A 64,744-nucleotide genomic window follows, 5' to 3' on the forward strand; every position below is an offset into this window, starting at 1 on the left:
ATGTCCTAATTTTTGTCCATGAACTTAAAATTAGTCAAATTGTTATTTAAACCCTCCTAATTAATATTCCAAAGTAATTTCATACTAAAAACTTCTAGAATGCAAGTTTTGCAAATTATTCAATTTAGTCCCTAACCTCAACTTAAGCACTTTATGCATGGAATTTCATCACGAAATTTTCACACAATCATGCAATCATACCATGAACCTTAAAATAATAATAAAATAAATTTTTCTACCTCGAATTTTTGGTTTCGCAACCACTATTCCATTTAGGCTCTATTTTGGGATGTTACATTTCTCCCCCATTTTAGGGATTTTTGTCCCAAAAATCTTACCTGTGAAAAGATTTGGGTACTGTTTTCGCATAGCCTCTTCGGGTTCCCATGTAGCCTTATCTACGCCGTGTCTATTCCATAGTACTTTCACAAGTGCAATACTTTTATTCCTTAATTGCTTTACCTCTCGAGCTAGAATCTTTACTGGGTTCTTCACCGTAAGTCATGTCTGGTGAATCTCAACCTCTGTCGAGAAATCACATGTGATGATCTGAGCGATAACGACGTAGCATAGACACATGAAATACATTATGAATCTTCTCTAACTCAATCGGCAAAGCTAACCGATATGCTAATGGTCCGACTCTCTCAATTACTTCAAGCGGTCCAATAAAACGTGGACTTAGTTTGCCTTTCTTGCCAAATCGAGAACTTTCTTCCACGGGATACTTTCAAAAAACTTTGTCACCAACTTGATATTCGATCTCTTTTCTTTTTAAATCGCATCGACTTACGCTGTCAAGTCGCTTTTAAACAATTTCGATAACTTTCACTTTTTCTTCTGTTTCTTTAACTAGATCAACCCCATAAATCTGGCTTTCTTTAAGCTCTGTCCAATATAAAGGTGTACGGCATTTACGTCCATATAAAGCTTCATAAGGTGTCATCTTCAAACTTGACTGGTAACTATTATTATAGGCAAACTCTAACAATGGTAAGTATTTTTCCCAACTACCTTGAAATTCTAATACACAACATCTAAGCATATCTTCAAGTACCTGAATAACTCTCTCTGACTGACCGTCGGTTTGAGGATGGAAAGCTGTACTAAAACTCAACTTTGTGCCCAAAGACTCTTGTAATTTCTTCCAAAACCGTGAAGTAAATCTTGGATCTCTGTCTGAAATGATCGATAATGGTACCCCATGTAGCCTGACTATCTCTGAAATATACAACTCCGCCAACTTGTCAAGTGAATAATCCATACGAACTGGGATAAAATGAGCCGACTTCGTTAACTTATCAATCACAACCCATACTGCATCTTTCTTTCTCGGTGTAAACGGTAATCCTGTCACAAAATCCATAGTAACTCGATCCCATTTCCATTTCGGAACTAGCACAGGCTGCAATAATCCTGAGGGTACCTGATGTTCGGCCTTTACCTGTTGACAAATCAAGTATCTAGAAACAAACTCTGAAATATCTCTTTTCATTCCTACCCACCAATACAATTTCTTTAAATCATTATACATTTTTGTACTGCCTGGATGAATAGATAAAGGATTGCTATGTGCTTCCTGTAAAATCTTCCGAATAAGCTCATCATTCTTTGGTACACATATTCTGTCTCTAAACATCAAACAACCATCAGAACCAATCCAGAAATCTGATTCTATGCTTGACTCACATTGAGCTCTTTTAGCTTGTAACTCATTATCATCTTTCTGAGCTTCACAAATCTCTTCAAGAAATACTGGTTTAGCTCTCAATTCAGCTAAAATAGAACCATCATCTGACATGGCTAAATTGGTATTCAAAGCTTGCAATGTAAATAAAAGTTTCCTACTTAAAGCGTCAGCAACTACATTTGCCTTACCTGGGTGATAATCAATCACTAACTCATAATTTTAAGCAATTCCAACCATCTTCTTTGCCTCAAATTCAAATCTTTTGAGTCATCAAGTATTTCAAGCTTTTATGATCGGTAAATATCAAGCACCTTTCACCATACAAATAATGTCTCCAAATCTTCAATGCAAATACAATAGCATTAGCTCTAAATCATGTGTCGGATAATTTTTCTCATGTGGCTTCAATTGTCTAGAGGCATAAGCAATTACCTTTCCTTCCTGCATGAGTACACAACCAAGCCCATTCAAGGATGCATCACTGTAAATCACAAATTCTTTACTCGGTTCCGGCTGTACTAAGATAGGAGCTTCCGTCAACAATGCCTTTAACTTGTCAAAACTTTGTTGGCACTTCTCAGTCTATTCAAACTTAACATCCTTTCGTAGCAGTTTCGTCAACGGGGTAGCTATCATGGAAAATCCCTCCACAAATCGTCTATAATATCCGGCAATACCAAGAAAACTTCTAACTTCTGATACATTTCTAGGAGGCTTCCAATCAACAATGGCTAAAATCTTGCTCGTATCAACCTTAATACCTTCACCTGAGACAATATGTCCAAGAAAACCAACTTCTCGTAACCAAAACTCACTTTTGCTGAACTTGGCATACAACTGATTATCTCTCAGAATTTGTAAAACTGTTCTCAAATGCTCTGCATGCTCAGTCTCATCATGAGAATAAATCAAAATATCATCAATGAACACAACTACAAACTTATCTAAATACGATCTGAAAATTCGGTTCATTAAGTCCATGAAAATGGCAGGAGCATTAGTCAAGCCAAATGGCATCACAAGGAACTCATAATGACCATACCTAGTCCAAAAGCGTCTTGAGGATATCGGCGTTTTAACTCATATCGATAGTATCCGGATCTCAAATCTATCTTGGAAAACACAAGTAGCTCCTTCAATTGATCAAACAAATCATCAATTCTAGGCAATGGATACTTGTTTTTACTTTTACCTTGTTAAGTTGCCGATAATCTATGCATAATCTCATCGATCCGTCTTTCTTTTTCACAAATAGCACCGGTGCACCCATGGTGAACTCTGGGTCTTACCAAGCCTTTATCTGTTAATTCACATGGCGAGCTTTCAATTCTTTCAATTCCAACGAGCCATTCTATAAGGAGCAATAGAAATGGGCGTGGTACCTAGAATCAACTCAATACCAAACTCAACTTCTCTAACAGAGGCAAACACGGTAGTTCTTCCGAAACACATCGGAAACTCACATACCACAGAATCGATTCAATTTTCAATTCGGATCTTTAGTGTTTAACACAAAAGCAAGATAAGCTTCATACCCTTTTCTCAAACATTTACGGCGGACATACAGAAATTATGGAAATAAACTATCGACTCTTCTGAATTAACCCGAAGAATTTCACCATTTTCACACTTCAACTCAATGAATTTCTTTCCACAATTCACTATCACATCATGTATAGTCAACCAATCCATACTAAGAATTACATCATACTCATCAAATGGCAATAGCATGAGATCAGCCGAAAAACAGTAGCCTCTAATCATTAAAGGACAATTTCTACATACTTTATCTACTAATACATGCTTGCCTAATGGATTCGATACTTTAATCACAAATTCTGTAGATTCTATAGGCATACTCATACTAGGCATCAATTTCATACAAACATAAGAATGAGTCGAACCCGGATCAATCAGAGCAATGACATTAATGTCATGTAGAGAAAATGTACCCGTAATCACATCGGGGGAGGATGCCTCTTCGCGTGCACGAATAGCATAAGTCCTTGCAGGGGCTCTAACATCTGGTCTCACAGCCGAATCTCCAAAGGTACCTCTGTTACTTGCTCCTACTCCCGGTTGCCTCGGTGATCTGCCTCTAGTAGGAGCATTTTTGGATCTAGCACTCTGTGTTACTTCTTGGCTAGCCACTTCTAGACATTCTCGTACAAAATGATCTGGAGCACCACATTTATAGCAAACATTTTCGCCTGCCCGAAAAGGACCATAATGAAGTCTACCACACCGTGGACACCCTGATCTACCCTGTTTGACATTACCTACACTCGTAGTCGAGGTGGTCTGAGCCTTCGGATCCTTAAATCTGCTACCTCTATTCTGACTAGATTGCCCTACCGAAAAGCTAGATCTGGTAGAAAACTCTTTGGGCCTCTTGGATGTAGCCTGAAATGATCTACTCATCTGTCTCTTCTTTGTATCTTGTGTCTCTATCTCAACTTTGCCTTTTCTTTTTAATAGCTCCTCTGCCTTACAGGCTCTCTCAACTAAAATAACAAACTCTTTTATTTCTAGGACACCCACTGACAGTCGGATATCATCATTTAACCCATCCTCAAACCTTTTACACATGATAGCCTCTGTGGACACATATTCTCGAGCATATTTACTAAGCCTGACAAATTCGCGCTTATAATCGGTCACTGTCATAGTACCTTGTTTCAATTCCAGGAATTCCTTTCTCTTCTGGTCAATAAACTTCGATGATGTACTTTTTACGAAATTCCTCTGAAAGAAATCCCAAGTGACCTCTCCTTTGGTACAACTGATACAAGTGTCTTCCACCGTGGTAGGTGAGTCTCTAAGAAGTGATACTACACATTTCATACATTCCTCGGTGTACAAGATAATTCGTCAAAGACTCGATAGTATTTTCTAAACAAAATTCGCTTCTTCTCGCATCATCATCTTTTGTTGCTCGAACTCTTCGCCCTTGTTTCATGATTCTATCAACTGGTGGTTTTCTCTTACCACTGCACTGTTGATCGGGAAGCTTGAGCTATAGGGTAGCCTTAGAATCATGAGGGGTGGAGGTCTAGCTCACGGGATTAAATGCAGCGAACTCGGCAAACAAATCATTTAAAGCTCGGAAGAGAGCTTCTCGAGTCACTCCTCCCTGATCAACTATTACTGGCCTATTCTCAGATAGTGCTGCCCCTTCTGTGAGAAAAGGCGCATTACTTTCTACATCATCATCACCAGCTCGTCTGGGATCCATTACTATAAAACAAAATATTTAAAAATCGTCAGGAGTCGTCACACTATCAAAATACAAGTATGGCATGTATAGCTAGACTTTTTCTCACACTAACTGTTTCGAGAACCGACTAAACCTGCTCTGATACCAATAATTTAACACCCCCACGCTCGAAACCGTCACCAGAGTCAAGCTTGAGGTGTTACTAAACTTATCTTACCTTTTAAACAACTCTAAACCACTTATTTTAATTTTTGGAATAAACTATTTTTCTGCGTCATGGTTGTTTAAAAATTCATTTCTCGAGTTTCAAAACTCAAAATTAAGATCCATAAATTTTTCCTGAAACTAGACTCATATATCTATCTACTAATTTTTTTCTAGAATTTTTGACTTGGCCAATTAGTACAGTTTATTAGTTAAAGTTTCCCTTGTTTCAAAACTCAACTCCACTGACCTATTCTTACTACGAGCCATGTTTCTTCTTGTAAAAAATTCATATGACTAAGTGATTTGTTTCTCTAAAAACTAGATTAAACAAGGACTCTAACCATATAAATTAAACCTTCTAATTAGTTTTGTACAATTTATGGTGAATTTCCAAAGTTGAAACAGGGGATCCAGAAATCGCTCTGACCCTGTTTCACTAAAACTCAGATATCTCATAAAATATAATACCTTTACCTGTTTTGCTTATTCCATAAGAAAATATACATAATAAGCTTTAATTTCATATTTTATTCATCTTCAAACTATGTTTCTACAATTTTTAGTGATTTTTCAAACTTACGTCATTTCTATTACTTGAATCTGTTTTTAGGTTACTTTCACATTTTTCATAATTTTCATGTGATAATCATCAATCAATCATACATATTAATAAATATGTATATCATCGGCTATTTTATTAGCTAATCACTAGCAAGTATTTACACATCATTCATTGTTCATATTATACCAAAAGTAGCTAAGTTTCTATACATGTCATACCCAAAACAAAATGTCTAGTTATACCGAGTTATTTCTTTGATAGTGTGATCGGCCTCCGACGTTTCCTTCGATCCCCGAGTGACTAGATAAGTACTATAAGAAGAAGAAAATAAAGAGATTAAGCACTAGGCTTAGTAAGCTTACAAGCAAATAAATCACAACATTCAACATAATGGATAATTATGCATAATATCATCTAACATCATAAATTTCTTTACTTCTCAATTTCTATCTTCTTCTTTATTCCCTTACCTTCTTTCTTACCTAACCTTTCCTTTTTCATAAGTATAATCTACTTTTCCTTTGCTGTTAATTCACTGTAATTTAACTCGTATCCTGACCCGTTGAACCACTCGGAATACTAAGGATACTAGGGTCATTCCTGTCTATCAATATCCTGCCAATGCCATGTCTTTGACATGGACTTACATGAATTATTCCTATCTCCAATGCCATATATAATATGGACTTACATGACTCAATCCTGTCTCCAAAGCTATATTTCTAATATGGACTTACATGGCTCATTTCTGTTCTGTCCTATCAACCCTAATATCTTAACATTCCTAGAGTTCAATCGGGGCTTTCTAACACTTTTCCTCTGTCACTCCACCTTAAATTCGACTTTACATATTTCCATAACATAAGTATATAAATGCTGGAAATTGACAATAATAATGTAAAATAAAAGAATATTGCATTTATTTACTGTAACTTACCTTGATACAAAATGTGACTAAACTTTACAATTTAGTCCTTTACTTTTTCTTTTCCCCGATCTACTCCCGAATTTCGTTCTTCTTGATTATGAAGCTTGAAAGTTGAAGAAACCCTAGCTATGGAGGAGAGCAAAAATCGGCAGAAACTAATTGAGAAGATGACCATTTTTGTGTTATTTTTCCCTATTTAATTCATTTAATATCCAAATGACCAAATTACCCCTCCTTACTAAACTTTCAAAAATTCCTTCCATGTCCTAATTTTTGTCCATGAACTTAAAATTGGTCAAATTGTTATTTAAACCCTCCTAATTAATATTCCAAAGTAATTTCATACTAAAAACTTCTAGAATGCAAGTTTTGAAAATTATTCAATTTAGTCCCTAACCTCAACTTAAGCACTTTATGCATGGAATTTCATCACGAAATTTTCACACAATCATGCAATCATACCATGAACCTTAAAATAATAATAAAATAAATTTTTCTACCTCAGATTTGTGGTTTCGCAACCACTATTCCGTTTAGGCCCTATTTTGGGATGTTACATTCAGGATCCACATGGCTTGAGAATTTTCCACACGGGCTGGGCACATGCCCGTTTGAGTCACACGGTCTGGCCATACGCCCAAGTGCCAGCCCATGTTAATTTTACACCCTGTTTTTCTTTTATGTGGAAAAAGCCAATTTTTAGGGATTATGAGCATTCTAAAATTTATAAATACATAGTAGAAGAGGACCTAAAGAGGACGCAGAAAAGAATAAAGAAAAGACTCGAAGAACGCCACTGGGTTCATTTCAGAAGTAGATCTCCTTCAAGATTGAAGATTTCCATTCAATTTCTTTAGAAGTTTTATTAGGTTTCTTTATGTCTTGTTGTTTTCCTAACTTTGAGACGATGTTATTCCAGATTATGATCTAAATTCCGGAGATACCTAGGGAAGATGAAACCTATATGAATCATATTATTTGATTTCTGAATTACATGGTAAATACTTGATTCTTGTTCTCAATTATGTATGCTTATTTGATGTTTTAATATTTTCAAGATATTAATTAATGCTTACTGTGCTTATTTCTGCGGAGCAAAAGTCTCTGTTTAAGAGTAGATCTAACATAATTGAGAGGAGTTGCATGCAATCTTAGAAATAGGACGATATAAATCTGCTGGATTATAGTCAAATCTAATAGGGGAATATATAGATCGAGTTAATGCGACAATAGGAGTTTTAATTAGAAAGAGATTTCAATTAATCAATCTAGAGTTAGTTGTTTTTACTCTCGAAAGATATATTAACATAATTTAAGGATTTCTACAGATCAAGGCGCAAGTGAATAAATCGTTTAATTGGGATTCAGAATAATAAGTGAAGTCTAAGTGGATTCTTTCCTCGGTATTGCCTATCTCATTGGTTTTATTCGATTATTTGTCCTAATTCATTCTCTGTTGCGTTCTTAGTAATTAGTTTAGTTAATTTTAGATTAAAAACAATTCCTTCAATTTATCGACTAGATAATAAAAAAATAGTAAGTACTAGTACTTTTAGTCTTCGTGGATACGATATTCCCGACTCACCATAGCTATACTATTATTCAATAGGTGCGCTTGCCTTTGTCGTAATTTTAGTTAGTTTAGTGACCATCAAGTTTTTGGCACCGTTGTCGGGGACTAAAATATTAGGAACACTCTCTTTTTATTAATTTAGCCATTTTTATTTTTATTGCATTTTATTTTTATTTTTAGTTTAAATTTTTGTTTTCTAATTTTTCTTTTATTTGCTTCTGGCAGGTTCTTTTAGTTTATGACTAGAAGAAACCCGTCATGACCTTTAGTATTTGATAGTGAAATTGAAAGCAAAGCTCGCAGAAACCGTAAAGAAGCAAGGTAGAGTCGACAGAATATATTGGAAGAGCAAGAGGACGTCTCGTCATTAATATCACTAAGGAGATGGATGAAAATCAGAATAATCAGCTACCTCCTGTAGTTGCTGCAAATCTTGTAAATCTGATTCCTGCTCCTTGTATTGTGTACGATTATGCAAAGCTCACTCTAACTAGGGCTGAATCGAGTATTGTGAGACCTGCCATTGCTGCGAATAACTTTGAACTGAGGCCGAACACTATTCAAATTATCCAACAATTTGTTCAGTTCGATGGTTTGCAAGATGAAGATCCAATACTCATTTGGCTAATTTTCTGGAATTTTGCGACACTTTCAAGATAAATGACATTTTTGACGATGCCATTCACTTACGATTGTTTCTATTCTCGTTGAGGAATAAGGCTAAACAGTGGTTGAATTCCGTACCATGAGGTTCTATCACTACATGGGATCAAATGATTAAAAAATTCTTACTGAAGTATTTTCCATCGGCTAAGACAGCTAAGTTGAGGACGAATAATAAAACGCTCTCAACTAAAGACACTATATGATGCATGGGAGAGGTATGGACTTAGAGACACTATATGATGCATGGGAGAGGTATAAGGATTTATTGAAAAGGTGCCCTCACCATGGGTTACCTCTATGGTTATACGTTCAAACCTTCTACAACGGTTTAAATCCCTCAACTAGGTAGTTAATCGATGCAGCAGTCGGTGGTACTTTGAATAATAAAACACTTGAAGAGGCTTATGAGTTTATAGAGGAGATGTCATTGAATAATTATTAGTGGCAAGTCATGAGGACGAAGCTGAAAAAAATAGCCTACTTTTTTTACTTAGATGCGGTCACCAAATTATCGAATCAGGTAGAACTTTTGAATAAAAAAATTAATAGTTTATGTGTTTCTATGTAGGTACATCCGATGATGCAGTGAGATACAAATAGAGGAGGAAAATATAATCTAGAATATTTACCTTACGGTCCTAGCATAGAGAACGAGCAAGTCAACTATATGGGTAATAATTCTAGATCTCAGAATAATCCTTACAGTAACACTTATAATGTAGGTTGGAGGAACCATCCCAATTTTTCCTGGGGTGGTCAAGGAAACCAGAGACCACAACCCCCTCCTGTCTTTCAACAACCTTACCAGCAAAAGAAAAAGATAAACCTTGAGCAACATTTTTTTAAAGAGCTTGTCAAGGATGCAGGATGACATGATGCTATGTAAAAGGAGATTTGTGCTTTTGAGGATAATGACACTTGATCTATAGAAACATTTTCTTTTGGAAAGAAAACATTGGGTACTAAGTGGGTTACAAGATTAAATATAGCTCTGATGGTAGTATTGAGAGACTTAAAACTCGTGTTGTTGTTTTTGGTAATCACCAAGTAGAATTTATTAACTATAATGAACCTTTTGCACCTGTGGCGAAAATGGTGACTGTTCGGACTTTCTTAGCTATTGAAATTTTGAAAAATTGAAAGTTACATCATATGGATGTCCATAATGTCTTTTTGTATAGTGATCTTGATGAAGAGGTTTACATGAAGTTTCCTCTAGGTTTTGCTCCTGATAAGCCTAGAATGGTTTGTCGTTTGCGCAAGTCTTTGTATGCGTTGAAACGGACTCCTCAGTGTTGGTTTGCGAAGCTTGTTATTGCATTGAAAAGGTATGGATTTTTTCAATCATATTTTGATTATTTACTCTTTACATACACTAAAGGATCTGTACATATTAATGTGCTGGTTTATGTTGATGATTTACTTATTTCTGCGAACGATTTTGCTGCTTTGAAAACTTTTAAGGGGTATCTTAGTTCTTGCTTCCATATGAAGGATCTTGGTGTTTTGAAATATTTTTTGGGGACAGAAGTAGATCGTAGCTCTTTGGGGTTATTTCTTTGTCAAAGGAAATATGCACTTAATATTATTTTAGAGGTGGGTCTTGTAGGAGCAAAGCCTGTAGGATAGCCAGTAATGCAAAATCTTAAATTAGCGTATGCTACAGGGAAAGTTTTGTCTAATCTGGAGTTGTACAGACGGTTAATGGGTCGTTTGATTTCTTTGGCAATGATCAGAATTTATTTGGCATACTCAGTTCATGTCTTGTAACAGCCCAAATTTCAGTGGTGTCGAAAACAATGATTTGGGATCACTAAATTCGACAAACTAAGTTTGAAAATTTAATAAATTAATAGTTATGGGTTAAGTGTGAATTTAGAAGAATTTTTGAATTAGTGAATTTTGTGATTTAAAAAGAATTTAATAAGTAAATTGGGTCTAAAACGAGGTATCGAGACCTCAAATTCATAAGCCAAGCCATAAATATTTTTATAAATATTTATGGAGTGTCATTAAGTTAGTATTAAAGTTTCGTTATAAAATTTTAACGTTTGGATAGTCAATTAATTAAAAGGACTAAATTGAAAATAGTGTAAAATTTGTTAAATTGTGATTAAATAGCTTAAGTAACTAATAAGGAGGGATTTAAAAGGAAATTAGACCCAAATTATATGGGTTGAATGGTTTGGGCAAGAAAATCAGCAAGAAAATAAGGAGAAACAAGGGCAAAATTATAAATTTTACAAATTAAACATATAAAACAAAGACAAAATTGAAAAATCTAGAGATTTCATCATTTTTCTTCAGCCAAAATGCCATAGGAGAGATTTTTCAAGCTGTTTTTTCATATTTTTCATCATGTAAGTTTAATTCTTGCTTTTTCTTTGTAATTTTTCATGTTTTGTGACTTTTACAATTGAGTCCAACTATTGAATTCATTTGTTTTTGATTCTATGAATGATTTTGAAAGTTACCATGACTGAGTAGTGGAATTTTATGATGAATTATCATAGATCTGAAGCTTTAATTTCATTTTATTATGATTTTATTAAGTGATTTTAGTAGAAATTGATTTTTAGTACCTAATTGTGAAAAAGCTAGGAATTGGGGTTTTTTAGTGAAATTATGAATATCGAAGGCTGTATAATAGCCGAAAATGATTAGGTAAAGTGTTATTTGAGGAAAAATAAGTTCAATTAAATTGTTAATTGAGTAGGGACTAAATTGTAAAAATTGTAAATTTTGGGGTAAAAGTGTAATTTAAAATTTTGAAGGGCATAAATTGAAAAGTGAATTAGTATTGAATTAGATGCTAATGAATGGAAAATTTTATATTATAGATCAGGAATCCGAAGATAAACGCGGAAAAGAGAAAATATCAAACTAGTTCCTGAATTTTTACAAATTCTACTAATTGGCCCAGGTAAGTTCATATAGTTGAATTTTTATATTCAATTGCTAATTTAGGAATGATACAATATTCATAATTTGTATTTTTTCTATTGAATTATGAAATTGAAATAATGTAAAAATTGAATTGAAAGTTCAAATCAAGGGATACGCATGATTGAGTATGTACGTTCAGTGACAAGTGATGAATTGATAGATAAGTCCATGGTTGGTCCATGGAAAAATGTGGAATGTAGGTATGATTTTTCAGTGAACAGACCATACTGAGTTATGACATTGTGAAAATGAACGTAAGTCCATGGTTAAACCATGGCAGTTATATGTGTATAAGTGTAAGACCATAGCTGAGCTATGGCAAAGTGACAAGTGTGCAAGATATGGCAAGGCCATGGCAAAGTGTGTGCAAAACTAAAGTGATGTATGACATCAAGCAAACGACGTACTCAAATCCATAAGACGTTCTCTAATTTGACGAAAAATGGTAAGTGACATGTTAACTAAAGTGATAGAAATTGAATAGTTGTTAATATTGAGCTCAATCATGTGATGTGTATTGGCTGTGATTGTGATTGGCAAGAAATGATAGTAAATTATGTGGTTTATGATTTACTATAGAATGTTTGGTAAGGTTTATCTTTACAACCTATGAACTTACTAAGCTTATATAAACTTACTCTTGTGTGTTTAATGTTCTTTGTAGATTGACGTGAATTCGTTGGATTAGATCAACACATCAGGGCACACTATCCAGATTACTTTGGCAAATTTTATTGTGCATCTTAAGGTTTATATGGCATGTATAGGGTTTAATTGAAAGGAAGTGAAAGTGTTATAAACTTAGTTATCAACATTTTTCACTAAAATAGTTTTGGACAGCAGCAGTAGTTTGACTTTGAAAATTCACCAAAAATTGTGGAAACCGAAAGAGGTTGAATAAAATATGAAATTAAATCCTATTGAGTCTAGTTTTACATAGAAGAAACAGTGTAAGCAAAAGAATTTCATTTTATGAGATATTTGAATTTTTGTGAGAGAAGGTCAGAATGATTTCGGGTTCCCCTGTTCTGACTTTGAAAAATCATTAAAAATTGTATAAAAATGCTTTGGGTTTTAAATTTATATGTTTAAATTATTAATGAGCCTATTTTCAAGAGAAACAGACGGGAGCATTATCCAAACCCCATACTAAGAGATAATTAATTTTTACTAAAGAAAGGTTGAAGCTGTCAAACAACAGAACAGGGGTAAATTTAAAGATTTTACTGTACTTATTGGCTAAACTATAAATTCTGAAAATTTTATGGTAGAAAGATATTTGAGTCTAGTTTGAAAAACATTAAGCGGATCTTAATTTAAATTTTTGTAGCTCAAAATATAAATAATTTAGTGACTATGACTTGAGTGGACAGCTTTGATATGAACATAAGTAAATAGTGGAATTATGTGTAATTATTTTGTAAACTCCTGTAACATCCTGTAACCCTATTCCGGCGACGGATGTGGGTTAAGGGTGTTACATGTCTTATCCTGGTTTATGCATGAGCCGAGGTAGGAGCATTGGGACTTGACTTTGTGTATTTTTCAGTACTTGAAAAGATCTCCTGGCTAAGGGATTTTTTTGAGATATTATAGTAATTTGTCCTTGAAAGGGTGGTGTGATTTTGATTGGGTTGCTTTTCCATTAACTCGGCGTTTGTTTATTGGCTGACTTGTTTTTCTAGGACAATCTCCTATTTCCTGGAAAACTAAGAAACAACATACTGTTTCTTGTTCTTCTGCTGATGCTGAGTATAGGTTTATGGCTTCCATCACTTGTGAGCTCAAATGGCTGAAGGCCTTATTATTGAGCTTAGGTGTTTATCTTCCTAAAGTAATCCTTTTATTTTGTGATAGTCAATTTGCGCTGCGCATTGCATAGAATCCCGTATTTATGAGTGTACTAAACATATTGAAGTGGATTGTCACTATGTTAAGAATGCAATCCAGGATGGGTTGAATGCGTACTAAACAAAGGCGTTTGGTAAATCGTAATTTGAATATCTTCTCAGCAAGTTGGGTATTTATGATCTGCATGCTCCAACTTGAGGGGGTGTTGAGATATTATCTTTTAGCAATTTGATTCCTATGGGATATTATAAGATATTACTATGGAATATTATCTCTTAGCAATTTGATTCCTAATAAGATATTACAGGATATTATTATAGTATATTATCTTTTGTAATCCGATTCCTACATAATTACTATTGTATATATATATATATATATATATAGCTTGAGGTCTATTAATAAAATTTAAGAGATTACCCTATTCTTATTACTTTCCCTTATTGTTCTCTATAGTAATTTACTTGTATTTAATTTTTCTAAAAATATTTTTATTTATTTAATGGAAATATTTAATTCAATATTTTAAAATTAAATTGATTAATTAGACTAATTAAATAAAAATTATTCAATACATCAATTTAAAATAAAAATAAAATAATTTAAAACTAATATAAATAAATTGAATTAACAATTGAATCGGTCAGACTAAATAAACTGAAAACCAATATTCTTATCGGTTCAACTACTGATATTGTGTTGGAAAGATTTAATAATAGTCTGATACTGTTACTATCAATATTTCTATTATCCTGATTGGTGTCATTCCTGCCCATTTATGACCTGCTATGCTGCACATTTCCCCCTATGATCTTAAAATCTGATTGTTATTTCTCTTCCTATGAAATTGATGCCATTCTACCCTTCTTTTTCTGCAACTTTGAAATTATGATTTCACAGTGAAATTATGTCCCTGTTTTTATATTCCCTATGCTATTGGTATTCACTTCTAGAGGATTGGGAAGGGGGGTGAGAGCAATTATGGAAAATAGAATTGAATCACCTCAAATTTAAATCCTTCGTACGTCGGATTAGATTGAAATTAGAGCAGAATATAAGTGGCGGATTAATAAAATTTAATAAAATTTATGAAAGTAGTATTTTTAAAAATTAAAATTTAGTACTAACCCAAACAACATCAATTAAATTTATTTGGTTAAATTTAATCACTAATTTTATATTATTTCAATTTTAATGTAAATAACAGTATTAACTAAATTTTAGTAAATAATATGTAAATATAATAAATTAGCATAAAATTATATATATGATAATATATTTTATTGCATCATATTTAAATATTAATAACAAAATTTAACTATTATAATATAGTTACAGGAATTCCAATTTATGCAAAATATGTATTATTATTATTATTATTATTATTTTTTATCATGAGAAACACTTGGATATTTAATAACTACATTGAGTATGGATTAAATTCGAAATTGAGCTGTAATGCTTTATGCCCTAGACTTTTCAATATTTGATAATAAAGGAAAAGTAAAGAGGAATTAAATTTGTATTTATCATAATTGATGTAATACACCCCACTCCCTTTCCTTATATTTATTCTCAACCGCCTCAATTACTCTTGCATTTATGTGTTTTAATGGTCTTTCAATCTAATTTAGTTCCCTTTGTTTTCAATGCTCTAACTAACCCACCAAACTCTCCTTCTCTTCATGAATTGAATCAAGTTCAATTCTAATCTTTATATATGTTTTTTTTTAGAAATAAACAATAATTGGAGTTGATTTATATTTGATATCAATTTATAAATCTCTCTCTAAACCTAACCCAATGTGGATTTTGGCAAGTTGTTTATGATTGATTGCCGTAGGTTTCATGCAATCTCTTAATTTTGTGGATGATTAGATTTAATTAGGCCCCTATTCCTACATTAATTTTGCAACATAGGTTGTTTTGTGAAAAATAAGAATTTGCAGACACAGCTGAGAAACTATCATGTCATGGTGGGCCAAATTCAATGAAAAATTCTATTTTCATACCCCTTCTACCCTACCACTCACCATTTTTGTATCAAATGAAATATATATTAAATCATTCAAATAAGTTTTTATCAATTTGTTTGGGGTAATCACTTGAAGTAAGTATTGCGTCAGTGCCCCATCAGCAGCTGATGTGGCATTTTCTGATATTATATAAACCCATCTTATAAAAAAAAAAAAAAACTAAAAATATTGAAATACACTGAGGTCCATCAACCGAGGTGCTAGTAGTTCTAATGAATTGGATTCATCATGCTACCACTTAACACTACATTCATCTTCGGCAGAGTGCAAAAGATAAAACTCTTATTCGAGGAGACATTAATTTTTTAATTTCATTTGTCAACTTAAAAAACCTATGCTACCAACATTAAATTTATGATTAGATTTATATGCTAATTATATGGTTTTAGCTCTTCCTTGCCTTGGTGGTGGTAGCAGTATCATGAAGAAAATCAAGCAAAACAGTGCTCTTGCATTTGGGACATTTAGGTTCCTCTTCTGAAAGCATCACGTACATCAAACACCTTGGACATCCGACCAGAACCATTGAGGTTGCTGTTGTTGTGGTTTCAGGGCTGCTCATCATCATCATGTCAACGTCATGATTCATCTCCGATGACACGCACGAGCTCAGCGGGGATGTCGGCGACACAGTAGCCGACCGGCTTGGTGATGGTTCCATTCTTGGATTACGCCTTGGTGGTGATAGGTTCAACTTCAACTCAAGCTTGGGACCATTTCTTCTTCCACTCATGATCTTTAATATAAATTAACTTAACCTAACATGAAACAACAAAACAAAGTTAGTCCAATTTTTATGTAAGAACTTGAATTGTATTAAACAAATCTTAGTTACCTTTGAAGGAACCTTGAACACTTTGTTCTTCAAGAAAGATGGAGAAGGCTTGGATGAGTGCATTGGAATTTGAAGAAGAAAGGGCAAAATATATAAAGGGAGAAAAAGGATGGTTTTTATTTAAAGCTTAATTAATTAAATTATGGTGGGGAGAGGTGGAGCTGTAAATTAGAGAGAAATTATTAATGGCTGGAAAATTTAAAAAGAAAATAAAAAAATGGCAGTAAACATTATAACAAAATTTGCAGGGAAGAAAAAGCCTTTTTCAGTCACTGTTTTTTTGCTAATAATGGTCTTTACTTCATTGCTTGAGATTAGTTAACATACTATTTAGGGTACTAACACTGTATTAAATATAATAATTAACAATTTTATTTATTTTTAAATTTAATATATAAAATAAATAAATTGGAGTATAATGTAGAATACAACTGAGGGAAGAAACGCCTACAGCTGTTATAGCAAAAACCCCAGATTAGTAAAGGAAAATAACCCAACACAATGGCCACCTAAGAATTTAATATCAAACACCAAGAAATTTAATGAAAAGAGAGTATAGCAGTTAAAACCCAATTTAATTGTTCAACAGAAACCAGATAATTATAAAAAAAAAAAAAAAAGGAACACCATGCACCCACAATGATATTAATGACGATTTCATAACAAACATACTCATCCCTTGTTTATGGATAACGTTAACATACATTACATTTTCATAGCAGGAACAGATATAAAGGAGCAGGCAGTGGCCTTCCCCTAAAAAATAGTTATATTACCATCTAACCCCTTTATTTTTTATGAAATTATATATTAGTATAATGGTAAAATTACAATTTAACTCCCAATAATTTATTATTCACCTTTGACCCTAGAGGCGAACTCAAAATTCTTTTTGGAGGGGCTGAATTTGGATTATAAATTTTTTAGAGGTCTAAAAAAGTAATTTTGTCGTTGTATTGATGTAAACTTTTATAATTTTCAATAGATTAAACTATAAACTTTTTTTTTGTTTTCGGAGAAGGTGTAATTAAATTTTAAAATTTAGGAGGGACCAAAATACAATTTTACCATTAAATTAACTTAAAATTTTACAAACACTCAAGAGATTAAAGGAGCAATTTTTAATATTGGAGGTTTAGGGCCTTGCTTGCCCCCTTAGACCTGTCCAAGGGCCGAGTAGCCTGTCCAACTTGGTAGGCACAACCTAACTTGGGTCGTGCTTAGATAAAGATTTTTACATTTTGGGTAGATTCTACCCGGCCCGATTTCAATTTAAAAAATTTAAAAAATATATTTTTTTAATATTTTATTAATTTTAAATAGTAAAACGGACTTATTGGACGGCCCAATTCAACCTAAAAATAGACCCTAGCTTAAAATATATTTTGAAACTAGGCTCACCTCTGTTGCCCCTCTAGCTTTGCCCCTATCTAGCTCCATAAACTAATTTTTTTGGCTTTGTCCTCTCTTAAAAGAAATGATATAGATTCGAATTCTAAAAATAACATTACTAAGAGGGTCAAATAATAATTTTAAATATAAATCGAAAAAATAAATATAAAAGATAAAACACACAATATTTTTTTGTTAAATTTTTAATGAAAATTCTTTTTAACAATTAATGAAAAAGATTTTATATATTAAGAAAATTGTATATATGATTTTGATAAAGTGTACTTTTAGAAACGGCCATTTCAGTATCATATTAATTGGATTGGATTGCCCACATTTTAGTGTGTTGTTCCATCTGGCATTTGGTTGGTAAGCCAGAAAATTTTCTCTCATATAATCAGTTAAATTCCCTCAACCAAAAATAAATTCAGTATATTCTAATAATGTCTATATTTATTGAAGCATTAAGATATAATCTAATTTGAATTTGTGGCTTTCATTGAAATTCTGTGCTTCTGATTTGACTAAATGCTAAGTAAGTAGGCAACTAGATTTTCAACCTCACACGCAGTCTTAGATTTGTATAAATGTTTGAATTATCCTTCAAATATCAACATTGCTATAATATGTTAAAAGGGTTTGATTTAAAATATTAATTTAGAAAAAATTAAATTTTATCTAAATTCATCGATTTAATTTAATAGGATTAAATTGTTTAAAATTTTATAGTATATCCAAAATATTTATTCATTTCGTTAAATATTTATTATAATTAATACACATTTAATATAATTTATTTATTTTTAGTATTTAAGTTTGGAAGTAGGGAATTCCTTTTGTTAGCTTAACAAGGAGGAAATGGAGCCTCTTCTTGCCATTAAATTTAGGAAAAACCATAAACATTCTTAATTAAAATTAATTAATTCATTAATGTATCCAATTAACATTTCATTCAATGGGATTTAACGATTAATATAAGTGACTTTTATTTTTTAACTCAAATGACTTTTTTTAAATTAAATAAATAATAAAAATATGAAATAATCTTCCTTCCATATATAGAAATTGGCTTCAAGTTCGTATTATTGAACCACCCCCAACCCAAAATTATGGAATTCATCAATCTCAAGCGGCTAATTTCAGCATGAATTCATTATAAAGAGAAAATAATTTTGGATAAAAGTACTGTTGACGTCTTTGTACTAAAATTCAGATTATATTTTTTTTATTTACTTAAAAATAAATAAATTAATCACTATATGTTAGATTAAATAGCAAATTAATCATTTTTGTTAAAAATTCTATCTATTTCTACTATTAAAAACTAGTGTAGTTGACAAAATAACCAGATAGTTACATGTGATGTGCTATGTATACTTGATGTTGATATACAAAGACCAACTTTTAACAGTAGAAGTGGATGAAATTTTAATAGAATGACCAATAGACTACTTTTCTTTTTTATAATAAAAAAATAAATTATAATTTAACTCTTAATATAATAACCTCCATAATACTTCTACTTTTAAAAAATTCTCATTCTCTAAACAATTTATTGGGCAGAATGTTGTTACACTCCATTGAAGCTTATTAATTAAAAAATAACCCCCCCCCCCCCCGGGGGAAAGTTATCATGGTTAATTACGTATGTAATTCTCCAATTTTCTAACTCCTATTTCCGTAAGGAACATCCTATAGGAATTTAAGTATTGGATGCACACTTAAAAAAATCTAAATCTAATTAGTGAATGATTTTTCAAATATGTATTTAACTTTTTTTAAAGAAAATTTTATGTATATATGTACAAGCCCAATTTTGGGACCCAACTCAAACCTACCCAAAACCAATTACAACCCAAGCCCAATAGGCCCAAAATAATGTAGCCCAAACCTTTAGAGCAAAACAACAGGAATTTCAAACCCTAGGTGCGCCGCACCTAGGGTCTTCTGACCCCAACCACTGCCTCAGTGCTAGTGGCACCTCCACCACCGCCTCTGCTCCACTACCATTTGTCTGCAGCAACAATGGAAGAATAGATAGATATTAAAAAAAAAGGAAATGAAATGGCTATAAAAAGCCAAGCAAAACCATTGTACAGGGGTTTTTTTTATGATTCTCAGAAGAAAAAAGAGATTCACATCAAAAGGTTTAGTAAATAAAAATACGAACTTGCAGCAAAGAATTTCGAAGGCTGATCTAAAGGTCTATCTATTGTTTTTCTATTTGTTCATCATTTTACCCTTTCTCTTACTCTTTCTTTGAAACGTTATTAATACATATCATTTATGTTTATCAAAACAATATGCATCATTAAGTAAATATATAAAACAAAAATAAAAATACAAAATTTTATACTGAGGCGATTTCCGCCACTGGTATACGGTGGTCGAGCGACGAGAAACCACTGGCGGAGCGATGGCCGAGTCCTCGCCAAGATATGGACTCGCAAAGAAAAGAAAGAGCTTAGTTTTCTTTTTTTTTCTTAACAGACGGTAGAAATGATTTTTAAGGCTGATTTTTTAACTTATATAGGTGTTATAAAACGACGTCGTTTTGGTCGGCACCCATAAGCCCCAAAACGACGCCGCTTAACCAACCTCGACCCGAGAACGGCTCAGACCTCCTCGGGATCCGCGTTTTCATCGATGGTCTAATTACGCCGTCCTTCCGCTTTTCACGTTTCGCAATCAGCTTTTTTATTTCTTTCAAATTGGCCTCAAAGTTCATCACGTTTTGTAATTTAATCCTCTCTCCTGCGACGTCGTTTTAAGGGTTCGTAAATTCCCTTTTGGCCCTGGATATTATATGCGTATTCAAATAGGTGCCCTTTTTATATTTCCTTCAATTGGCCCCAAAATCTGTTTTAGTTTGAATTTAGTCCTTCTTTGTGATTTAATCGATTTTATATTATTTTTACTTTTTATTTTATTTTTTTAGCATTATTTTAACTGTTATTATTATTATTATTACCATATTCATTAACATATTATCATTATTTTTGCTATACTATTGTTATTATTATATATACATACCTTTTATTATTTTTATGTATATTTTAAATATTATTATCGTTATTATTATCACCTATATGGTTATTATTATTACTATTAATATATATTTTGTCGCATATGTATGTATATACATTTTCTATAGGTATAGTATTATTTTAATTATCTTATTTTAATATTACTATTATATTATATCTTTTTAACATTATTATTACTATCACTATTATCATGATATATTAGTATACATTTTTATACGTACATATACACATTTACATATGTAGTTTTATATATATATATATATTATTACTCTAATTTAATACTTTTATCTTTGTATTTCTATTATCATTACATAGTAGTACGTATTTTCATTATATACATGTATATATATATATATGTTATATAGCATTATTAATAGCTTAATACTATTGTTTTTAGGTATTTGTGTGTCACATATGCTTTCATTAAATATATATATATTATATTCCCTATTAAGCACATATCTTACATTACATACATTTTATATACATATATATTTTTACGTATACTCTGTCTAATCTTTTAATATATTACATATATTTTGTGTGCATATATGTCATTAATATCGCATTTTTATGTATTTTAATACTACGTACACATATTATTATTTTTAATATATACATTTATGTGTTTATATATCGTTATTATTAGTCTTTGTTATTGTTACTATTTTTAATAAATATTGCATACATATTTGTAATCTGTATTATATGTTTTACATACATGTGCTCCCTACTACTTCATATTCACATTATTACTATCATATTTAAATACCATGCGTTATTATCGTTTCGTACTATTGTTATTTACATTATTATTATTATCGTTATCGTTTTCGTTGTCATTGTTATTTTATTTTTGCCATGTTTATCATTTGTTTATAATTGCATATTATTAGCCTTGATCTTACTTCATCTTTTACAGTTGATCATGTTATTGTTTTGACACCGTCGCACCATTATTATATTCTTATACACATCAATGCTATATTTTGCTTTTACATTTTATTATAAATCGCGTTGCTTTTTGTTCAATGTATTAAAACAATTCTTTCATAAGAGCAAAATCCGTTATTAGGTAGTCCGAAATAATCGTGCCCTAACTTACTGGGTTTCGACTTTTCCCATTTAACCTAAATAACGGAATACTCTTTTAAATCATTATACTGAGTTTTGAAAATGCTTATTCTCGAAGATGTGAAGTGTTGTGCCCTAACTTACCGGGCATGATATTTTGTCATCTCGAAATAAGAATTTTGTTTAGAAATAAAGGCAATATTCGGTGTTTGAGAATTCGAGAGAACGTACCCTAACTTACTGGGTTTCGACTTCTCTCGTTATTCTAAATAATCGAATACCCTTTTAATAAAATACATAGATTTCATAAAAGGCAAGCTCGCTCTCGAAAATTTAAGATGTCGTGTCCTAACTTACTGGGTGTGACATTTTATATTTTGAGACGAGAGGTCTTTAACACTTGAGCTTTTATAAAGAAGGATCGTATTTTAAATTCTTTCAAATTTTTTAATTTTCGACACTAAGACACTAATTAATCAACTAGGTACCAATTTTGGGCGTGTCGAGGGTGCTAATCCTTCCTCGTGTAACCGACTCCGAACCTGTTTTCTTGATTCTCGTAGACCAAAATTGTTGTTTAAATAAACCAAACTATTTATTAAAACAACCACTTTTATGAGGTGACCCGATCACACCTCGTCAAAAGGATTGGTGGCGACTCCGTTCTTTTATTTTCAAAATCCAAGTCGATTCCCTTTTTTTTTCAAAAAAAATGGTTACGACAGCTTGGCGACTCCGCTGGGGACACGAATGAGAGAGTCAAGCCACAAGTTGATTAACTCTTGTCTTTTTATCGAAAATTAAAAATTTGGTTTTGAAATACGATCCTTTCATTGCATTTCATCAGCTATTTTTGTGGTCTAAATAATACCTGCTATGTTGGTCCGATTCTTTAAATAGTGTTGCATATTGCATTGCATGACCGTTGTGGTCACACCCTCTTAAGTGGGAGCGCGAAACTATTCCTTCGTGAGGTTTTCACCTCCGTGCAGGATAGTGGATTGCTTTCGGGATACATCCGTACCTATGTCTTCGTGAGATTTTCATCTCCGTGCAGCCATAGGGAAATGTATTCCCCTGAACTGAACTCGATCTGTATGAGCCTATAATGGGTGAAGATCGAGGAATCTGCTGGTTCAGGTACCCTTATTCTAGAATCAAACCCTATGTAGCGAGCCTTAATAACCCACCCTAGGTAGAGCCACTCCGAAACCCTAGTGGTTACCTGAGCAAGTGCTATATTTATTATTCTTCGTTTGCTTTGAACTGTGCATAAACTACTGACTTGCTTTGTTTTACTTTCATTTGTATTTGCATGGCATTTTCATCATAAAAGGTGTTGATTCGTGTTCGGTTCCTAAATAGATAGCTTATCATGGAAAAGGGGTTTTTTGATAAAGTAGAAGACAACGCGGCTATCCGGATATGGGCCGAGACAACACAACAAGAGAAAGGTGACAGTCTTACCAAGGGGTATGTGTCAGAGCTATGGAATTTCACTCGGATCAACAGAACCGAATAATCTCCAAGAGTTGAAAGAAATATGGAACCGATGGGGACGACGAGGTCAAGCGGTTATTCTATTGTCATTACGGTGATTTACCTTATCTCGCTTGATGTCAAGGTAGACGAGCACTGTTTGAGCCCTTGCCCAATATTGGAATTACGCTACAGTTGCTTCACTTTCGGAAGGTAGATTTGGTACCTACTATAGAAGAATACACGACCTTGCTCCGTTGCCCAAAGATTCAGATAGATGAATTTATACCGACACATTAACGTCCCAATTTTCAAAAACTGATGAACATCACGGGATGAGCGAACAATGGGTGACAACTCGGATCAAATAAAAGGAGATTGTAAATGCATCCCATGGAGGAACCTGAGGGATCTAATCTTAGCGCACCCCGACGTGAAGAAAAGGGTAGATGTCTTCGCCTTGAACACCTATGGACTAGTCATCTTCCCCAAGGCTTTGGGGCATGTAGACGAGGCTGTTGTTGACCTTTTTGATAGGCTTGGTAAAGGAACCACACCTATACCCGTAATCTTGGCGGAAACTTTCAGATCATTAAATGCTTGTAGAAGAGCAGGTGAAGGGAGATTTATTGGATGTGCACAGCTCTTGCTATCCTGGTTCCACAGCCATTTTTGGAAAGTGGAAAAGGTCTCATATCGTATCTCCTCTGAAAATTACTCTCCGCTGAAAGAGTTAGTGGCTACACCGAGGCGAGATGATGTAACAGAAGAAAATTGGATGACGGTTCTCTAAAATTTACAAGAAGAAGATGTTGAATGGAGAGCCCCGTGGATGGTCCCTGATGAAATATTATATCGATGCGGAGATTTTGATTGGGTTCCCTTGTTGGGAGTATGGGGAGCCGTCGGATACGCTCCTCTGCTTGCATTACGATAATACAGATCCAGACAGTTTACACCACCAACATATGGGTTAGCCCAGTGCGAGTTCATGTTCACAGGGAATAATTACAAAAAGAAAGTTCGCGAGATATCAAATGCCTGGAACCAGACTCGTAAAATGAAGAAGTTTCTTGCCAATCCCATGACTACTCCCGAAAACGACCGATGGTGGAATCGGATGATTAACGACAACATCCCTACATCGGTCAAGGAATCCTCAGTCGATAGAAGAGCACTTGAAAGTAATCCCATCTGAGCTGGAAATCATCAGGCAAGATTTCGAGAGAAAGAGTCTGGAGCTAGAAAAAAGGATCGAGCATTTGGAAGAAGAAAAGATGCAGTTAGGGTTAGACGTCGATGCCCAGAAACTAGAAGCTGAAAGACTCAGAAAAGGGAAGAACAAGGCCGAAGAGGACTTAGATAGTTTGAAAACGGACTATAAGAAGTTGCGCAGATCAATGAGAACCGCTGGGTTAGGAAAAACATCCGAACAATGGCGACATGAAGTTAAAGAAGAACAAAGCAAAGCCAACCAGTGGGAGGAAAAATTTCGCGATGCTCAAGCTCGAGAAGGTGCTCTGAAAAGAAGTTTGGTAGAAAGTCAGAATGAGAAAGAAGGGTTAAAGATCCGGATATCAGAGTTAGAGAGGTTATTGTACCAGTATCGCTCGCGTAACTCTGCAATCGAGTTAAAAGCTAGTCAAAACAGAATCGAAGAATTAAAAAAGAATATAGAAGAACTCAAAAGCAATACGCAAAATCGTGAACTTCGGATAGAACTCCTCAAGTAAATAACGAGCGATGGAAGGAGCAACTTCATCAATCCTAAGACCAAGTCGAGTAGGGACTACATCATGGGCGAGGCTTTGACTCAAGTCAAGTGATGACCACTTGCAAACGTTAGCAGTACAAGCCGATGTGCTGAGTTTAAAATACGAGTCAGAGTCGGACCGAGGCCAAAAGCTAGCTTGGCTTCTTAGACAGGTCAAGGCCTTAAGTATCAGGGCCAAGCCTTATATGTAATCTATTTTATGTAAAGAAACTTGTTTTCTAGAAAAGTTACTCTAATGAAATCGAATTGGAATCAACGCCTTTTTGCATTCATCGCATTAATTGCATTCATGCATCAGCATTGCATCATACGCACTAAAAACTCACAAGAAACCCTAAAAATCATGGCAGTTACCCTGGAACATCGTTACGGTACAAGAGGGAAAACAAAAGCAATGAATCAAAGGTTAGAGAGATTGGAACAAATGCAAAAAGAGATGCAGGATCAACTACAAACACGTATGCAAGAACAGCTGGCCAAAATCCAACAAGATGTAAGGGACCAGATGTTGGAGTCCCAAAGAAGTATGATGGATCAATTAACGCGTCTATTGGCTGGTGGATTAGAAAAAGGGAAAAGCCCCATAATCAATAATGGAGAGGACAACGAAGATCCCGTCTACCTCCGGTTTGTCCCAATGGACGTTCGAGACACAACCCGATGTGTACCCAAGAAGGCCATCAACACAATCAGGCCTCAACCATTTCAAGCCGTGTCTCGATGCAGATGAATTATCGATCGGCTTGGGCTCTAATCCGGGGGACAATCCAACCAACCCTGTGGTCCTCAATCTCGATGAAGTAATAGAAACAGAAAAGATAAGGGTAGAATTCCCGAGAGAGCTTGAAGAAAGATGTAAATGGTTGGAAGAAAAATTTAAAGAAATGGAAAGCACCGACTATCGTGGTGGAATCGTCGCTAAGGAATTAAGTTTGGTTCCAGACCTGATACTCCTTCCCAAGTTCAAAACTCCAGAATTTGAGAAATACAATGGGACTAGCTGTCTCGAAGCTCACATCACTATGTTCTGCAGACGCATGGCAGGCTATGTCAATAATGACCAACTATTGATCCACTGTTTCCAGGAAAGCCTAGTTGGGGCCGCTTCTAGGTGGTACAACCAACCGAGTCAGAACGGATCGGTTCATGGAGGATTTAGCACGAGCTTTCATGAAGCGATCATATCCACGTGATGACATGGCCCCTGATAGAGTCACGTTACAGAACATGGAGAAGAAACAAAATGAGAGTTTCAGGCAATACGCCCAAAGATGGAGAGAGGTGGCAATGCAAGTTCAACCACCTCTTCTGGAGAAAGAAACGACCATGCTCTTTATCAACACGCTGAAGGCTCCATTCATCAACCACATGCTAGGGAGCGCTACTAAAAGTTTCTCAGACATAGTAATGTCTGGAGAAATGATAGAGAACGCGATAAGATGTGGAAGGATTGAAGCAGGGGAAAGTGCTAAGAGACCAGCCCCGAGAAGGAAAGAGAATGATGTGAACAACACGAGTATACATAATAAGCCAGTCACTATGAGCCAACCAAAAGTGGTGACTACTAGCCATCAGGGCTTCGCAAGATGAGACTTCAACCCAAGGCCTAACACGGAAAGGGTCCAGTTTACGCCTATCCCGATGTCCTACAAGGAATTGTACCAGAGCTTATTCGATGCCCATGTAGTGTCGCCCTTCTATCTAAAGCCGATGCAACCCCCATTCCCCAAATGGTACTACGCAAATGCCCAATGCGAATACCATGCAGGAGCCACAGGGCACTCGATAGAAAACTGCACCACTTTCAAGAAGCTGGTTGAAAGACTCATCAACATGGGCATCGTGAAATTTGATGATACACCTAGTGCAGAAAACCCATTACCAAATCATGGGGATAAGGGTATAAATTCCATAATCGAGAGTTCAGGGAAGGAAATTAAGATGAATGTTACAGAAGTGAATACCCCGTTGAAAGAAGTGTGGAAGAAAATGGTGGAAAGAGGTTTGATGGCGCAGAATTCGGGGGTTAGGCCTCGAGAAGTGAAGAATTATTGTGAGTTCCACGATCAAGAGGACCATGAGATTCAGAAATGCAGCCAATTCAGGGCTTTAGTACAAGGATTGATGGATAATAAGGAGCTGGAATTCTTCGAATATGTCAGGAACCAGGAAGAAGCAGATGTGTGTGCCTCCGAAGAAGGATCGACGAGAAACGCTTGCAAAATCAACCACCCATTGGTTATCATATCACGCTTAAGAACTAATGGAGATGGGACACAAGTCGCACCCAAAGTCGTGATCCAAAAGCCCGTTGCTTTCCCTTATAAAGATAGCAAGAGGGTACCATGGAATTACAGCTGCAATGTGACAATCCCAGGAAAGAAGAGCCATGCCAGTGCTTCACAAGAAAACCAAGATGTAGGTTTTTTTACACGCAGTGGGAGACGTTATGTTCCCGAAGGTACAGGAACCAAAATTGTCGAAGAAAAGGTCCCGACAGTAGAGCAAAGGAAAGAAAAGACGGTCGAGTTCGAATCGCCAGTCAATGAGTCAGTAACCGAGAATGAAGCTGTGGAATTCTTAAAATTTTAAAACACATGTGAGTACAAAGATCGTTGAACGACTACATAAGCAACCAGCTCGCATTTCGTGCTAGCCTTACTCTTGAGCTCGAAACGATCGGAGCGCGTTAATGAAAGTCTTGAACGAGACATACGTCGCGCGTGACATCTCTGTCAACAAACCGGACCGCTGGTCAACAATATCAAGACGACAATTTTACTTTCTTTAACGACGACGAAATACCACTAGGAGGCATGGGGTCCACAAAGGCCTCACATTACCACGCGTTGCAAGGGATACACATTAATGGGGTATTGATCGATAATGGATCAAGACTAAACGTCTTACCCTATCCACACCGAATAGGTTGCCCGTGGATAGTTCCCATATGAAAACATGCCAAAATATAGTAAGGGCATTTGACGGTCTCGAAAGGAAAGTAATGGGAGGATTGAATTACCCTTCAAATCGGTCCTAACACGCACGAGGTAGACTTCTTAGTAATGGACATCAAACCCTCTTACAATTGCCTATTGGGAAGACCATGGATCCACTTCGGCGAAAGCGGTCGTCATCATTACATCGAAGCTCAAACTTATAACGGAGGGTCGATTGGTGACTATAAATGCGGAGGAAGACATTATTGCATCTGTTACCAGCAATGCACCATATGTGAGGACAGATGATGAAGCCATAGAATGTTCTTTTCGATCTTTGGAATTTGTAAATGCGACCTTTGTTGTCGAAGAAAATAAAGTCCCGACACCCAGACTTTCCAAAACCACAAAAATGGGACTACAATTGATGGTTAGGAAGGGAGCTTTGCCAGGGAAAGGACTTGGAAGAAGCCTACAAGGAAGGGTTAAAGTACCTATGCCCACAGATAAACGGGACCGCTTTGGCTTAGGATTCAAGCCAGATACAAGACAAAAGAAAAAGAAACTTGAGAAGAAGCAAGAAATAAGGAAAGCGCGATCGAGCGGGGGAGAAATCGAATGGGAACCAATGATCTTCCCCCATATATCGAAGACTTTTGTATCTGGAGGGTTCATTCGCTCCGAGTGGAAGACGTCGGGAAAGGAAATCTTGGAAGGAATGATGGAGAGTTTGGACATCAACGCCATATATGAAGAAGGAACTGGGGTAGAGAATTTGTCGGGCATTCGCCCCTATGAGCCGGGAAGTGTTCTGAATAATTGGACTGTGGAAGAGATTCCTATAGTCTTTAGAACTAACTCAGAGTAATGTCCAAAACACACTTATTGCTCTAGGCCTAGGAGTAAGAAGTGTCATTTTGTGAAATAGGCTTATTTCAATAAAATGCATCCTTTAGACTTATTCCATGCAAATATTTTTCGTTCATCATACCATACACATCTTTGTTCTTAGATTCTCTTGTTCTTTGTATCTTCCTTCGTACTGCAACAGGTCTTCAGATATCAATGATGTGAATGACGTTGCTACTCATTCAGAGTCTCCTTTTGAGCGGGATATGTGTCTAGAAGGATCTCAGAACTTTGAAGATGACGGAGACTGTAACTTGTCCCCTGACTTGTTAAGGATGGTGGAACACGAGGAGAAACAAATTTTACCCCACAAAGAGACCGTAGAGGTCGTGAACTTGGGAGATGAACTAGAAAGGAGAGAAGTAAAGATCGGAGCTTGCATCACCACAGAGACAAAGCTGGACCTTATTGAGTTACTCCAAGAGTTCAAGGATGTCTTTGCATGGTCATATCGGGATATGCCCGGCTAAGATCGACCTTGTGGTACACAGTTCCCCATCAAAGAAGAATGCAAGCCGTTCAAAGAAAAGCTTCAAGGATGCGCCCGATGTTCTGTTGAAAATAAAAGAGGAGGTCAAGAAGCAATTTGATGCTGGTTTCTTACAAGTAGTTAAGTACTCGAATGGGTAGCCAACATCGTCCCGTCCCCTAAAAAAGATGGGAAAGTACGGATGTGTGTAGACTACGGGGACTTAAACAAGGCCACCAGAAAGATAATTTCCCATTGCCTCATATCGACACCTTAGTGGACAACACGGCAGGTTACTCACTTTTCTCCTTCATGGATGGTTTCTCGGGGTACAATCAGATCAAAATGCATCCTGAAGACATGAATAAAACCACATTTGTGACCATATGAGGAACCTTATGCTATAAAGTAATGTCGTTCAGATTGAAAAATGCGGGAGCAACATATCAGAGAGCCATGGTAAGCCTATTTCATGATATGATGCATAAAGAAATTGAAGTCTATGTTGACGACATGATCGCCAAATCTCGGACTGAAGAGGAGCATGTGCAAGTCTTGAGGAAATTATTTTTGAGGTTGAGAAAATTCCAGCTGAAACTCAATCCAGCGAAGTGTACCTTTGGAGCCAGGTCTGGAAAACTACTTGGATTCGTAGTTAGTGAAAAAGGGATTGAGATTGACCCAGATAAAGTCAAAGCCATACAAGAGTTACCTCCACCACGTACTCAAAAGGAAGTTCGAGGATTCCTAGGAAGATTAAATTACATCGCTCGGTTTATTTCACAACTAACTGAGAAATGTGACCCCATATTCCGTCTCCTTAAGAAACACAACCCTGGTGGTTGGGACGAGGAATGCCAGAAGACTTTCGACAAAGTTAAGCAATATTTGTCTAATGCCCCAGTGTTGACACCACCTAATCCAGATAAGCCATTGATACTGTATTTGACGGTATTTGAAAATTCTATGGGATGCGTGCTTGGCCAACACGATGAATCGGGAAGGAAAGAAAGAGCGATATATTACCTCAGTAAAAAGTTTGCTGAGTGTGAGACGAGATACTTGTTCATCGAAAAGTTGTGCTGTGCTTTGATTTGGACAACTCGAAGACTGAGACAATACATGTTGTACCATACCACTTGGCTGATCTCTAAAATGGATCCCCTGAAATACTTGATGGAGTCGACGGCCTTGAATGGGAGAATGGCTCGATGGAAAATTCTACTTTCGAGTTCGATATAGTCTATGTGAACCGAAGGTAGTAAAAGGGAGTGCGATAGCGATTTCCTAGCAATAGGGCCTAGAGGACTACGAGCCTCGAACTTTGATTTCCCAAATGAAGATCTAATGTGCATAGCAACCACCAAGAAGACCCTCAAGAAGGTCATCCTTGAAGCTAAACTTTGACGGGCATCAAATGCCGTGGTAATAGGAATCGGGGCGATTCGTGTCCCCGAACGGAGATCATTATCCATTCACTAGTAAATTGGATTTTGACTGCACGAACAATATGGCAGAATATGAAGCATGCATCATGGGAATACGTGCGGCCATAGAACGTAAAATCAAGGTGTTAGAGGTATATGGAGATTCTGCCCTAGTGATTTATCAACTCAAGGGTGAATGGGAGACAAGAGACCCCAAATTGATCAATTACCGGAGGATGATCCTTAAGTTAATTAAAGAGTTTGATGATATTGTCTTCTACTACCTCCCACGAGAAGAAAATCAGATGGCTGACGCCCTAGCAACTTTGGCTTCTATGATCAAGGTGAACCAACCAGAAGATGTGAAACCGATCCAAATGAGCATTTACGAGGCCCCGGCTCATTGTTACAACCTTGAAGAAGAGGAAAATGATGATCACCCTTGGTACCACGATATCCTACGATATGTGAAGAATTGTGAGTACCCCAACCAAGCTACTAAGAACGACAAGAGAACGTTAAGAAGACTGGCCAGTGGCTATGTCTTAGATGGGGAGATCCTATACAAAAGAAGGAAAGATCAGGTACTATTAAGATGTGTAGACGCCATTGAGGCTAAGAAAATCTTGGAAGAAGTCCACGAGGGCATCTGCGGGACACACGCTAATGGTTTTACAATGGCCAGGTAAATTATGAGGTTCGGTTATTATTGGTCCACCATGGAAGGAGACTGTATTAACTACGCCAAAAGATGTCATAAGTGCCAAATCTATGGAGACAAGATTAATGTACCTCCTTCACCTCTGCATGTCATGACTTCACCATGGCTTTTCTCGATGTGGGGCATGGATGTGATTAGGCCAATTTCACCAAAAGCTTCAAATGGGCATCGTTTCATCTTTGTGGTCATCGATTATTTCACCAAATGGGTGGAGGCCGCTTCATATGCCAATGTCACTAAATCAGCAGTTAGCAAGTTCCTGAAAAAGGAAATCATCTGTCGATATGGAATGCCGGAAAGGATCATATCTGACAACGCATTGAATTTGAACAACAAAGATGATAGCGGATGTCCGCGGTCGGTTCAAGATCGACACCACAACTCATCACCGACGCTCAAGATGAACGGTGCAATCGAAATGACCAATAAGAACATCAAGAAGATTGTAGGAAAGATGACGAAACTTATAAAGATTGGCATGAGAAGCTACCATTCGCCTCTATGCTTATCGAACGCCTATCGAACTTCTACTGGGGCAACGCCTTTCTCATTAGTCTATGGAATGGAGGCAGTTTTACCTGTCGAGGTCGAGATCCCTTCCCTTAGAGTTTTGTCAGAGGTAAAGTTGGACGAAGCAGAATGGATCCAGTCCCGATACGATCAGTTGAATTTGATTGAAGAAAAGAGGTTACGGGCTATTCGCCATGGTCAGATGTACCAAAAGCGAATGATGCGAGCTTACGACAAAAAGGTTCGTCCCAGAGAGTTCCACGAGGGAGACCTAGTACTGAAAAAGATCCTGCCTATACAAAAAGACTTCAGAGGAAAATAGATGCCGAATTGGGAAGGGCCTTATGTGGTGAAGAAAGCCTTTTCTGGCGGAGCATTGATATTAGCTGAAATAGATGGCAAGACCTTATCCAATCCCGTGAATTCAGATTCGGTTAAGAAATACTTCGCCTAAAAAAAAAAAAAAAAAAGGAGAGGCCAGGGTGAAAATTCGCAAAGAGCATCTTGAGACCAAAGGGATTTTGAATTGAAAACCCGTAAAGGGCAATTCAAATTTTGATCAAAGATGGGGCATACGATGGTCTTATGGTACTTAAATTAACAAGGAGAAGAGATGTTACATCTTGGGGCATCTGCAAGAGTACTCTAGATCCCCTAAACACATATTGGGCAAAAAAAGGAGTCCTCAAGAAGTCAGTACAGAGAAACTCACGCTGCGATATCTGGGGCACCTATTCCCTTTTATCCATTTTGTATTCTAGCAATGATTGTTGACTGTGATTAATATATTCCCTTCAAATGTTGTTTCTGATAAATTTCAGTTTTGTCGTTGTTATAATCTTTTTCAAGCATTTTGCATTGAAATGATGATTAATGGACTAAAACCATTTTTGCAAAAAGAGTTCTGCACATTACTCCGAAAGTTTCTAAATAGTACAGGAACCTGAAACAGGTCTATTATTTAGAACTAACCAAACCCAAAGATTGGAAGCATTTGAGAAGAAAAAGTTTAAATTGGGACTACCTCTTCGGGTTTTCCGTTCAAAATTTGAGCTGAACAAGAAGACAGGGTACCATTTCAGTGAAGAAACCTTGATGAACAAAGAGCAATGGCAACCTAAACAGGGATTCACGCTCACAACATGCTGCACTCATACATTCATAGATCATTCATAAGTGCATCTAATTAGGAACATTTGATTCATTTTAATCATAGCATCCCAATTCTTTGACATAAGCATAAATACATAGAACTGATTCTAAAGGTCATGTCCCTAGAATCAGTGAATTTGTAGATCTTATCACCCTAAGCAGTAGGGAAACAGATCAAAGAGGATGGGCCTTAACCCCCAAGCGAAGAGGGTAATAGGTGAAAATCACAGATCTCACCTCCCGAAGTTGCAAGTGAGCAGATCAAATACATCGAATCATGCCTCCTCGAATGCAGTGAAGCAGATTCAAACCACCAAGCTTTAACCCCCTAAGCAGTAGGGTAACAAGCTGATGTTCATAAGATCTTAAACCCCTAAGCAGTAGGGTAACAGACCAAATTACAGATCTTAATCCCCTAAGTAGTAGGGAAACAGATCAAAAGTGATGGGCTTTAACCCCCTAAGCAGTAGGGTAACAAGCTAAATTTACAAGCCTTAAACCCCTAAGCAGTAGGGTAATAGGTTGAATTCCAGATCTTATCTCCCTAAGCAGTAGTGGAGCAGATCGAAGACGAAGAACCTTAAACCCCGAGCAGAGGGTAATAGGTTGAATTGCGATCTTATCTCCTAAGCGAGAGTGGAGCGGATCGAAGACGAAAACCTTAAAACCCCTAAGCAAGAGGGTAACAGGTTGAATTGCGATCTTATCTCCTAAGCAATAGTGGAGCAGATCGAAGACGAAGAACCTTAAAACCCCTAAGCAAGAGGGTAACAGTTAAATTGCGATCTTATCTCCTAAGCAAGAGTGGAACAGATCGAAAACGAGGAACCTTAAACCCCAAAGCAAGAGGGTAACAGTTGAGTTTACAGATCTAAAACCCTAGCAAGAGGGAACAGATCAAAGATGACAAGCCTTAACAGTGAAAATCAAATATCTTCTCCCGAAATGGTGTTGGAGCAGCTAAAAGCCACAGCAGATCTCCTTGAAGTTTCAGTGGAATTGATTGAAGTCACATGTCTTATCTCCATAGAGTTGCAGTAGAGCAGTGAAGCGAAGCGAATAAACAAGATTGGAATAAAGCTACCCAGAGAAAATGAGCGCTAAACAAGTCCAGACATAGTGAAACCGGGCAAAATTGGTCTTTCTTAAGTCTTTGCTCTGTTCTCGTTACACGACAACAAGCAAAGAGGGGCAGCTGTACAAGCCCAATTTTGGGACCCAACTCAAACCTACCCAAAACCCATTACAACCCAAGCCCAATAGGCCCAAAATAATGTAGCCCAAACCTTTAGAGCAAAACAACAGGAATTTCAAACCCTAGGTGCGCCGCACCTAGGGTCTTCGACCCAACCATCGCCTCAATGCTAGTGGCACCTCCACCACCGCCTCTGCTCCACTACCATTTGTCTGCAAAGAACAATGGAAGAATAGATAGATATTAAAAAAAAAGGAAATGAAATGGCTATAAAAAGCCAAGCAAAACCATTGTACAGGGGGTTTTTTTTATGATTCTCAGAAGAAAAAAGAGATTCACATCAAAAGGTTTAGTAAATAAAATACGAACTTGCAGCAAAGAATTTCGAAGGCTGATCTAAAGGTCTATCTACTGTTTTTCTATTTGTTCATCATTTTACCCTTTCTCTTACTCTTTCTTTGAAACGTTATTAATACATATCATTTATGTTTATCAAAACAATATGCATCATTAAGTAAATATATAAAACAAAAATAAAAATAAAAATTTTATACTGAGGCGATTTCCGCCACTGTAATCGTGGTAGGAGCGCGAAGCCACTGGCGGAGCGATGGCCGAGTCCTCGCCGGCATATGGACCTCGCAAAGAAAAGGAAGAGCTTAGTTTTTTTTTTTCTTAATGACAGTAGAAATGATTTTTAAGGCTGATTTTTAACTTATATAGGTGTTATAAAACGACGTCGTTTTGGTCGGCACCCATAAGCCCCAAAACGACGCTTTAACCAACCTCGACCCGAGAATCGGCTCACCCTCCTCGGGATCCGCTTTCATCGATGGTCTAATTACGCGCGTCCTTCCGCTTTTCACACGTTTCGCAATCAGCTTTTTTATTTCTTTCAAATTGGCCTCAAAGTTCATCACGCTTTTGTAATTTAATCCTCTCTCCGCGACGTCGTTTTAAGGGTTCGTAAATTCCTTTTGGCCCTGGATATTATATGCGTATTCAAATAGGTGCCCTTTTTATATTTCCTTCGAATTGGCCCCAAAATCCTGCTTTTAGTTTCAATTTAGTCCTTCTTTGTGATTTAGTCGATTTTTATATTATTTTTACTTTTTATTTTATTTTTTTAGCATTATTTTAACTGTTATTATTATTATTATTACCATATTCATTAACATATTATCATTATTTTTGCTATACTATTGTTATTATTATATATACATACCTTTTTTATTTTTATGTATATTTTAAATATTATTATCGTTATTATTATCACCTATATGGTTATTATTATTACCATTAATATATATTTTGTCGCATATGTATGTATATACATTTTCTATAGGTATAGTATTATTTTAATTATCTTATTTTAATATTACTATTATATTATATCTTTTTAACATTATTATTACTATCACTATTATCATGATATATTAGTATACATTTTATACGTACATATACACATTTACATATGTAGTTTTATATATATATATATTATTACTCTAATTTAATACTTTTATCTTTGTATTTCTATTATCATTACATAGTAGTACGTATTTTCATTATATACATGTATATATATATATGTTATATAGCATTATTAATAGCTTAATACTATTGTTTTAGGTATTTGTGTGTCACATATGCTTTCATTAAATATATATATATTATATTCCCTATTAAGCACATATCTTACATTACATACATTTTATATACATATATATTTTTACGTATACTCTGTCTAATCTTTTAATATATTACATATATTTTGTGTGCATATATGTCTCATTAATATCGCATTTTATGTATTTTAATACTACGTACACATATTATTATTTTTAATATATACATTTATGTGTTTATATATCGTTATTATAAGTCTTTGTTATTGTTACTATTTTTAATAAATATTGCATACATATTTGTAATCTGTATTATATGTTTTACATACATGTGCTCCCTACTACTTCATATTCACATTATTACTATCATATTTAAATACCATGCGTTATTATCGTTTCGTACTATTGTTATTTACATTATTATTATTATCGTTATCGTTTTCGTTGTCATTGTTATTTTTATTTTTGCCATGTTTATCATTTGTTTATAATTGCATATTATTAGCCTTGATCTTACTTCATCTTTTACAGCTTGATCATGTTATTGTTTTGACAATCGTCGCACCATTATTATATTCTTATACACATCAATGCTATATTTTGCTTTTACATTTTATTATAAATCGCGTTGCTTTTTGTTCAATGTATTAAAACAATTCTTTCATAAGAGCAAAATCCGTTATTAGGTAGTCCAAATAATCGTGCCCTAACTTACTGGGTTTCGACTTTTCCCATTTAACCTAAATAACGGAATACTCTTTTAAATCATTATACGAGTTTTGAAAATGCTTATTCTCGAAGATGTGAAGTGTTGTGCCCTAACTTACGGGCATGATATTTTGTCATCTCGAAATAAGAATTTTGTTTAGAAATAAAGGCAATATTCGGTGTTTGAGAATTGAGAGAACGCATTCCTAACTTCTCGGGTTTCGACTTCTCTCGTTATTCTAAATAATCGAATACCCTTTTAATAAAATACATAGATTTCATAAAAGGCAAGCTCGCTCTCGAAAATTTAAGATGTCGTGTCCTAACTTACTGGGTGTGACATTTTATATTTTGAGACGAGAGGGTCTTTAACACTTGAGCTTTTTATAAAGAAGGATCGTATTTTAAAATTCTTTCAAATTTTTTTAATTTTCGACACTAAGACACTAATTAATCAACTAGGTACCAATTTTAGGCATATCGAGGGTGCTAATCCTTCCTCGTGCGTAACCGACTCTCGAACCTGTTTTCTTGATTCTCGTAGACCAAAATTGTTGTTTAAATAAACCAAACTATTTATTAAAAACAACCACTTTTATGAGGTGACCCGATCACACCTCGTCAAAAAGGATTGGTGGCGACTCCCGTTCTTTTATTTTCAAAATCCAAGTCGATTCCCGTTTTTTTTTCAAAAAAAAAATGGTTACGACAATATATATGTCAGAATTTATCTAAGTGAAATTTTAAAAAAAAAAAACCTCGTTCTTGACTTAATGGTTTGTATGTTTATACTAAATATCCACATCATCGATTCGAATCATAAGAATAGTTTTATTGTGGTGTGCATGAATCAACCATGATTTATTCATGTTAAAGATGTGTAAATCAATCGCAAATATAATTTTTATTTTAGAAGTTTTATATGATTTATATTTAATTATTTGTTGTATTTATATGTTATTATGTGGATCATGAGTTTACTTTAAATTAAAGATGTATAATTAATAAATGATAGGTACAATAATTTATATATTAAACTTTTAAAAAGGAAAATGTAGATTCAAATATTACAAATTTTGATGTAGTAAAGGTTGAATAGTTAATTTGAACTATACATTAGGAGTGCATTTGAAATGCCTAAATATAATTTTCATTTAAGAATAATTGGTAGATAAAATCCACATGCATCATGGTCAACTTTTGCTTTCTTCAACAAAAAGGGGAAAAAGAAAATTTAAGTGCAGCAACAAAATAAAAAATAAAAAATCCAACAAATATTTTTAAGTTATATCATTGATTTGGTGAGGTTATGACAATATTATGATTTTATCCAACATTTTTCTAATCAAGCTTTAACTTGCAAGGCTTATAAATTAAAAAAAACAATTTAAAGATTTAATTTATCTATATAATTATAAATTTATATTATAATTTTAGTTATGTTGGTTTATGTAATATTTTTAAGTAAAATATTCAAAATTCTAATTTTAACAATTTCAATTCCTTTCTATAATCTTTTTTTTTTTGAAACAAATATTCACTGGAATATTATTCAAAGCAGGCCTAACAACCACACCAAAAGCAAATAGAACAAAAGTCAAAAAACCAAATACAAAGGAAACCCAAAAAGAAACCGAAGCCCAAACAGAAAAACAGTAGAAAACCAAAATAAAACACAATGGCCCGAAAAGAAAACAATCCAGCAAAAGGACAATGGGAGCTCTAGAGTCTTCGGCACTCCAGTTGTAATCCATTAAAAGAAAACCCCTCTTGAAAGCAACAAAAAAATGCATGGGAAAGGCCAACAAATCAGAAGCTTTAAACGTCCATCAATCTACACCATAAGAAAAATCTTCCCATTTCCCCAAAGCACTTTGGAGATAACACCCTGTAGAATTTGAAACTCACAGCAAAACAATTTCTTCAGAAAACACTCCCACCTAACTCTTCATTTCCCCTCCTTCTTGACTCTCTCGCCTCCTCCGTCCATCGCTTATCTTCAGCCACCAGCTCCGCAACACCAGAAGGGACTAGATTCAACAGATAAGTAGAATCTCCTTTCTTAATTCCTTCAGATGCTAGAAAATGGGCTACCTTGTTAGCCTCCCTGTTAGTAAAGAGAAATACACATAAACTGAAACTTAAACTCAGCTTCAAAGCATCATTGATATAAATTGAGATCTCAGAACTATCATTCATCTTTTTTTGCAGCTTCCGGATTACCGGCTAAGAGTCTCCCTCAACCTCCACCTCTCTCAAACCAAGTTGTACCCCAAGATTCAGAGCCTGAACACACGCAACCGTTTCTGCTGCAAATACAGACGGTATGTTTGTGTTCATTACAGTTTTTGAACATATGATCCTAGCTTCCTTATTACGCACCACTAATCCTGAGCATGATTCTTTTTTTTATGGTTGTTGAAAGCTGCGCCAAAGTTTATTTTCAGCCTCGATCCCATCGGTACAACCCATCTGTCCACATACACCCTTCTTTCAGGTACACAACAATGCAAACCATCAAGTTCCTTTGAATAGTTGTTCACAAAAATAACAATTTGAGCACTTGATTTAATCTCCCCCTCATGAATAAATCTATTTCGAAAAGTCCAAATCGCCCATAAAACACATGCTATCATTCTACAGTTAGCCATAGATCTGGACTCAAAAGTACTTTTTATCCAGTCTCTGAAATTTAAGGTTTTATAGGAAATAGGCCAAAAAATACTTAACTGCTCCCATGTTTCCTTTGTAGAAGGGCATTCACGAAACAGATGCTCCTTTGTCTCCGCTCCAGATTAACACCACCGACACGTAGGAGAATCCAACATTCTTCGATAGTGTAGATTACTGAAAGTAGGTACATAGTTACACAAAAGTCTCCAAACTGTAATTTTAATTTTAGGAGGTAGGTCCAGTTTCCATAGTTTCTTGTAAAGTTGTATGTAATCTGCTTGTATTTGGTTTCGTCCTTCATGTAAAAGGATTTTGTGACCAATACGAACCGAGTACTCCCCAGACAACTCACGCCTCCAGATGAGAGAATTTTCTTGCTCAAACAAAGGAAGAGGAATGCAAAGAATTCTTTTTGCAACTGGCATAGAGAAGGTACTATGAATCAACTCAAAATTCTATTATCTAGAATCAGCATGAATCAGATTTGCCACTTTATTAATTCTAGGATTACTATTCATGTTTTGGACTCTGACCTCTTCATTTCTAGGGATCCAAACATCTTCCCAGATAGAAACTTTCTGACCATCCCCGATCTTCCATGCCATTCCCTTCAAAACTAGTCCCCTTGTGGCCCATAGACTTTGCTAGGTAAAAGAAGGTAAATTTCCCAATCTAGCGTTTAAGAAATCAGAATCCTTAAAGTATTTGGCTTTTAAAGTACGCGCTAGTAAGGAATTAAGGTATCGTAACAAACGCCATTCCTGTTGGCCAATAAAGCTATATTAAAAGAACTCAAATGACGAAAACCCATGCCTCCTCCCTCTTTCAACGCACATAAAGACCTTCAATCACACCAATGCATCCTTCTCTTGCCATGATTATTCCTCCACCAAAATGAACCCATTATATTTTCCAACTGTAAACAAAGAGTTTTTGTAAAAGAAAACAAGACATCGTATAAGTGGGCAGAGCCTGTAAAACAGCTTTAATAAAAATTTCTTTTGTAACATTTGGAAATAGGGCTTAAATAGAATATTGGTTGTGAAACTACAAATTTGATATAGAAAAGTTTATTTTGATTAATTTTTATGATTTACCAAGTTATTAGATGCATGTGTTAGAGTATTGATAAGAAATTTTATAGATTGCATGTTTAATTTGCCTATTAGGGCTTATTTGCAGAAGTTGTTGTAACAGCTCGATTTAGGGTCTAAACAGAACGATGGTTTTAGAACCACGAATTCGAAGTTGAAAAATTTATTCTGATTAAGTTTTAAGGTTTATTTATTGATTAAAAAATGTGTAAAAATATCGTTAAGTAATTTTACTAATAAAGTGCTTAATTGGACTTTTAGGACTAAATTGTATAAGTTGTAAAATATGTGTTCTAATTCATAAGTAATTGATTGAAATGGGGGTTTAAAGAGGAGGTCCTTAAATGGTAATTAGATCATTATATTTTGTTTGGACAAAAAAGGGCATGAATAGGATAAAATTTTAAAGAAAGATTTTAAAGGTATTTTAGTTATTTGGTAATTAAAAGAAATAAAAAGGGAAAATAAAGTCAAAATTGACTCATCTTTTTCATGGAGACTGAAATTAGCATGGGGGAAGACATGGATAGGGTTTTTAAGCTTTCCAAGCTCAATAGTAAGTCCATTCTAGTTTCGTTTTTCAAGTTCTTTACGATTTCGAAATCTCGGTAACTTGATTAAGCTTATTTTAGTAATAATTTAAGTTAGGGTTCATATTTGGAAAAATACTTATAGGTGGAATGTGTTTATTTTGATTTTTATGGTAGAATGTCAAGGATGAAGTTATGTTAAACAACTTTTGCTAAGCGGTTTTAAGCAAAAATGAATAAAACGGCTTAATTGGTAAAATTTATTATTGTTCATAATTATGTGTTAGAGTGAGAATTTGATGTTGTCATAGAAGGGAAAAATGATTAGTATGTTATAAAACATAAGAATAAGGGGTGAATTTTAATTCCCGAGCCTAAGGGTAAAAGTGTAAATATATAAAAGTTTAGAGGTAAAATTATAATTTTGTAAAAGTTTGAGTTAAGGACTGTTTTGAATATTAAATTAATTAAGTAAGTAAAATATGATGTTTTAGATCCCGAAAAATGAGATTTGAATTTAGAATGGGAGAAAAATTGAAAATCGGGAAAGTTGGTAAAATGACCGTTTTAGTATCGAGGTAAGTTCATATGTATAATAAGTATTAATTTATGCATGTTTCAATGATGATTTAAATGTTCAATATTAATTCGACATGGAAATGAGAAAGTATGTAAGTTTGTATGTAAATAATACATTATCTTTATTATGTTTTTGTATTTCAGCATATTTTATGTATTGTAGCTGATTTTTGAATCATAATTGACTATTGGAAGTATGAAATCAAGTATTAGAAAGAGAGAAATTTCGGTTGAACTTTCGGAAAGATTGAATGATACAGATGGTATGTAGCTAGGTCACATGTATGGTGCTGAGTGCACATCATGTGTACAAGAGAGCTACGAGACATTATGATGTAGCTAGGTCGCATGGGTGATACTATGTGTATACCATGTAGAGAAGAGAGCTACGGGATATATGTAGCTAGGTCGCATGCGTGGTTCCAGGTGAAGGACACCATGTAGACAAAAGAGCTATGAGATAAACTGGTTAGGTCACATGGGTGGTACTAAGTGTTTATCATGTGTAGAAGAGAGCTAAAATTATGTGTACAATTGAGTTAGGTCACATGAGTGGTGCTAAGTGAAGGCCACTATGTGTACAAGAGAGCTTCGATTTTAAAGGTGGGCTGTGTGCGATACCATCACAGATCTCATATTATTCAAGCGCTCAACCGGGAAATTGATTAAATGAAATTGTGTATGACTTTGTGACGATAAGTGTAAGCATATACGTGTGTAACTTATGAGCAATATGCTTGATATGTGATTGGAAATTGGAAAGATTGTTATGGGAAAGTGATGAATACAATTGAAGTGTGAAAGATCAAAATTGACAATAAAACTGTTTTGAATAGTTGCGTGATGTGAATCTAAAATTTACCAAAAATAGTAGAAATTGAATCGAGATCGAATGAGATATAAAATTAGAGCTTAATGAGTCTATTTTCATATAATGTAAACAGAGCAAGCAAAGGAATTTTATATTATGAGATATTTAAGTTTTGAGAGATCGTTCGAATGACTACGTGATCCCTTGTTCGACTTGAAAAATAATTAAAAATTTTTAAAAATAATTAGGGATATAATTTATATTTTGAAATCCTTAATGAGTCTAGTTTCAAATGAAATAAACGAGAACATCCTTTGAATTCTGTACGAGGAGAAAGTTGATTCGTAGTGAAGAGTGGTCAAAACAGCTAAGTAGTGAAACAGGGGTAATTTCAATGAATAAATTGTACTAATTATCTAGACCAAAAAATTCTGAATATATGTGAATATTGTTTCAAGGAAAATTAACGATTTGTAATTTGGAGTTCTGTAGCTCTAGAAATAAATAATTTAGCTGCTGGTACTCTGCTAGACAGCTTATTTTGAACCTGTTTATGATTGTAATAGTGAAAGTATGTGCGTTTGTGATGGTAATATTCCGGGAACATATTGTGACTTTGTTTAAAGTATGATAATGTATTGTTTATTAATATTTACATACTTACTAAGTTATAATGTTTACTCCCTTCATTTCCTTTTTCCTATAGTGTCGCAAATGTTAGCTCGAGTTGGAGGTCACCGGAGGTTAAATCACACTATCAAACTATTGATCGATATATAAATGTTTTAAAGTATTTTAAGTCTTTGGGATGCATGGAGACTCGTTTAATTGTTATTAAATTTTTAGGAATTGGCTTAAAATACTGACCTATGTTATTTGAAGGTCTTTATTGTATAAAGTCATTTAATGTAGATAGTCTTGACTATGTTATTAATTAAATGATGCAATTTATGAATGTGCATGCTTGCCTATGTGTGTGATTGAATTAAAGCATGATATGGGTCTTGTAAGCTCTTTTTAAGGAACAGTTTGAATGTGTTTGAAAAAGTTTTAAATTAGAGTGAAATTATGAATCGGTTTTTATACGATGATTAGTGATTAAGTCCGGTAATGCCTAGTACCCTGTTCCGACGTCAAACACGGGTAAGGGGTGTTACATCTTTACCTCTTTGAGAAATATGTCTTATACTCCAATTGTTGATTTTCTGCTTCATGCAATCTTTCAAATTTTGAAAAGCTAATTTTTTTTTATGACCCACCAAATTTGGAAGCCCAAGATCTCTCTCCATATCTGTAGAACAACGAATATTAAGAGCTCGAAAAACCATATTCTTGTCATGATCCTTCACATTAGTACTGGAAAAAAATCGTGGATTTCTCAAAATTTACACACTGTCCCGAACAAGCCTCATACTCCGCAAGAATGTCCTTCAGCGTATTGATCCCCTGATTCGATACCTCTCCGAACAAGATGCAATCATCTGCAAACATAAGATGGGTGATAGGCGGGGCAGACTTGCAAACTTTAGCCTCACAATTTTCTTGTCCAGACTAGCCAATCTCATTAGTGCAGAAAGTCCTTCACAATAAAATAAAAAGAGATAAGGACTTAAGGGATTCCCTTGGCGCAAACCCCTAGAAGGCTTAAAACAATTCCTTTCTTCCCAATTAATCAAGATGGAATATTAGGCAGAACTCGCACAGCGTAAAATCAAATCAATGAAACGCCCATCAAAACCCATTTTTAACATTATTCCTTTTATGAAAGGCCACTCCACTCTGTCATAAGCCTTACTCATATCAAGTTTTAAAGCCGTGAGACCCTTTCTCCCATATCTGCTGTTCTTAAACGAGTGAAGTACTTCATAAGTCAAAAGTACATTGTCTGTAATGAGTGTCCCTAGAACAAAAGCACTCTGCGAATCATCAATACACTCATGTAAAGCATTTTGAAGCCTATTAGCAACAGTTTTTGCAATAATCTTATAAATAACTATGTATAAACTAATAGGGCGATAATTCATCAGATTTATAGGAATAGCCGTTTTGGGAATCAGCACCAATTGGGTTTTGTTAATATCCTCTAAAGGTTTTCCTTTATTAAGAATATCTAAGCAAAAACCACTCACATCCTTACCAATAATGTGCCAGAATTTTTGGTAAAAAATTGTTGGAAAACCATCAGCACCTGAGGCTTTTATAGGCCTTATACTTTCTAATGCCTCAATAATTTTAGCCTCTTTGAAAGTTGTCGTCAAGCTTTGATTCATGTTGTCAGAGACACATGAATAGACCCCGGAAAGAATGTGCTCCAAATCACCAATTCCTCTAGAGTCAAAGAGGTCAGAAAAGTACCCACGGGCAATGCTCTCTACCTCCCATCCATTTGTAGTAAGAGATCCATCCCTTCGTTGCAAACCTCGTATACGATTCACTTGTCTTCTTTGGGAAGCAAATCTATGAAAAAATGAAGTATTCTTGTCCCCTATTTTCAACCAATTAACTTTTGCCTTTTGCTTCCAATATTTCTCCTCCTTGTCCAATTCCATATTCAAGTGAAGTTTGACCTCAACAATCTTGCCCAAATTTTCCTCAGAATTCTCATCATTATTCAACTTCTCCAATCGCCTATTCAAACACTTCACTTTCCGCCCTATTTTACTTTTAATTTTGTTCCCCCAAACTTTCAATCCATTAGCAAGATTTGTCATGCGAGAAAGAAAAGATCTAGAACTACCCTCCCATAACTTCCTAATGATAATGCTCTAGAATAACGTATTTTTATGTATTAATCATGTGTTTATTCTGAGCTTGATCCTACTAATTTGAGCTATTTATGTCTTTTTATCTTTTAGGGACTGATTTGGAGGCAAAAGCAAAATTAATGGACAAAAGTGTGAATTTGGAGACATAATGGGCTGATATGCGACACAGGAAAAAGATTGTGCCAAAAGTGCAAGCATGGAAGACACAAGACTAAAAACGCAAAAAGAAGAGATTTTATTCTATAAGACTCCATTTTGTTTATATTAGGATAATTTATATTAGGATAATTATTAGGATTATTTAAATTTTAGGATTTTATTTTAATTATCTCTATTTATCTTTAATTAAATGTATTTATCTTTTTAGAATTTAGTTAAATTAGACTATCTCCCTAACACTATAAATAGGGGGTGAAGTGACTCTATTGGGGATCATCTTTTTCTGTAAACACTCTCCCCCTGAAAGTCTAGGCTTTTGTTTCTTCATATTTTCTTTCAATAAAATTCCCTTTTTTATTTTTATATTTATTTTCTTTTTCAACCATTATCATGAGCCACTAAAACCTATCTAGCTGAAAGTTGTCAATATTCCCCAAAAAGGGTTCTTGAGGCTTAGAATTAGATTTAGCCTTCTCGCCAAGTATTCATCGTTTCTTCGCACTATGGGTGACGCCTGTTCATGGCTCTTAAGAAGTAAGCTTTTCAAAGATATGCAAAGGCGGCCGCTTTGTATGTTTTGGAAGGATTGCATAGTCGGTTCGTTAACTTCATCGTGATCGAGGTTGGCGAGCCAAAGAGACAAAATGGCGGGATTCGCCATTGAAAGCGTTGATCTAGCATAGATTATTGGCTAGAGTCGGGTTCCTAAAATCGTAAGTCTAATCTTTAGAGTGGTGGTCGTAGGCGTCCTCTTCCACTATAACTGGCTTATTTGAGTTGAGAAGGGTTATTTAAAAGCCAAGGATCGAACTCAAGGCGGAATGAGACAACTGGAGGCTGGAATCTACCAATAAGAATTTCTTTTCCTTTAACTCTCTTTATTATTTTTATTATTTTCGTAATCACAATTTCAGTCAACTTTAGATTCTGTTTTTCATTCTTTTCCAAATCAAATCTTTAATTCTGTTATTTTTATTTTTTTCTGTCACGTAGGTTTTCTTGGACACGATTTTGCCCAGGATTTCGAGAAAAAACATTCGTATAATCCGATCCCTGAGGATTCGACCCTACTTCCCCTTTACTATTCTTTTTCATTATTTTACAGGAAATAGGATATTTTTGGTGCTCTCAATGACGCATCACCTAATCTGATCCTCACACGACTCCTCCAAAACCCACCAAGCTTCAAAACGAAATCTAGTAGATCTTCGAACCATCCTATCATTCACCGTTTCAAATAATAAAGGATAATGGTCCGAGAAAGAATGTGGAAGATGCCTCAAAGAATAATTAGGGAAAAAATGAAGCCAAGCATGATTGGCCACCACTCTATCAATTCTTTCCCTAATGTTCCGATCCAACGTTCTGCCTCTTTCCCACGTGAACCAAGCTCCTGAAAAACCAATATCCTCCAATTGACAAGCATCCAAAGTTCTTCGGAAAACCTTCATCCTAGCCTCCTCCCATGGTAAGCCTTCCTGTTTTTCATGAGCAAAAAGAATATCATTGAAATCGCCCCCCACTAACCAAGGAAGCGAATTATTTCTCCCTAATCTTCGAAGTAACTCCCAAGTTTCCACTTTATTTCTAACCTCCGGAGCCCCATAAAACCTAGTAAACCGCCATCAAGAAGTGGCATCATCTTCTTGAATTTCCACATCGATATGATTTTTTGAGAAACTCTGCAAAATTACTAGACCACTTCCATTCCACCCAAGACTTAAGCCCCCTTGGGGCCCTTCCTCCGAAACATCAATTCCATCAAAAAATCTGCACCATCTCTTCACTACCTCTATTTTATTAACACTTAATTTTGTCTCCATAAAAAAGCCAATTTGGGGATGATAGATCTTCAGCATATACTGAAGTCTTTTAACAGCTTGCAGACTCCCCAATCCGCAAACATTCCAACATGATATTTTCATTGCATCCAGCCGGCTCACCCAATGGCAGCCGCCGATATCTGTTTAGCCTAAGAAGAATTCTCCTCCGCAACCTCCAGTGAATCTTGGCCAAAAGAAACATTAGAGATCAAAGCGTTAAATCTCTGCCTTTTTTTTTCCTTCTTCATTAATAAAAGGCTCTTCCTCTAATTCACAATCCATATTAATCACTTCCAGCCCATTTGGCCAGCCCACACCACCTGGTGCTTTCTTTTGAACGTCACTAGGAAATGAAGGCCCAAAAATTTGACCTTTTCCAAGATCCAAATCCTTATCTCCATTATTTCTAAAATTATTTCCTTGCAGGTAATCATTCACAACAGCAGGAAATTTGGAGCCTTCCAAATTAATTCCCAGAGGGGAAATAAAATTAGCTCCTGATTCACTGCTTTGATTATGACTAAATTGCTGGCTAGAATATTGCCCAAAACGGGGCTTTCCAAAAAAACTATTGTCTTTCTCCCCCTGCCACCAGATACTGTTAGCAATGGAAGCCCTCCTCTCTTGAGCTCTCAAAGATAAATCCCAGCCCATCTCTACTTCCTACATTCCAAATTGTAACCTCCTCGGACAGAAACTATCGCCATGACCAAGACATCCACATAAAAAGCAAAATAAAGTTAATCTTTCGTACTTAAATTTTTCATAAGTAAACTTTGCCTCGGAAATCTTAATTTTCTTCCTTCTTTTCAGGGGAATTCGAACATCAATTTGAACATTTATATTCGAACATTAATTTTCTTCCTTCTATATATATAGAATATAAAGGTTTAAACATGTTAGAGATCCTTACAATCATTTGAAATTTAAAAATCCATCCTTTTTCTTTAACATTGAGTCCCTTTTTTTTTTTTAATTTAAAAATCTTGATTCTTACGTCCAATTTACAATTATAAAAGGATAGAATAACTTTTAGCTTTCAATGTTTTTAGTTTATTCAATTTGGTTATTACACTTTAAAAGTACAAAAATTATTAAAAAATAATTTTTATATCTTTAATAAAAAATCCTAAAAAGTTTTAAAAAGTATAATTTTTAAAAATTTAAAAATTTAAAACTCTTTAAAATTAAAAATAAAAATTTTTAAAAACATTTAGAAAAACTCATAAAATTATAAAAATAATATAAAATGTTTCAAGATTTCAAAAAAAAAAAGAAAAGAAAAGAAAATTCACTGAATCGTAACAAGTAAAGGTGTCTACAAACCAAGTAAAGTTGAGACCCATATAACTGTAATCCTTACTCTCTATCAAAAGTCAACTTAGTAATTTGATCAACTTTCATGTTATCTTCTCTAGGAACATAATCAATGGCCCATTTAACCTCCTTCATTAAAAGTTGATTAGTGTGCCTTATTAAAGCATAATTTGTCCCCTTCAAAAAGGACTCCTAATGCTCCTAATAACTTTCTGTTGTCACTCTGTATCAAAATTCTGTCATGACATCTTCCTTGCGCCAAAGTTACACTATTAAGAATACCCCATAATTCAACTTCAAAAATAGAATAAATTCCTATTTTGCGATTAAAACCAACAACCCAATCTCCATTATGGTCTCTCAGAACTCTACCTGTCGAGGTGGAACCTGTGTTAATTTTAACAGCGCTATCAACCCTAGTGTGAATCCACTTGTCTATTCCCACAAAGTCATCCTTCGATGCATGACTACTAGACCTCCCTCCCCTGCGAGTAGAATTGTATTGTTGACCCAATTGTAAGCGTCTTTAACAACCTCTTCTATATTCCACGACAATCTTTGGAAGGTGACTATATTATGGTTCTTCCAAATTCTCCGAGTAAAAAGGCCAAATAAGCATGGCCAATCAACTTTTCCCCAATCGATATTAATATGATTCTCCAAATTAAACTTAAGCTATTCCTGCAAATTACTTGAAAAGAAAGCATTTAGTTTATTAGAGGGAATGATTCAAAACCATACCTTTTTCGCTGCGTTGCAATCCCTAATAGCATGAAGCACATCTTCATATCCATGACCACAAATTGAGCATCTTGCATCATTAATCACACCATGCCTTAGCCTCTCTACTTGAGTAAGCAATCTTTGTTGAGAACCAACCAAAGGAAAACCCGGACTCTTTGAAGCACCTCAACCTTCCAAGGTAATTTCCAATCTTCCTCCACAGAATTCCATGAACTTTCTTTAACCTTATGATAAGCGCTTTTAATAGAGAAACAACCAGATGAAGTTCCCATCCAAGCGATTTTATCTAGACCTACTAAAGGATGTAGAGGCTGAATGCTAGAAATACGTCCAATTAAATCTTTCAATAACCATACACGAAAGAGATCAAGATTCTAAAATCCCTTTTTAGTTATCATATCCTTAAGATAACACAACATTCTGTAGCAAAGCGAGCATTAGCTGGGATTAAATTCACCAAGGACCAATTTCCGGAATCCAACTATCCTCCCAACATCTAACTGTGTAACCATCTCCCACAGACCAGAAATGTTTTCTCTGAGCAGGGGCCATATCTTAGAAAGAACTCTCTATAGAAAAAAGCCATTTCTGTGATGTATACTGAGTGGAATACCTTTCTGAACACCATACTTCGCTCGCAAAACCAGCACCCATAAAGCTTCTAGATTCGTTAGAATATTAAATTCCAACTTCAAAAAAAAAGAGAGGAATTTTGATCTATTTGCTAACAAATCCCAAGCCTACCACAAGCCTTAGCTTGACAAACTGAGCTCCAATTAACAAGGGCTATTTTTTTACTCCCTCCAGAAGATCCCCATATAAATTGTCTGACAATGCTCTCAATCTCATCACAAATTCCTTTCGAGATCCTTAAAGATTGCATAAAGTAGCTAGGAATAGAGAGCAAAACCAATTAAGCTAGTGTAACTCTACTAGCTAGAGATAACTGCCTTGCATCCCATCTATGTAGCCTCGACTTGACTTTTTCTACCATGAATTTAAGAGAACTAATAGTAACCCTTATTATGAAAGAGAAGAACACCGAAATACGAACCAATATTCTGAATTGCTCAAAATCTAATTCCTTAGCAACTTTCCCCACAGACTGCAAGCCCAAATCGTCACCATCTTTTAAATTCAGCTTAGTCGTCTTAATTTTCTTAGCTTGAATTTTCAGATCCACTAAAGAATCCTTATGGCCTGTATTAATAACATTAAAATTCGGGCCTTCCTCCAATAAAACATGACCCGCAGATCCATTTATAAGCCCAGATGCCTCACCAGCCCTATTTTTATTAACAAAAGGAACAATCCCTTCTTTGGTATAGTCCACCGGTAAGACTGCCTCACCTACATTTTCTTTCCCCAGTAAACGCACCACTATCCCTTCATTATTATTAGTTTCCTTAGCAACGCCTCTCGAAATCCTATCTTCCCATAAAACCAGATTCTTCTTCCTATTCAAGACCAAAAATCTTGACCCCAATCTAATATTTTCTTGATTTTCTCCCTTTTGATTTCGCAAATCCCTCTAGACCCTCTGAGATTTCTGCTCCACCACCATCCACAGTCCGAACATCGGTCCCTCGCCCCCAATCATCAAATCTACCACATCCGTTTTTCTATTGACTTCCCTGGTCACGGTGCTTTTTTTTTTACTGCCAATAAAGTACACTAATCCTTAAAATGGCCATGTTTCCCATATGAAAAACAAATAGTCGGTAAGGCTTTACAGTTGACCTTTTGCATCTCTCTGTTCACCATAACTCGGGAAATAAGAGGTTTATCAAGATCAACGAACACACCATTCTAGCAAAACAACCTATTGTTTTTCTATCAGTATTAAGGTCAAACTTGACCACCTTATCCACCAAGCCTCCAACTTCTTCTAGAATTCTCCTTTTATACATGAATCCCAGTAGACCTGGTAACCTAATCCATGCTAAAACCATACTTGGGTAAGATTTCATGGGACTGAAGTACTTTTTCCATGGCTGAACAATGAGATATTGTCCATATATAATCCAAGGCCCTTGCGAAAGAGCTTTGTTATAATCCTCAATGCATTGAAGTTTAGCCAAAAAATAGTCATTCTTTATATCTTTTAGATGGAACAGTTTGGTTGGACGCCATAGACTACTAATTCGATTGAATAAGGTTGCGTAACCAATATTCCGACCCAATAATTTCGGCACTACTGTAGTCTCCATACCCTTGAATAGGATTTGTTGAATACATTCTGAAAATTCAATAGTCAGGATACCGTTAACCATAGACTTTTTAACGTCACCTTCCAGAAATTCAAGATCTTCATCACAATTCTTACCAAGAGATTTAAGATTTTCATTTTGATTTTGTTCCCTTTTTCCAATAAACATTTGCTTCCAAGAGATCTTTGCTGGCGAATCTGAGCCCTTTGATGGTGTGTCCAAATCCTCTAGCATTTCAACATCCTTAACCCCACTGTCTTCTTTAAACCTGACTTTTATCGTTTTCTGATCATCGGCCGAACGGGATTTAGAAGCACTTACAACTTTCAGAGAAGACATTCATATAAATTAACATAAAATATGTTTAGTATTGCTTTTAAGAAGTTTAAATATACAATCTATTTTTATAATTATATTTTAAAAATTGAAAAAACTTTATTTAAATTAGAGTCGGGCTAGCTCGTGGACAATAACTCTTTGACCAAGTCAGTTAGTAATAAGATCTCTTCAAAGTTTGAGCTATTCATTCAATACCTGTTAAAATCAGAATTGAACAAGTATTTTTAAAATAATTTAATTAGAAAATTATATTGAAATTGATTTATTTATACTAAACAAATAGCTCAAATTTACCTAATTACTATAAAAGAAGTAAATAACATTTTTTTATTTTTGAAATTAGTTATATTTTTATAAAATTTTGAATTATTAAATGATTTTTTAAAAATATTATACTTTTAAGGGACTTTGTTATTGAAAATATAAAATTTTTAAAAATATTTTTATGCATTTTAAAAAGTAAAAAACAAATTAACAATAATAGTAAACATTGAAGGTTAAAATTTATTTAATTTATTTATAATTTTATTATGAGACAAGAATATCAAAATTTTTAAATAAAGAATTACAAAAATACAATATCTCAAAATCAAAATTAAAAATATAGTAGCTAATATTTAAAACTTACAAATACCTTGCAAATATTAAAGTTAAAAAAAAAAACTTGTTTGAAGGAAATTAAATAAATAAATAAAGGGAACCATTATAGATTTTGTTGGTGACAATGGAGGGTTGAGTTTGTTAATCAACAAATGGTCCCAAATGATCATAAAACCAAAACAAAGGTGTTCAATGTTTTCTAGTTATTTTTCTGACACAAACTACAAACATATTTTTTTATATTTATCGGATTAAGATTTTTACATATATTCTTAAATTATACTTAAAAGGTTAAAAAGTAAATAAAATATGTGATAAAATTTTAATTTACTTATTGAATAAAACTTTTTATATGTTTGTATATTAAATAATTAGTATTTTTTACACGAGTTTGAATATATAGTTTGTTTAGATATTGTATTAATTCAGAATGTTTGAATTTGAAGTTAAAACAAGAAATTGGTTGCTTAATTGTCTTTTGCTTCCATGAATAGGAATAATATGAAATTTTGTGTTCTAGAAGGATAATCCTCCTAAGGAATAAATTCCTTTTACTATTAACCAAACAAATACTTTGGCTAAATATGGATATTTTAAATTTCTCAAGAACTTTGGTTAATCCAATTAATAGTAATAATGGTGTATTAACAAAGGGCTTTTATGAGGGTCACCAAAGGTCAATAAAATACAAATCCAACTTCTTCATTCTTTTGCTTTCTATTTTAAGCTACCTTTTCATTATATTTTCCAACTATTCCAATGTGACTTTGTTGTTGGTTGGCAAATTAAAAATATGCTGAATTTTAGTATTAAATTTATTAGAAAATTATTTAGTATATTAAATATAATTATATTATTTCATACAAATAAATCTTAATTTTTAAAAATGATTTTTTAATAAATAGATAGTTTTAGAGAAAAGTTAAGCTTATATTTGAATAAATATAATTAAAAGAAATGAAATGAAAAATTGAACAAAACCAAGGAAAGCGAAGAATTCTTAATTGAATATAATAATTTGAATATCTCATTTTAAAATATATAATTTATTTTAAATATATATATATATATATATAATAACATACTTATATTATTCAATATTTCTTTTTGCTGAAAATTTTGTATTAAATAAAAATTACTATAATTATCAAATGCATTTAATACCTATCGAAATAAAATAAGCAATTTAATTTATAGTATTTGAAATTAAACACATAAAATCAACTTAAGCAACTATAATTTTCGTGAATAAACAATAATGTGGTGAAAAGGGAAAACAAACAAGACAAATGTAGCTACGAAAAATATGGCCATGTGTTAGTAGACCATTGGTTGAATTATAAAATATATAAAATATATAATGTTCATAAAATTATAAGATATTTTAAAAACTCAATAAGTATTTATAATTAATTCCAAATTTTAAAAATTCTAAAAATAATTTTAGAACAATATTTAAAATTTTAAGTCAACCAATTGAGAATAGACTTTGTATTTATCTTTTGCTCTTTCCACCGCATCAGTGTTTACAAATGTAAATATTAGTTGTCATATTCAATTGTTCTTATCTGATCATGTTTTAATAATATAAAGATTAAATTATTTCGTTTAATTTGAAAGGGATCAAATTACTATTAGCATAATAATTTACTCGAAAAAATATGTAAAGCTATCATTAATCACCCTTGTTTTCTTAAGTTATAATAGTACATGGATTAAACTACTTCATTTATTTTAAGAGGAATTTAATTGTTTCTAACCTTATAGCATAAGGATCTCTCAAAATAAATTGATAATTTAGTTCATATTGTTGATGCACGATATCTACAAGGGAGAAGAGGACTGGTCCAAGGATGATCAGTTCATCCACGTTGGGGCCGAGAGTTGAAAAGGTCAAAGAGTGTTGAGGTGAATGGAGAGAAGAGGAGAGGGATGATGGTTTAGTCTTTTTGGATTTATTGAGAGGAAATTAGAGAAAATCCCTCAGAATGCATCCATTAATATTAGGTAGTCTAATAGAAAGTTCAATCGAGTAGTTAAGGATGGATAGTCCCTCCATTAAGGGAATGAATTATACGGGTGGTTAGACATCGGATGATATAAGGCATAGCATTGTTCTTGGATCTCTTTGGTTAGCTCTTGTGCTGCCACACACCCTAATCAGGGTAAGAGAATGTAGCGACGTAAAAATTTTGGTTTCGGGTCGCTAATTGTGGCGATTAAAAACTTGGAATTTGAAATTTGATTTTAGATTAAACCGGGAGTCGCCACCAATCTTTTTATAGCTGTGATCGGACACCTTATAAAATTATTTTTGGAACGGAAAGAAATGAGTTTAAGTCCACGTTAAAATCCAGAGAAAAAATTAAGGTTCGGGAGTCATTTACGCGCGAGGAAGGTATTAGCACCCTCGCGACGCCCAAAAATTGGTATCTCCTAAACAAGTGTTGTCTTGATTTTCAAAAATATGAGTTCAAAGTCGTATTCAACCGTGATCCGCTTCAAAAGATGAAAACTTTCAATTTTTGATTTCTCTCGTTTTTTTTAGAAGGGTATACCGATTAAACACGAACCGACAAATTCCACTCAACATAGCAGTGGGACCGTCGACTTGGTATTAAACCGATATGTTGCCCTTGATTATAGAAATTAATTTAGAAACAAGAACGTGATTTTTTTTTTTTTTTTAGAACGTGTAAGACAAAGTGAATACAGAAATAAATAAACAAATGAAAGGACTAGGTATACATATAAAGCAAATGACAAACATAACAAAAATATTAAAACAATAACCGTGCATGCGAGATTAAATATGACAATAATAATGAAAAAACATTGAATATACATATGTGAAGGTGACATTTCGAATATATACATAAAAATAGGGATGAAAAAGACTTACATAATAATATTAATATGTGTTCATAATATATATACATATAATTGCGGTATGTATAAAAGACATATTAATATTAGTAATAATACTAGTATTACATAAATATATACTTATATATATATATATACATATATATATATATTAAAGATATGTGCATATATGATATAATACATGAATAATACGATATCTAATATGTACGTAATATGTATAATAAAAGTGATAATATACATAATATATAACATATATACGTATATAACAAAACATTTACTACGGTTGATGATAATAACGATGACGATATAAAGATGTATACATACAACAACACATTCATTACATTAACAACCATAATAATAATGGCATTAAAATACGAAGAACAACAATGTGACACAAAAGGCTATATATATAAATCTATACACATAAATAAAAATATACTCTATTGTAATAAAGATAATAATAATATATTATTAAAATATATAAAAGCAAGCATAACATTTAAATATTAAAACAAAGTAGCTAAAATACTAAACCTAAATACATATATGTATATGCATATAATAAAAATATTATAATAATAATAATAATAATAATAATAATAATAATAATAATAATAATAATAATAATAATAATAATAATAATAATAATAATAATATGAAAATACAAGAAAATTTAAATAAGAATTAAAGACAAACGAAAAACGGACCAAAATTGGATTAAAATCAAGTTTTGGGGCCAAATCTAAAATAAAAATAAGCCACGGGCCGTATTGCAACACGCTAAACATGGGGGACTGAATCAAGAATATTCCGTTCTATCAAAGCGCAACGCATCAATCGGGAGTATATTGCAAGTCAGATTAAATTTTAGGGCCAGATTATAAACAAAAATAAACCTGATTTAAAACATTGAAAATGCGGAAGGATCTAATGCGCAAATATACCATTCAAACGAAAACACGCGGATCCTCTAGCGGGTCGGGTCAGACGGTTCGGGTCAGGTTCAAAACGACGTCGTTTTGGGGCTAATGCGCAGCCCCCAAAACGACGTAGTTTTGATGGGCTATATAAGGCCCTAATTTGACAAAAAAAATCATTTGGGAGGAGAAGAGAGAAAAAAAAAGGAGAGAAAGGGAGAGGGGAGAAAGGAGAGGGGGAGAAGAGAAGGCTCCGGTCACGGGCCGGTCATCGGCCGGTCGCCGGACGGTCACCGGAGCCCCGTCGGCAAGATGGCAAACCACCGTGCTGCAGTGGCGGATTTTCGAAAAGAGGTAAAAATTTCCCTTTTTTTTTATTTCTTCTTTTATATATATATATATTTTATTAGATGTGTTGATAGATTTAAGAGAATAGGTTCAAAATGAGAATGAAATAGTGTAAATCACCTTGGGCCTTTAGTTTAGGTTTTATTTGGTGTCTGACTCTCCGATTTGCGATTTACTCTTCTGCTCTTTATACCTCAGGGGTATCCTTCTGTATTTGAATGCTAAAGTTTGGTTTTTTTATCAAGATTTTTCGAATGCTTTCTTTATTTTTCTGATTTTTTGAACTGCCAAAAAAGGGGCCTTTACATTCTTTTCTTCGGGTTTTTATAACCCTTCCACAAATATTAATTTATTGTTTGCATGTGCTTGTCGATTGCAGGGGTGGTGGCGGTGTTGGTGGTGGGAGTGTCGACGGTATGGGCGTGGTGGCCAAGGTGGGGCGTCTTTGGTGGGGTTCGGTCTTTGGTCGACGCAAGTGGGGCTAGGGTTAGCTAATGGGTTAGGCTTAGTGGGCTTGGTTTAGGTGGGTGTTTGATGATGTTGGGTGATGAAATAGGGTGGGTATTAGGTTGGAATGGGTTGTAGTGGGCCATTCGGGTTTGGGTTAGATATTGGGCTGTTTTGTATTGGTTAAGGGCTTGGGTAATTGGGTTTGGCCCAAAATTGGCTGTCTGACTGCCCTCTTTGCTCATTGTCGTAGTAACGGAATGGAGCAAAGACATAATGAAAGGCCAATTTTGCTCGGTCTTGCTTGGTCTTGACTTCATTGATAATCTCCTTCCAGTCCACTGTATCTTGCAGCTTTGGTTCAATCCACTGTATCTTCCAACATATGCCTTGCAACTTCGATCTTCTCTAATGTAACTTCACTTGTATGAGATTTTGGGGCTTCGATCTGCTTCACTTGTAGCTCCAGAAGGATAAGATCTACACTTCGATCCGCTTCTTCTCTTGCTTTTGGTTGAGATGCGATTTGTGGTCTTCTCTCAGAACTTTAGAGAGGCAAGATCTCGATATCCTCGATCAGCTCCACTGCAACTTCAAGGTATCCAAATCTGGTGTTTCCCATCAGCTTCAATCTTTAGTCTTTGCTTAGCGTGTGATCTTGTGTTCAACTCATTTCCCGCAATATTAATTGACTCTTTAAAAATGGACATCAAAAACAAAAGTTGAAAATACCTCATCAAGTGAACTGAGGCTCAACTCATTTCTCGCAATATGGGTTGACTTTGAAAATACCTCGACATGTGAACCCAAGGCTCAACTCACATCTCGCAATATGAGTTGATTTTTGAAAAATATAAATTGAAAAAACAGAAATTGAAAAGCAAAAATTAAGAACAGAATTTGAAAAGACCTCAGTGTGTGGCCCGAGACTCAACTCACCTCTCGCAATATGAGTTGATTTTTGAAAAGTAGAAATTGAAAACGCCTCAGCGTGTGACCCGAGGCTCAACTCATCTCTCGCAATATGAGTTGATTCTTTTGAAAAGCAGAAATTGAAAATAGCTCAGCACGTGAGCAAAGGCTCAACTCACCTCTCGCAATATGAGTTGATTTTTTGAAACTTAACTTGAAAAGCAGATTTTGAAAATACCTCGATATGTGATCAAGGTTCAACTCACCTCTCGCAATATGAGTTGATTTTGACAAATGTAAATGAAATTGAAAATACCTCAAAGCACGTGAGCCGAGGCTCAACTCACTTCTTGCAATATGGGTTGATTTTTGAAACATAAATTGAAATTACCTCAACGTGTCTTGAGGCTCAACTCATCTCTCGCAATATGAGCTGATTTTCTTGGAAAACATGAATTGAAAAGCAGAAATTGAAAATACCTCAGCGTGCCCTGAGGCTCAACTCACTTCTCGCAATATGAGTTGATTTTGAAAAAGTAGAAATTAAAAGGTTCAACTCACCTCTCGCAATATGAGTTGATTCTTGACAAAGAAATTACCTCATTGTGTCTTGAGGCTCAACTCACCTCTCGCAATATGAGTTGATTTTTTTGTCAACAGAAATTGAAATTACCTCAGCGTGTCCCGAGGCTCAACTCACCTCTCGCAATATGAGTTGATCTTTCTTGAAAAACATGAATTGAAAAGCAGAAATTAAAAATACCTCAGCATGCCCTGAGGCTCAACTCACTTCTCGCAATATGAGTTGATTTTGAAAAAGTAGAAATTAAAAGGTTCAACTCACCTCTCGCAATATGAGTTGATTCTTGACAAACAGAAATTACCTCATTGTGTCTTGAGGCTCAACTCACCTCTCGCAATATGAGTTGATTTTTTTGTCAACAGAAATTGAAATTACCTCAGCGTGTCCCGAGGCTCAACTCACCTCTCGCAATATGAGTTGATCTTTGAAACATAAATTGAAATTACCTCAACGTGTCTTGAGGCTCAACTCACCTCTCGCAATATGAGTTGATTTTAGATTTAATAGGAATTGAAATTACCTCAGCGTGCCCCGAGGTTCAACTCACTTCTCGCGATATGAGTTGATTTTTGAAACATAAATTGAAATTACCTCAACGTGTCTTGAGGCTCAACTCACCTCTCGCAATATGAGCTAATTTTCTTGGAAAACATGAATTAAAAAGTAGAAATTGAAAATACCTCAGCGTGCCCTGAGGCTCAACTCACTTCTCGCGATATGAGTTGATTTTGGAAAAAACAAAATTGGAGGATAGAAATTGAACATCAAAATATCAAAACCTGTCATTTGGTAGAATTCAAGTGTCTTTTCCTTTGATTCAATGTGACTCTCATTCCAGATTTCTTGCTCTGCTGGAGTACCTGTATATGCCATGCATGATGCACATGTTTGTCTTAAATACCTTTATGCCTACATGATTATGCAAAGGTCTTTAAGTATGTTTGTCGATGTCTTTTTCGTCTCGATTCTTGTGATGGTCTGCATTCATTACTTGGCTCTTTGCCATGTACATGTCTTCAAGCTTCACGGTAATCGACGTTTCTCAGGTGTCACTCTTTTGTCCCCAATTGAACTTTGTTCCTACTTTGAGGCTCTTGCGCTTATTAAATTTTCATCCGGGTAATGCTTAACATTTCTTTTGTTTAGAGCATGTCATTTCACCATTTATCATGTAAATAAACACATAATGATATGCATGAAAATGGTCAGGCAGGGACAAAAAGGATATCTCATATTCCTTTATTTCAAATGTGGCAAACAAAGAAAGTTAACTAATGATAGTACAAATGTGCGAAGAAAAGATCGTATTCAATGAATACAAATGCTTTAGATATTTGACACATGAACACTTCACGCTCCTCAATCAAGAATCTTTTAGAGTATGGCTCATTCGTAGAAGATTTGAGCTTTGAGATGCTTCAAATCATCGTAGTCTCACCGTTTGTCGTCACAGTTTAGAACGCCTTGCCTTGTGTTTAATATTTGCTTAATTAGAACGCCTCTTGGGTTTTCATCCTAATCTTTTATGTTTAACCAAAGCGCCTTTTTCGGTTTTCGCTCGATCCCCTTTTTTTTTTTTTTTTTTTTTTAGATGCCCTTTTCGGGTTTTTATCTCAAGCATAATATTTCTTCACCGCATCCGAAGTTCATCGGATTCATGAGTCCTTCCCATCCATCTCAAGAAGGATCAAAGCTCTACCGAGAATGTCTTTTTACAACGTATGGTCCCTCCCAATTTGGTGCCCATTTTCCTCGCAGTCTTTTTGTATTGGGAGAATCTTTCTCAAAGACGAGTTCTCCTTCATGGAATTCTCTTGGTCGTACCTTCTTGTTATGGGCTGCGATCATTCTCTTTTGGTACATTTGCCCGTGACAAATTGCCCTTAGACGCTTTTTCTTCAATGAGGTTCAATCGATCATATCGAGCTCGAACCCATTCCGCTTCCTCTAACTTTGATTCCATCAATACTGCAGAGAGGGATCTCGACCTCGATAGGTAGCACGCCTTCCATTCCATAGACTAGAGAGAAAGGAGTTGCTCCGTAGATGTTCGTGACAGATGTGCGATATGCAAACAAAGCAAATGGAAGTTTCTCGTGCCAATCTTTATATGTCTCACCATTTTCCCAATGATCCTCTTAATGTTCTTGTTAGGCGCTTCAATGACCCGTTCATCTTTGGGCGATAGGGCGAGGAATTATGATGCTTTATTTGGGCCTTTCACACTTCTTTCATCATTTTATTGTTCAGATTCGTGGCATTATCTCAAATGATTCTTTCAGCAAACCATACCGCAAATGATTTCCTTTTTCAAAAACTTGCAAACTGCAGTCCTCGTCACATTGGCAAATGAAGCAGCTTCTATCCATTTTGTGAAGTAATCGATAACCACAAAAATGAATCGATGTCCATTGGATGCTTTTGGAGAAATTGGCCCTATAACATCCATGCCCCACATAGAAAAAGGCCAAGGAGAAGTCATGGCGTGAAGGGCGAAGGGCTACATGAATTTTATCGCCATAGATTTGACATTTGTGGCATTTTCCGCAAAACTAATACGATCGCTTTCCATCGTCAACCAAGAGTAACCGAGTCTCATAATCTTTCGGTCATACTAAAACCATTGGCATGTGTCCCATGATTCCTTCATGGACATCTTCAAGTATCTTTCGCTTCGACATCATCCACGCATCTCAAAAGTATTTGATCCTTTCCCTTTTATATAGGATATCCCCATCAAGAACGAATCCATTGCCATTCTTCCGATTGTTCTTTTGTCGTTCTCATTTGCTTGTTCGGGATAGCTTTGATTCTTGATATATTCTAAGATATCGTAGAACCATGGTCGTCCGTCGCCTCTTTCTCAATGCTACAACAAAGTGCGGGGACCTCATATATGCTCATTTTGAGGGCATTATTTCGCTTCTTTACTTGCTTTGAACATTGAAGCCAAAGTGGCCAAGGCATCCGCCATTGGTTCTCTTCTCGTGGAAGTAATGAAAAGTTATTTCTTTGAATTCCTTGATTAATCCACCACTAAATTGCTGTACTTAATCAATTTTGAATCCCTCACTTCCCACTCTCCACGAATTTGGTAAATCACTAGGGCTGAGTCCCCGTACACCTCCAAGATCTCGATGTTTCGTTCGATAGCTGCACGAAGCCCCATGATACAGGCCTCATATTCTGCGATATTATTGGTATGTAAGAAGTTCAGCCTTGCGGTGAGCGGATAATGATTCCGTCTGGTGATACCGAGATTACTCCAATTCCATGCCCTAGAGCATTTGACGCACCATCAAAGCACATCTTCCATGACTTCTCTTTTGATGACTCGGATTCTATTTCTGTGATACACATTAAGTCTTCGTCTGGGAAATCGAATCTTAAAGACTCATATTCCTCTGTCGTTCGAGTTGCTAAGAAGTCAGCTATTGCGCTCCCTTTATCGATTTCGATTTACATAGGCAATGTCATATTCGAAGGAGGATCGCCATCGCGCCATTCTTTACGATAGTGCGGCGATTCCATCATGTATTTTATTGGGTCCACTTTGAAATTAGCCATGTCGTGTGATACAACATATATTGTCCGAGTCTCCGAGCTACCCAAACCAGAGCGCAACAATATTTCTCAATGGACGAATATTTTGCCTCATATTCAAGTGAACTTTTCTTTGAGGTAGTAGATCGCTTTTTCTTTTTTCCGACTCGTCTGTTGCCCCAATATGCAACCCATTGAACTTTCGAACACGATCAAATACAAAATCAATGGTCTTGAGGAGTTGGCGGTATTAGCTTGGAGGATGGACAAATATTGTTTTATCTTATCAAAGGCCACCGCACTCCTCGCTCCATTCTCCGGGTTATGTTTTCAAGAAGCCGAAAGATTGGGTCGCATTGGTTGGTAAGTTGAGCGATAAATCGGCGATGTAATTTAATCTCCTAAGAATCCTCTAACTTCCTTTTGCATGCGGAGGTGGTAATTCTTGGATGGCTTTTATTTTATCCGGGTCCACTTGATACCTCTTTCATCGACAATGAAGCCTAGCAACTTTCCCGAGGTAGCTCCAAATGTACAGTTATTTGGATTAAGCTTTAGTGAAACTTTCTCGACCTCTCGAACAACTTCTTGAGGTTCACCACATGCTCTTTTTCCCTCGGATTTAGCAATCATGTCGTCAACATAGACCTCTATTTCTTTGTGCATCATGTCATGGAATAACGTTACCATAGCCCTCTGATATGTTGCCCCAGCATTCTTTAACCCGAATGGCATCACCTTGTAGCAGAACGTTCCCCACATTGTTATGAAGGTAGTTTTCTCCATATTCTCAGGGGCCATCTTGATCTGATTATACCCCGAGAATCCGTCCATGAAAGAAAACAATGAATGTTTTGCTGTGTTGTCCACCAACGTGTCAATATGTGGCAAGGGAAAATTATCTTTTGGGCTTGCTCGATTCAGGTCGCGGTAATCCACGCACATTCGTACTTTTCCATCTTTCTTTGGTACCGGGACTATGTTAGCCACCCATTCTGGATATTTGGAGGCTTGTAGGAAGCCAGCGTCAAACTGCTTTTTGACTTCCTCTTTTATCTTCAACAGCATTTCGGGTCTCATCCGTCTTAATTTTTGCTGGATGGGCTTGCATTCTGGCTTTAATGGGAGCTTATGGACCACTAAATCTTCATCTAGCCCTGGCATGTCCTGGTATGACCATGCGAAAACATCTTTGTATTCGCGGAGTAAAGTGATCAAACTATGCACGTACTCTCTGAAATAGAAGTCCCAATCTTCACTTCTTGTTTCCTCTCTTCAGTGCCCAAATTTATTGTTTCCACAGATTCTTCATGAGGCAGAATCTGTTTATCCTCTTGCTCCACCATTCTTAACAATTCAGGAGACGAGACATAATCTTCAGCATTTTCTTCGGCTTCAAATTCTCCTAAGCAAACAGCCTTCTCAAAATCGATTTCAGGATTCGTAACGGGCTTATTCATGTCGTCAATATCTGAGCACCTGAAAGTTGAAATGGAAAAGGAAGCTATAGGGGACATCCAAGTATTGGAAATAACAAACAAAATGTTATGTCATGGTAATGAGGCAAATGTAAAGATAGGCGAAAAATCGTGACAAAATGCATCTTCATCGATATTCATTTAAATGATAAAGAGCGAATGAAAGCTTTTACAAAAGAATTCTATTATATCTAAGGACACAATAGAAGGTTAATGTTTAGCATTACTCTGAAGACTTATAAACTACAAGAAGCTCCTCAGTAGTCCAATTGTTCAACATAAAACCAGGAGGGCAAAGGCGTATCCTCGAGACATCTTTACTTGCACCAGCTTCTTTGTCGATGACACTTATACTGACATTCTGAAAACCCCTTTCAATTAACCCCAGCATGTTTCGTGGATCATCTTGTCCAGGGTACAACATTCCCGCAGATGTAAATATTTTTGACAAATGAGGGTACTCTATCGGTTCCCATTCTGGTTCTCGGCCTAAAGTTCTTGCAATTCTTCTCTTTGATCCTTCTTCCACTGTCTTCTTCTTTGGCGCATGTCGTTGGAACCCCAAACCGTGTCGGGCCTTGTGGTGCATCGCCTTAAAGCCCTAACTATTCCTTGTAGATGTCTCCTAAACCTCTTCTCGCACGAGCTCCTCTTCCTCTGATCAACTTGACACCCATTCGGTAATTTTCGAGCGTTTTGGCATCGAATTTTGTTTCCTTCAATGATGAAAGTGGCATTGACGAATTCGAGGATCGAAAGGAACATTCCATCGCGTCCTTGCTTACTTCCGGTATGGCGCATCAGCAGAGATAGATGCGACAATGTCTTCTTCACCCTCGATTGTGACCAAACGACCATCCATGATAAATTTCAACTTTTGATGGAGGGATGATGGAACCGCTCCAAAAAATGGATCCAAGGTCTTCCCAAAAGGCGCTTATAAGAGGGTGTAATGTCCATGACTTGGAACTCGACCTCATAGATGTAAGGGCCCACTTCCAAAGGGATTTCGATCTTTCCCATGACTTCGCGCCTCGTCCCGTCGAATGCCCTT

General features: G+C 35.1%; 3 long non-coding RNA genes and 1 pseudogene across 4 annotated transcripts; 1 reads left to right on the forward strand and 3 right to left on the reverse strand.

Annotated features, from left to right (window-relative positions):
* Nucleotides 1-5,780: 5,780 nt before the first annotated feature.
* Nucleotides 5,781-6,775, reverse strand: LOC128284096 (uncharacterized). The gene is made up of 2 exons (XR_008274408.1): nucleotides 6,614-6,775; nucleotides 5,781-5,987 (listed from the first exon to the last, which is right to left on the reverse strand). It is a non-coding gene; the product is annotated as an uncharacterized LOC128284096 (long non-coding RNA).
* Nucleotides 6,776-9,062: 2,287 nt separating this feature from the next.
* Nucleotides 9,063-9,134, reverse strand: LOC128289521 (small nucleolar RNA R71; annotated as a pseudogene).
* Nucleotides 9,135-15,816: 6,682 nt separating this feature from the next.
* On the reverse strand, nucleotides 15,817-16,748 carry LOC108462763 (uncharacterized). Its single transcript, XR_008279038.1, has 2 exons — nucleotides 16,512-16,748; nucleotides 15,817-16,434 (listed from the first exon to the last, which is right to left on the reverse strand). It is a non-coding gene; the product is annotated as an uncharacterized LOC108462763 (long non-coding RNA).
* A 21,888-nt stretch (nucleotides 16,749-38,636) lies between these two features.
* LOC128289390 (uncharacterized) lies at nucleotides 38,637-43,574 on the forward strand. 2 transcript variants are annotated; one of them, XR_008279040.1, is made up of 4 exons: nucleotides 38,638-39,256; nucleotides 39,358-39,429; nucleotides 39,685-40,037; nucleotides 43,326-43,574. It is a non-coding gene; the product is annotated as an uncharacterized LOC128289390 (long non-coding RNA). The 2 variants fall into 2 exon arrangements; XR_008279039.1 differs by having other exon boundaries at nucleotides 38,637-39,429.
* Nucleotides 43,575-64,744: the final 21,170 nt, after the last annotated feature.

The sequence above is a fragment of the Gossypium arboreum genome, chromosome 2, assembly GCF_025698485.1.
Source record: "Gossypium arboreum isolate Shixiya-1 chromosome 2, ASM2569848v2, whole genome shotgun sequence".
NCBI classification, from domain to species: Eukaryota; Viridiplantae; Streptophyta; class Magnoliopsida; order Malvales; family Malvaceae; genus Gossypium; species Gossypium arboreum.